General features: G+C 54.6%; 3 protein-coding genes and 1 long non-coding RNA gene across 8 annotated transcripts; all 4 read right to left on the bottom strand.

Moving 5' to 3' along the window:
• Nucleotides 1–13838: 13838 nt before the first annotated feature.
• LOC143687433 (keratin, type I cytoskeletal 16-like) lies at nt 13839–16865 on the bottom strand. The gene is made up of 8 exons (XM_077164425.1): nt 16125–16865; nt 15600–15682; nt 15329–15485; nt 15054–15215; nt 14838–14963; nt 14349–14569; nt 14202–14251; nt 13839–14092 (listed from the first exon to the last, which is right to left on the bottom strand). Exons 1-8 carry the CDS (start codon nt 16689–16691, stop codon nt 13989–13991), a joined length of 1470 nt encoding a protein of 489 aa, XP_077020540.1. The 5' UTR covers nt 16692–16865; the 3' UTR covers nt 13839–13988.
• A 6382-nt stretch (nt 16866–23247) lies between these two features.
• Nucleotides 23248–28740, bottom strand: LOC143687432 (keratin, type I cytoskeletal 17). The gene is made up of 8 exons (XM_077164424.1): nt 27996–28740; nt 26915–26997; nt 26293–26449; nt 25453–25614; nt 24740–24865; nt 24423–24643; nt 24305–24330; nt 23248–23482 (listed from the first exon to the last, which is right to left on the bottom strand). The coding sequence occupies exons 1-8, from the start codon at nt 28458–28460 to the stop codon at nt 23388–23390; spliced, it is 1335 nt and encodes a 444-aa protein (XP_077020539.1). The 5' UTR covers nt 28461–28740; the 3' UTR covers nt 23248–23387.
• A 2436-nt stretch (nt 28741–31176) lies between these two features.
• Nucleotides 31177–38430, bottom strand: LOC143687431 (keratin, type I cytoskeletal 42). Its single transcript, XM_077164423.1, has 8 exons — nt 37781–38430; nt 35521–35603; nt 35221–35377; nt 33925–34086; nt 33180–33305; nt 32729–32949; nt 31581–31630; nt 31177–31442 (listed from the first exon to the last, which is right to left on the bottom strand). Exons 1-8 carry the CDS (start codon nt 38243–38245, stop codon nt 31345–31347), a joined length of 1362 nt encoding a protein of 453 aa, XP_077020538.1. The 5' UTR covers nt 38246–38430; the 3' UTR covers nt 31177–31344.
• Nucleotides 38431–38443: 13 nt separating this feature from the next.
• Nucleotides 38444–43609, bottom strand: LOC143687430 (uncharacterized). Of its 5 annotated transcripts, XR_013177527.1 has the most exons (6): nt 42094–42887; nt 41567–41683; nt 40102–40159; nt 39570–39715; nt 39039–39351; nt 38444–38802 (listed from the first exon to the last, which is right to left on the bottom strand). It is a non-coding gene; the product is annotated as an uncharacterized LOC143687430 (long non-coding RNA). The 5 variants fall into 5 exon arrangements; XR_013177526.1 differs by lacking the exons at nt 38444–38802; nt 42094–42887 and adding an exon at nt 43235–43609 and having other exon boundaries at nt 38934–39351; XR_013177525.1 differs by lacking the exon at nt 38444–38802 and having other exon boundaries at nt 38934–39351.
• Nucleotides 43610–66490: the final 22881 nt, after the last annotated feature.

The following is a 66490-nucleotide window of genomic DNA, read 5'->3' as shown; positions in this document are numbered from 1 at the left end:
GTGGTGGGTGGATGGTGGGTGCATGGTGGGTGGATGGCGGGTGCATGGCGGGTGCATGGCGGGTGCATGGCGGGTGCATGGTGAGTGGATGGTGGGTGCATGGTGGGTGGATGGTGGGTGCATGGCGGGTGCATGGCGGGTGCATGGTGGGTGCATGGTGGGTGGATTGTGGGTGCATGGTGGGTGGATGGTGGGTGCGTGGTGGGTGCATGGTGGGTGCATGGTAGGTACATGGTGGGTACGTGGTGGGTAGAATGGCAGGTGGCTGCTGGGTGGGATGGCGGGTGCATGGCAGGTGCATGGTGGGTGGGATGGCCCACTGTAGCCCGAGAGGTCCACAAAGAGTCTCTCTTCTGGTAGGGGCTCAACACATTCAGGGGCTGGTGGGAGAGACACAGCCTTGACTTTGGGGAGGACCCGTCTGATGGAGAAGGGCAAATGAGCCCAGAACTTTCTCTGTTTCATGGGCTCAGGGAGCCTGGAGCTGAGGAGCCAGCAGAGGGGGCGGGCAGCACACGGAAAGCTTCCTGGAAAGGATGAGTTTTGAGCCAGGTTTAAAAGAAGGAAGTGGGCTGGGTGGGTGGAGGGAGAGGGCAGTCCTGCCAGGGCGTGGCTGTGGGAACTGGGCACCCAGCGGTGAGTCGTGAGCACACTCAGCACCTGGGAGTCAGAAAGGCTGCGTCAGGGGTCCTGAGGGGCAGGGAGCAGGAAAGAACGGGGACAGGGCTCCGGGCAGAGAAAAGGAAACTTTCTACCAGCCAGAGGTACAGGAGCAGATTCAGCAGCTGCTGCCCAGCCCCTGCCCCAGACTAGGTCGGTGTGGGCTGGGGGAAGGAGCAGGGTCCCCACAGCCAGTCCCCACGGGGTCCTGGACTGGGCTCCATCATGTGGGCTTGGACGCGTCAGTGAATCCCCTGAGCCTCAGTTCTGTTGGGGCCCAACGGTTCTGACCACGCAGGGTGGGCTGAGAGGAGAACATGATTCAGGTGAGGTAGGGTACAGAGTGAATGCTTGAGAAAATGTTCCTTTAAATGAAGTCCTGTGAGTCTGGCCGGTGGGGGCCAGGGGCTGAGGAGAAATGTGCAGGAGCACTCCCATGCTGGGGGAGGGGAGAACTGGGGAAAGAGGCAGGGAGGCGGCCAGAGCTGCTGAGGCCATCAGCTGAGGTGACGAGCTGGTGCATCTGCCAGGGCCTGGCCAGGGTGCTGTGTGTGGGAAGAGGGCGGGCCTGGAAACCAGCTGAGGAAGAGTCAACAGGGGATGGTCTGGGTGTGAGGGGAGAAGGGACGGCTGCCGCCGGCTGGGCCTGCATTCCGAGGCTGGAGGCCCAGGACTGGGCTCCCCTGGGGAACAGCAGCTCAGGGCTCCACTGGGGGCCTGAGGCCCAGGGGGTCCCACAGGTCGCTCAGCATCACCCAGGCCTGTTTCTCCTCCAAACTCTGGCTGGTGGTGCACTGGGGGCAATATCTGCGGAAAAAAAAAAAAGAAAGAAAGAAAGAGAGGTAGAAAGAGAAGAAAGGACAGATGCACTATTTCCTATTTCACTCAATTCCAAAAGAGGAGGTGGCAAACTAAGGATAAAAGACATACGTATACTAAAGCCAAAAACACTCAGCAAAGGTTGAAGAAAAATAAATCAAGAATTAGGTAATATTGGGCGGGCCACGATGGCTCAGTGGCAGAGTTCTTGCCTGCCATACCAGAGACCTGGGTTCGATTCCCCGTGCCTGCCCATGCAAAAAAAAAAGAATTAGGTAATATTGATGAACACATTTTGGTTATAAGTGACAGTAACCTAACTTGAATTTAATTCAAAAAGAGGCAATTCATTGGCGGCTGGTGCCCGCAGTGGCCTGGCCTGGACTGATGCCCCCCACTATCCCCTTCCTCTGGGAGGAGGGGGGCTCTGGAGCTTACAGGGGTCCAAGTAGTGGCTCATGTTTGCCCAGCTGCCCAAATGGCAAGGACTGCAACCTTATTGGCTCTGTAGAGTGATAATGATCTCCTAGGGCCAGATCCAGCCTCTCCACTTTCTCTCCATGAGCCTCAGTTGCCTAATTTGTAGAAAGGAGATGATCGGGAGACTTGCCTCCAGTGTTGCCCCGAGGATTAGGAGAGATGATGAAGTTAAGGCCTGGATTGCAAGAAGCCCTCAGCACATTTCACTTATTGGAACAAGGACTGTAAGGGGGTATGCCCGACCTCTGTGCTGGGGCTGCTCGAAGTGGCTCCGTGCAGCCTCAGCCAGAGACAGGTCCCAGGAGCTTTCCTTTTCACACCTCCCTCTCCCTCCTGCACCACCACCGTCAGCTTCACCTTCACCAGGGACGCTTCCTCACTTTAACCGCCTGGGTCTGTAACGTGGGGACAACCCCCTCCCTGCAGCGTGGCTGCTAGGACAAATGAGATCATGTCAGTGGCAGTGCCTAGCACAGTGCCTGGCAGAGCTGGGCTCTGAGAGCTGAAGCTTTTGGTGTCCTTCAGATCCTGCAAAGAGAAGGTTCTTCTCAGACCTCGGGCCTAGAAGGTGTTTGTCTCTTTTGACACCCAGATGCACCTCCTCCATCGGCAGCTGAGTTTCCTAGCCACCAGGCTTCCCTCTCGGACTTGGCTCTCAGGAAACCCAGAGTTAGGCATCCTATACTGCATCTCCTTATAATCACTGTCAACCACCCCCTCACCCCCACCCCAACCCCGCCCAACAGTAGTCACAGGCCTGGGGCAGGGACTGCCTCGCTTGAGGCCATGGATGGCTCCTGATGGGTTGCTGTGCCTTCCCTCCATGCACCCACCCTCTGCCAGGCTCAGTACCAGCCCAGGGCAGCCTCTAAGCGCACGGGGGCTGAATTCACTCGGCTCCCACCGTAACTTCCTTCTCAGTGAATCTGACCACGTCAAACGAGGCCAGGGATCCACTCATTGGGAGATCTGGGTGCAGGCAGCACAGGGGGACCCCGTTCTGACACCCACTTACCCGTCACCCATCCTTGGACAAGTCGCTCAGCCTCACTGAGCCTAAATGGGAGGGATCAGGGGAAAGGAGGCAGTGGGCAGTCTTGGCAGAGAACGGGCAGGGAGGAGGCTCCACTCAGCCCCAGGAAGCTGCCTGTCTCCAGTCTTGCTGCAAGAATTAAGTGACAAAATAATGGGTTGGGAGCCTTGAAAACTGTCTAAAGGGAGAAGGAGGGAAGGAAGGAGCAAACATTCATTGGACACCTACTGTGTGCTGTGCCCGTCCTTTACCCCTCCCATCCTCACATGAACCCTGGGAGGTAGATACTAAAATCCTTAATTTAGGAATGAGGAAACTGACGCTCAGAAACATGAAGAATCTGCTCAAGGTCACGCTCGAAGTTTAACCCCAGGTCAGCCTGTACCTTCCTTTCGCTCACTCTACCCTGCCTTTCGCAAAGCGCTGTGATCTTATCTCAACTTTATTTTTTTCTTTGGGTTATCATTTTTAAGTTGTGTGGTCATTTTATTATCTGAACACAAAATGAATTAAAAATCTCTAAAATCAACAAGGCAGAATACGATTAGTGTGTGCAGCCTGTTTCTAATTAGGGAGCTGATATGGTGTTCAAGAAATGGAGTAACCAATTCTTTGATTTTTAGTTTTGATTGAATTTCTTCATCATATATGTACATACCTCACTTTATGTAGATGTGTAAAAACGTTTGCCCTCTTTTTTCCCTTTCCTGTTTTGCTTAGCACACATATGTGCATTCACATAAATTTAACACAAGTGAAATAAACAATATACTACATGTCTTTTCTACATCGTGCATTCCTCTCTCCCCAAAACCCTCCTTGCCACCTGGCATAGCTATAAATTGGTGATTGTGAAAGCTGCTTAATAGCCCACCGCATGACTTGCTCGTTATTTACTCAACCTGTCCACTACAGATGGCGGTAATGTTGTTGTTCATTTTCTGTTGTTACAAATAATGCAGCAATAAATACCCTTGCACATAGGACCTTTTATTCTGGGCTTTTATTTGCATTAATTTAACATTACACAAAGCCCGTTAAATAATTTAGAAATGATCTTTGCTGTGTACTCACCCAGACAGAAACCTGGAAGAATGAAAATCCTTGGGATAGAACAATGGATAACTTATTTTTATTTTTTTATGTTTCCTTTTATATTGCCACACTATCCATGTGGTAGGTAAAAACCAGGACGATTGAAGCGTATCCATTTTCTATGTAATAATCCTAAATCCTTGAAACCCAGCAACAGGCTAACAGGAGGCAAGGTCAGAAACGGACTGTTCTTCCCAATAGCTTCCATGTTTACTTGCACACCCCTTGGTCTGCTCAAAATCCTTCCGATTTCTTGAACCCTTGGGAAGGAAAGAGGCAGGTGGACATATAGCACATTGGAGGAAGGACCAAATGGAGAGCTCCACTGGCTCATAGACTGGACTCCTTCCCTCCAAGGCTCAAGATATTTACTTTCTCTTCCAGAACAGCCCATCAACACCTGTCCACGGAGGCTGCCCGGTGCCAACATGCTGGGAGGCGCCTGGGAGCCAAGACGCCTGCGCTCAAGGAACCTGCTTCTAAGGAGGTGCCCCGGACACCTGAAAGAGCAGAGGCTTTTAAATCAAACCTCTACAACTTGACTCCCCAGATCTTATGTCCCTTACGTGGGACTCTCTAAGGCTTGTAGGGGAACAGCCAAAGAACCTCATTTATGTTTATGTTTCAGGGAGCCCAGAAGGTCTTAAACAGGCTACAGCAGTGAGAAGGCAAGCATAAGAAATTGTTTATCTTAGACACTAGGAGGGGCACTGAGCTTTTTATAGCTCTCAGAAACAATGGGCCCAAAGAAGGCAAAACTTTACGAGCGTACCACTAACTCATTTACATCAGCAGATGCACTTTAGGGGCTATCATTAATTCTCACTCTAGCCATTGTTTGGGGACTTTATGTAATCACCGAAAGCAATATTTCACAAACCTTGTCACTCACTCAAGCGTAAGGAATCTGAAGAGTGTTCAAAATAGACATGTTCCAATGAGTATTCAGGACATCCAACCTCAGCTGCTAGGATCTTAGGAAGTGAGCAAAATGCAGCCTGACCCGGGATTGAATCTTAGCTTCAGAAAACCAGCGAGTTTTTCAGGGTATCTAAACTGTTTCTCTTAATGAAAGGGAAACTGACATTTCTGCTTCAATCTCGTTAAGGGAGACTCTTGTTTTGTTTCTGCAGGATACAGCAATGAACGGGAGATATTATGGTTTGCGCTCTTGGGAAGTTTTATTTAGTAGCCACGAGGCCCTAAGAGAGTTGTTGTTTTCCTTAATTACTTTAGGATTCAGTTTCCTCGTTTGTCAAATGGAAGCCTTTCTTATGGGGTCCTCCAAGGGTCCCTGATTGGCAGGATGGACGGTGAAGACACAGGTGTGGATGCACAGCTTTTAGAAAGCAGCCCAGGTAGAGGGTTTCTAAGAACTCTGTTCTGTCTTGAGATGAGCGACTCATGAGCTCATATGCCACCTCAGGAGTTGTTTAATAGCCCAGGCCAGGATGCCATCTCTATGTAAGGATCTTTCCGTAACATCTGCTAGAAAAAAAAAAGTGACAGGTGAATAGATGTACAAAAGAGATTTTTTCAAAACGTAATCCACAAGTTTGGTGAGTATGTTTTGAAATCTGCACTCCCATTCCCCGCTGGCAAAATATGTAAATTGGTAAAACTTCTATTTAAATCAATTTGGCAGTATGAATCAAGGATCTTAAATATATTTGTATCCTCTCAGCTAGTGATTATATGTCTGGGAATCTAGCCTGAGGAAATAAATAATCCAAAATATTTGTAAAAGCTATACGTAGGAAGATGTTCATTGCTGCATTATTTAAAATGGAAGCCCAAAAATCCCACTGGATATCACACTAAAAATGTATAACAACACCTTCACTAACACAAGATAGTGTTTATCTTATTCTATTAATAAAAACTGGATAATATTAATGTAAAAGTCTATAAACATTCAGTGCGATTATAGGTATATAGTTTACTAAAAGGAACTTACCAAATTGTTATCAGTGGTTACCTTTGGGTATCGGCATTTGGGTTCAGCCTGAGTCATAGGGTCATCCTGTGGCCAGGGGACAGGGGTGGTGACCAGGAAAAGGAAAACATGGGCTTTTGCCATGTAGAGCAGGGGCTTCAGTTAAACCGGCAGGTGGAGTGTGAGTGGTTTTCTTCATTTCATAGACACCACTAAAATCACTGTAAATGGATAAAATCCATATGGACAAAGAGAACAGGATGGGAGATTACAGGAACAGCCTTTAGGAATCTGAATACTGGATAAAAAGAAAGTTAAGTAATCTATTAGCCATGAAATTTCTAAAAAGCTATTTTTATGATGCGGCTTCTGAACATTTGGACAGACTTGTGTTCTATTTTATTTCTAAGGAATGAGTATTCTATTTTTGTTGTTGTTTTATTGGACGAATATTTGTTACCGAAACTTCCAGAAGCACTTTTAGTTTATCTACGACTTAGCATACAAATCAATCTCTGACACTCCGACATTCCCCCCAGACACCTCTGTCATACTATTGTGTGTATTCAAGTGGACTTTTAAAAGTATTATTTGGGTTGAAATATGCCTAAAGAGAGACTTTACATCTCTTATCCTATGCATGAGTACTTGTACAAATTATTCTTATTTACAGCTAATCTTGTAAAGCTATGAGTGATCATCATAATGGATTTCTATAAACCAAAATTTGACTTTAATACTGCACACGGAGCACTACAAAAACAAAGAAACTCAGAAGTAGCTTTTTTCAAAATTGTCATGGTATATTCTCTACTGATACGTTATGATCACACAAACCTATCTGAGCTCTTACAAATGAAAAGTTTTTGAAATTGGAAATTTTGTGCTTGAAAGCAAACCTCCATGGAAAACCGCTAATCTAAGCAATATCAATCCCACAGCTCACATCTCAGCCGGTAGAAAATGACTTTCACCTACTATAAATATGGTGAATTCTTGAATTTAGGGCTAACTTCATACCACATGAAATATAAATTAATCAACACACTGTAATAAATGTGGCATCTTTGAATATTTGAGATTATGAAAAATCACACTGAGACATTTTATTTAAGTTTGTATTTTACAAAAGAGTGCAGTAAATTCTGGTCCTTATAAATATCTCTAAAATGCATGTGTGAAATCTGTGAGGTGGAGTTACCTCTATTATGTTTCACAGGACTCGTAAGCTGTACAGTTAATTTATACAATAAGGCAGAATGAAAGTTAGGTCATTTTGAAATTGCAGTTCATCTTTGCTGTTTACCTGAAAAGCTAGCCCCCTTGCTTTTTTATATTTGGGGGAGAAAATATCTAAGGACCTCAGTCTCCACAAACTCTCACAAATGCCAAAGATTTTCAAGGAAATTCATGTTATATTTTTCAAAAAATATTTATTAATATTACCTACCAAAAGAAATAAAGTTTATTTTTCCCTTTTTGGGAAAACACTATTTCTCCCTAACTTGCGAATCAGACACGTAGTCTATTTCTACCTGAACTGTTAGTCTCAATCTTGAAACTGAGCTTAGTTTACTTTTCTGTGCCTTCATTTCTCCACCTGTAAATGATTTCCTATAAAAATTGCTTAAACACCAACTAAAACTTACCACATACATTCATTCTCTTATAAAAATTACTTCTTAGTTTAAATTTGGTCTTCGCCCATCAATGAAAGGGAGGGGTAAGGGGTATGATATGTATAAATTTTTTTCTTTTTTCATTTAATTTCTTTTTCTGAATAGATGCAAATGTTCCAAAAAATGATCAGGATGATGTATATGCAACTGTGTGATGATATTGTGAATTACTGATTATATATGTAGAACGGAATGATCTAAATAGATCCAAATAGGAATGTTTGCATTTGCTTTGTGTTTCTTGGTATTTAAAAAAATAAAATTTAAAAATTTTAAAAAAAATTTGGTCTTCACCCTTTCAAACATTTTGTTTGGAAAATAACTGAAAACACAACTTGAAAAAACAGAACAAAATTTTCCTCATAAAATATGCTCTATTCCAATTTCCCATCTTATATTTTGGTAGGGGAAAATCGGAGAAAATGTAAATTGCCTTGTGCTGTTTTGTAACATGACTTTCTTAGAAAGAAGATCATTTTCAATGGCAATGCTTCTTCAAATAATTCAAGACGGGTTTGTGTTAGGTTACTGAGTTAGTGTAGCGTTGATTATATGTGAATTATTTCTCCTTTAAAGGAGCTTATCAAAAATGTAAATGATTCTATGCCGGAGACCTGGGTTCCATTCCCGGTGCCTGCCCATGCAAAAAAAAAAAGAAAGAAAGAAAACAGTATACAAAAATGTAAATGATTCTAAATGGAAGTCATTAACAAATTAACAAAACAAGGGTACTTTAAAACAGCAACTTCTGCACTTCAAGTAGAAGTTCCACATGAAGTTTTCACTAGTAAGGGGCAAATAAAATTGCCATTTAGGATTGATAATATTAACATAGGTGTTTTATTCTTCCTCTTCTTTAGTATCTTTAGCCAAATACCATTTAATTCTTAGAAATATTCTCCCTACAGTTCTATTGACTTACTTTATTATAAATCTGCATATAATCAGGCTATCAAAGGCAAAGGTATTTCCCTTCCAAGCTTTCAATTTGTCTCCACTGATGGTATGGATTCATTCCGGGAGGGCCCCAGCCATTTCCCCTGCATGCATTGTAGCCCCTTTTGGAAGATCTTTTTAAAGTCGTGAAATAGGCTAAGAGCGAGTACCAGCGGGAAGTATTAGCCCATGCTTTACTAGCAGGGCTATTTGTCACTTAAATCTCCAGAGGCTAGATCTTAGTCCCATGGTAATGTAAACTTCAGTGCTAAGAGCCTTAGATAAAAAATTACTCGTTGGTGAACTGTCCTTAAAACTGCTGTATAACAAGCAAAACTTTTGGTTGTTACAATGCTTACTCTTCTGTATTAGTTTACAAATTAAATTCTTACAAAACTTAAAAATAAATAAATAAAGCTACCCTGCCAAAGGAGAAGCCAAGAAGCAAGCAGATCACACATCAGAACCCAGGAAAGTCTCTGGAATGCAAGGCAGCATGTACCTCTGAAAGTGGGGTGCAAGTGGACCAGAAACAGGAGAATGAGTTGAGTTTTTTTAAAAAGCAGGGAGACAGAGTGATTTGAACAGTGAATAAAAAAGTATTTTCAAAGTCCCCTTGGAGGAATGACGAGAAAGGGGGAAAATTCAACTTCCCCATGTGGAGAATTCCTGATAACAACCAAGGCAATAGGCCAAGCTCTCAATCTTAGGGTTTGTTCACATGAAACTTAACCCCACAAAGGATAGGCTAACCCTACTTAAAATTAGGTCTAAGAATCACCCCCAGAGAACCTCTTTGTTGCTCAGATGTCACCTCTCTCAGCCAACACAACAAGCAAACTCACTGCCCTCCCCCTGTCTCATGGGACATGACTCCTAGGGGTGTGGACCTTCCTGGCAACATGGAACAGAAATCCTAGAATGAGCTGAGACTCAGCATCAAGGAATTGAGAAAACCTTCTTGACCAAAAGAAAACCATCAAGGGGGAAGAGAGAAATGAGACAAAATAAAGGGTCAACGGCTGAGAGATTTCAAACAGAGTCAAGAGGTTATCCTGGAGGTTATTCTTACGCATTATATAGATATCACCTTGTTAGTTAGTAACAAGGTGGAGAGGCTGGAGGGAAGTACCTGAAAACTGTGGAGCTGTATTCCAGTAGCCATGTTTCTTGAAGATGCTTGTATAATGATATAGCTTTCACAATGTGACTGTGTGATTGTGGAAATCTTGTATCTGATGCTCCTTTTATCTACAGTATGGACAGATAAGTAAAACATATGGGTTAAAAATAAATAAATAATAGGGAGAACAAATGTTAAAATTAATTTAGTAGATTGAAATGCTAGTGATCAATGAAAGGGAGTGATAAGGGGTATAGAAAAAAATAGGGGAAACAAAGGCTAAAATATATTGGGCAGATGGAAATACTAGCAGTCAATGAGAGGGAGGGGTAAGGGGTATGGTATATATGAATTTTTTCTTTTTTCTTTTTATTTCTTTTTCTTAATTGACGCAAATGTTCTAAGAAATGATCGTGGTGGTGAATACACAACTATGTGATGATAATGTGAGTTATTAATTATATAATGAATATATATAATGATATAATGGAATGATCATGTGGTAAGAATATTCATGTTTGTATGTTATGTTTGAAAAATTTTTTTTCAATTAAAAAAAATAAAAATAAAAAGCAGGGAGACCCTCATAGCTCTAACCCTTCCAAGCGGCCAATCACTCTTCCTTTATCTCAGGAGAAACTGGAGGTTTACTTTAGAGAATTTACCCAGAGAGATGTGAGCTATCACAGTCAATTCTGGGGAAATAAGCTGAAATCAGGCAGATCACTTGAGAATGACACCCTCTCAGCCCCCTTCCCCACACAGCTTCCAAAAAGCAAGTAGACTTTACACCTCGGACTAGAAATCAGAGTCGTCCTTTATGAGGAAGACCTTACCCAAGAACTATAACTGTAAAACTCCTAAAAGAAAACATAGGGAAGTATCTTCAAGACCTCATGTTAGGCGATGGGTTTCTTAGACTTTAACCAAAAGCTTGAGCAACCAAAAGATAAAATGGGTAAATGGGGCCTCAACAAAGTTAGAAACCTTTGTATATCAAAGGAATTTATCATGAAAGTTAAAAGGCAATCTATAGAATGGGTGAAAATAGTTGGAAACCACATATGCATTAAAGGTTTTAATATCCAGAATAATAGAGAAACCTACAACTCAACAACAAAAAGACAAACAACCCAATTTAAAAATGGACAAAATACATGAATAAACATTTCTCCAAAGAAGATATGCAAATGGCAAAAAAAAAAAACATATAAAAAAGATGCTCAACATGATTAGCCATCAGGGAAATGCAAATCAAAACCACAATGAGGGGCACGGCCACAGTGGCCCAGCAGGCAGAGTTCTTGCCTGCCATGCCAGAGACCTGGGTTCAATTCCCAGTGCCTGCCCATGCAAAAAAAAAAAACAAAACACAATGAGATACCATTTCATACCTACTAGAATCACCACTATTTTTTAAATGGGAAATAGTAAGTGTTGGAAAGGATGTGCAAAACAGGAACATTCATTCATTGATGGTGAGAATGTAAAATGGCACAGCCACTATGGTAGTTTAGTAACTCCTCAGGAAGTTCATATAAAATTACTGTATGACCCAGCAATCCTTTTTCTAGGCAATACCCAAAAACTTGAAAGCAAGGACTTGGAGCAGATATCTGCACACATATGTTCAAAGCGGCATCATTATTCACAACAACCGAAAGATGAAAATAACCCCTGTCCATCAACTGATGAATGGATAAGCGTCATGGAATATTATTCAGCAGCAAAAAGACAAAGTTCTGATACATGCAGCAACATGGACGAATCCTGACAACATCATGTGGTGTGAAATAAGCCAAGCACAAAAAGACAAATATTGTATGATCTCACTGATATGAAATCATTAGGATAAGCAAATTCATTGAGTCAGTAGCTAGAATACAGGTTACCAGGGGCTGGGTGGAGGTAGGGAACAGGTGTGAATGCCCAAATGGTCCAGAACTTCTATTTGGAGTGATGAAAAAGCTTTGGAAATGGAGGGTGATGATGGTAGCACAACATTGTGAAGGTAATTAATTAACAAAAGCATCAAATTATATATTTGAATGTGGTTAAAAAGGGGAAATTTTAGGTGGTATATATGCTACCAGAATTAAAATTTTTTAAAAAAGGACCGTACGACACAAGCAGGGAACCCTAATGTAAACCATGGACTTTGACTAATAGCACAATTATGATAATATTCTTTACCAGTTATTAACAAATGAACCACACTGATGCAATGCAATGATAATGGGGGAAGGGGAGGTAATGGGGGACTCTGTATTTTCTGCATGATTTTTCCGTGAACCTGCAGTTTATCTAATAAAAATATACATATTAAATGTTTAGAAATGAAGAGATGGCAGGAGAAGCCTGTCGTTGAAAAGGCCAAAAGAAAGACATAAATGGGGTGGGAATAGAGGAGTGAAATTCAGCCTGGGGATAGCTCTTTTTCATTAAAAAATCTTATTATGTTTTATATATATATAACTTCAGTTTTATATGCATATATTTTAAATATAGAAGGCACCTGGGAAGGAGGAACAGGACACAGGAGGTGTGGAATCCTGCGATTAGCCGGGAATGGCTGAGTCACGAGGGGCCGGGCAGGGAGGGGTGGGGAGGCCTCAAAGCGGGGTGTAGGCTGAAGGGCTGGAGGTAAAGGGAACCATCATGGGTTCTCGAGTGTGGGAGACCCAATCACCTTCCTTTTTTTTTCTCCCCATTTTTTAAAAGTCATTTTATTTTCAGAGAATCTTATTTTGCAGAAACGTTTTAGGAACAGTAAGAAATATTTGAGAGTGAATTGTTGAATGGATTCCTCATCACCTCCAAACATTTTATTGTGTATTTCCTAAAAACAAAGGCCTTTTACAACATAGCATCATGCAGGGGATCAGGAAATTTCCCTGGTTCGCCATCTAGGCCTCAGGCCCTATTTAAGTATCAACAGTAGTCCCAAAAGTGTCCTTTATAGGAAATGTTCAGAATTACAAGTTGCGTTTAGTTGTCGTCTCCGTCAATCTCTCAGCCTTTCCTTCATTTTTTTTAAGAGCCTTCATTCTGGATTCATTAAGTTTTGTTTTGTCTTTTTTTTTTTCTCATGGCAGACACCAGAAATCGAACCCGGGTCTCCAGCATGGCAGGCGAGAACTCTGCCTGCTGAGCCACTGTGGCCCGCCCTGAATTCCTTAGATTTTTTTAAGTAAATTATTTCATTTTTTTTTTAACTAGAGAAGTTGTAGGTTTACAGAAAGCTCATGCAGAAAATACAGAGTTCCCATATACCTGCTCCAATCACATTCTTGTTCTAGAAAGGTCATTAGGCAAAAATTGGGAGTGGAAAAGTGGACAGCAAGGGGCCCCAGTTTGTAAGTTGTGCCAAGTTCTAGGGAGGGAGGGGGACGATCTAAATGGGGCTGCAGGGATGAAAAGGAGAGAATGGGTGGCATGTCTCCTGGGGGCGCATCACTGCTCAGTTGGCTGGTAAGGATGAGGAAGAGGAAGAAGTTTTGGGGGGTGATGAGAAGGAGCAGGTTGCGAGAAGAGCTCAGTTCTAACCACGGACCATTTCCAAGGCAGAATGCTTTCCCTTCCACCATCCAGCACAAAAGTCATCGTGTGCAAGTGTTGGGAGCCAAGGGATAGACTTAAGAGCACAAAATTGGGGGACTAAAAAGAGAGTGCTATTAGAAGAAAGTCATGGTCTTCATAGCCAGACAAAGATGGGTTTGAACCCCAATCATGCCACTTAATATCTGGATGGCTTTATGCAAAGCCATTCAACCTCTCTGAATGCCAGGTATTGTCTTGACTCCAAAATGGACCTAACCACACCCTCCTCGCAGGATTGTCATGAAAGAACCTCTCCAGGATGCCTTGTACAATGTCTGTCCACACAGGTGGCCTCCCTCCCTTCCCATGCCCCACCTGTGACTTCTCTCCCTCTCTTGTGATGGCCTGGAGGTCTTCTAAGAAAACTCCTGAGACCTCCAACCTCTGAGGTCTGCCATCCTTGTGCATCCCTCAGAAGGGTTCCTGGGAGGCCCCTTCCACCCCCTCCCTCCAGTTCCAGAACAGAGACCATGCAGGTTTGCATCAACCAGAAAGTCAGCTTTATTAACCCACCACCAGCAGAGGGGAGGGGGAGACAGCTGGGAATCACGCTGGGAGAACAGGGTCCTGACCAGGCCCTGGAGAGGTGAGGCCAGCGAGTGGGCAGCAGGCTGTGGCCGAGGATGCTCAGTTCTTGGAGTGCTGGCTCTGGCTGAAGCTGGACGAGCTCTGTTCCTTGAGGATGGGCCGGGTCTGGTGACCAGAGGAGGAAGACGAGGAGGAGAAGACGACTGTGGAAGAGAGGAGAGGGGTTGAGATGGGCACTGGCTGCTAAGCCAACTGTTAAGCCCACATAAACAGGCAGAGGCGCTCAAGTGCCCGGGAGCCTCGGAGCCTTACCATCACGGGAAGAGTACGACTGGCCAGAAGAGGACTGGGAGGAGGAGATGCTGCAGGAGGAAGGAAAGGCAGAGCAGTTAGTTATATGTGCTGGGAGCAGGGGGCCCTGCAGGGTCCATGGGGCAGGACTAGGGGCAGGGCACTCACTGGGCGTCCTCGCCCTCCAGCAGGCGGCGGTAGGTAGCGATCTCCTGCTCCAGACGGGTCTTCACGTCCAGCAGTATCTTGTACTCCTGGCTCTGCTGCTCCATCTCGCAGCGCAGCTGTGCCAGCTGCTCCTCCACGCTGCCGATCATATCCTGGATCTGGGCCAGCTGCATGCAGTAGCGGCCTTTGGTCTCCTCCAGGCTACTTTCCAAGGATGCTCTCTGCAAGATGGAGAGAAAGAGAGAAATGTGGTCACTCCCCTCCCTCCTGAGAGGTGCATGGATTTTGACCCCAGCTGGATAACTGATGGGACAGATACCAGGGAGCAACGTTTATTCCACCACTTTGGACCTCAGTTTTCCCACCTAGAAAATGTAACGAGGATCTCTCCTGTCCACTCTGGGGCAAGACAGTGAGGTAAAAAGGGAGAAGTGTTGAGAGGGTGGTGGCCATGACTGGTGATCTGGGGCTGGGCCAGGCCCTCCGTACCATGCTGAGCTGGGACTGCAGCTCGATCTCCAGGGCCTGGAACGCCCTCCGGAGCTCGGTCACCTCACTGCGGCCACTCTGTACCAGTTCACTGTTAGAGGCCACTTCTCTGTTCAGCTCCTCGGTCTGCGGAAAGCAAAGCAGAAAGTGTAAGTTGCTGCAGAGGCCTCTGCTGGCTGGGAAGTCCTGCAGGAGGGCTGAGGGGGCCAGACCCACCTTGCTCAGGAACCAGGCCTCAGCATCTCTGCGGTTCTTCTCTGCCAGCTGCTCGTACTGGTCACGCATCTTGTTCAGGATAGAGCTCAGGTCCATGCCGGGAGCTGCGTCCATCTCCACACTGACGTCCCCACCGGACTGACCCCGCAGGGCAAGCATATCCTAGGAAGGGGTAGCAAGAGGCGGTCAGCTCAGCAGATTCCTCTCCTGGTTCTAAGAGGATCTGGTGACTCCACCAAACCAGCCTCCCAACCCCAAGGCTGGCAATGGCCCACCTCCTCATGGCTCTTCTTCAGGTAGGCCAGCTCCTCCTTGAGGCTCTCGATCTGCATCTCCAGGTCACTTCTGGCCAGGGTCAGCTCGTCCAGCACCCTGCGCAGGCCGTTGAGGTCGGCCTCCACACCCTGGCGCAGGGCCAGCTCATGCTCGTACCTGGCAGGGCAGAAGGCAGCGCATCAGGCCCCATTCCTGAGGCCTCCGGCCGTCCCCGGTGGACAGCCCCACTCCTCTCCTCCCTGCCCTCAGCCCACCACCGTGGCTGCTCACTTGGTCCTGAAGTCATCGGCCGCCAGCCTGGCATTGTCGATCTGCAGAATGGGCTGAGCATTCTCGATGGTGGCCGTAATGATCTGGGGTGGGGGTGGAAGGAAGGGAGGCCTAGGTCAGCCAAGGACCTCAGGTAGGACGAAAGGAGCCTTCCCAAGCTGGGAGAAGCCTGGCTGGAAGATCAGGCCCCTCCCTCACCCGGCCACCCTAGAATGCCTTCACCACCCAGAATCACCCCTCATATTCCACCTCCCCCATCCTGAGCCTGAGGCTGAGGGAGGCTAAAGGTGCAATGCAAAGAACCCGCACAGGGAGTAAGAGACTCAGGGCTCCAGACCCAGCTCAGGCGCATAGATGCTAAAAGGAGACTCTCCGCCACCAATTCTCTGGGTGACCCTCGGCCACTGTCCAAAGTTGGGCCTCAGTTTCCCTGGTCGTAAAATAGAGATGCTAGAAAGAATCTAAGGACCACTGTGGCCCTGGCCTCACATTCCGCCCACCCGAGCCGCCCCCCAGCCCACCCACCTTGTTCCGCAGCTCCTCGATGGTCTTGAAGTAGGGGCTGTAGTCCCTGGTCTCACTGGGCCGCTGCCTCTGGTACCAGTCGCGGATCTTCACCTCCAGGTCGGCGTTGGCCTCCTCCAGGGCGCGCACCTTGTCCAGGTAGGAGGCCAGGCGGTCGTTGAGGTTCTGCATGGTGGTCTTCTCGTTGCCGGAGAGGAGGCCGCCATCATCACCGCCAAAGTCACCGAAGCCACCTCCAAAACCCCCTCCAAAGCCACCGCCGAAGCCGGCGCCCAGGCCACCTCCATATCCCCCACCAAAGCCACTACCCAGGGCTCTGCCAAAGCTGCTGCTGCTGCTGCTGAAGCCACCGCCATAGCCGCTGCCATAGCCGCCCCCCATCCCGCAGGCTCCCCCGGAGGAGAAGCGGGAGGAGACGGACAGGCCCCCATAGGTGCTGGGGGCCCGGTAGGATCCCCCAGCCAGCACAGAGGAGAGGCGGCTGGAGCCACCCCCGATGCCACCGCCGATGCCACAGGAGCCCTTCATGGAGCTGGAGGATGTGAACTGGCGGCTGCAGGTGGTCATGGTGTGAAGGTGAGTGAGCGAGCGAGCGAGTCGGCAGAGAGGAGAGGAAGGTGCTCAGGGAGGCCGGGAGTGACTGTGTGTGGCTGCCCAGGAACCAGGAACCTTTATATGCCACCTGGGCGAGGCGGTCCTCCCTCCCGTCTGCTGACACCAGGTTCTCCACCAGATTTCATCACTCCCGGCCCCGTCTAACTCCCCACTCTGGATCTCTCAGCCCCTGGTCTGCACTTTGGGTGTGCTGGCTCAGAATTCCCACCCAGCTCGGGGTGGGGAGGGGGGCGTGGGGCCGAGAGAAAAACACCCAAGCGCGGAGTCGTTAGTGACTCAGGCTGGGCGGCTGGGAACCCCGGCCCCGGTTCCTGGAGCCCGAGGGCCCCGCAGGGCCCCAGCCCAGGCGACTTTGTGGCGGCCGCGTCCCCGGGCTGTGAGTCAGCTCATTGGAAGGACTCCTTGCCCCACAGTGACAGCCTCGGCTGAAAGACACGTCAGCGATGCCATCCCAGGGCCTATCTCAGGATGTGGTTGTGGGGATCCCACATGCCCCACTCTGGGCAGCGGGCAGGAGGCTGGGCTCCTGGCCAAGGTCTGCTTCGCGTGCTGTGTGACCTGAGGCCCCTAACTTCCCCTCTCTGGACCCAGTAAAGTGACAAGTCTGGACACATTTCTAGTTCTAAAAATCCTGACTCTCTTTCCCCTATTGGATCCAATCCCAGAGTCCAATAGGGGATTACCTTTGAGTCCCCCAGATCCCAGAAACGGTGTGTATGTTGTAAACGGCACCCGTTTTGGAGCCAGACAGGTTGTGGTTTGAATCCTGTGATGTCCCTCACAAGCCCTTTTAGCCCCTCCAGGCCTCAGTTTTCTTATCTGTAAAAGGGGAGGACAGGCCACCAGCCCCAAAGGAGCATGCAGAAAGGGCCCCAGTGGCCAGGGCTCAGCAAGGCCCTGGTCCTTGCCCCTCAGCTTCCCCAGTTCCTGCCCGGCCAAGTTGCCACTTACCTGGCCTCCTCACCCCCACACAGCGCTCTGCCCTGTCCTCTCCACACCCCTCCCACCTGATGGACACCCCACCCAACACATGGCTCCCCCACTGCACTGCACTGCTCTGTGGACTCATCATGGGCACCCACTCATAGCCATGCTGGGGGGAGTCCATCCTTCCACCCCCGTGCAGCATGACCCCTGACCCCTCCATGGACCTCAGAGTTCCTCCTATCCAGAGACCAGTCCCAAACAGTTTCCTCGACATGTCCACAGACTCCAGGAAGGGCTTGCTGGCTCCATCCGTTCTATCAGGGAGCAGGGGAAGGGCACTAAGACTCCCTGGTCACCTGCCACGATCAGGTATGCCCAGGAATGTTCAACACATGCAACTGAGCTCTGTGAGTGGGGCAAAGATGCTGCTACCCATTCCACAGAGGAGCTGGGATGCGGGGAGGGCAGGTGGGTTTCCCAAGTCCCTCATGAAGAGCAGAGCTGAGATTGGGGCCCCATCTGTCTGTTCCCCCAACGCGGGCTCCTCCCAACATTATGCTCCACTCCATCATATTCTTGATCTGTGAACTAACCGTGGAAAGTGAGGAGGGTAGCGGAAGAACCAGAGAGAAGAAATGATTTGCCCAGTGTCATTCAGCTTTGAATGGCTGGCCCAGGGCTAGAACCCAAGCTCTGGCTCACTCAGCCCTGCCACGAAGCAGGGACCAGGTACGTCCAGTTCTCATCTATCTCCCCAGGGTGCCTGCAGCCCAGCTCTGTCCACCCTGGGCATGACCTTGGCCTGAGAGCCCAGCTGAGCACCAGGTGCTGGAGAAGGTCTGGACCCCAAAGGCATCTTCTACCCTTCCTCGGTGGGGGCTAGAGGAACCCAGAGAGGGCCTGCCTCGGCCTGGGCGATGCTGGACAGTACCGCCTCGAATCTTGGGGCAGGAAATTCTCTGTCTCAGCATGACCAGGCCTTGTTACTGCCACTTCTTGCCCTATCAGACACTTGTCCTGTAGGTCTGAGCAGGGCTGGATATCCCTCCAGCTCATGCCTTCGGAGCCTGGCCTAGGAGGAAGAACCCAATGCTCCCCTCTTCTGACCTCAAAATAGGTACTGGGAACCTGGAATCTTGGCCAAAGAATCCCACCGTCCAAGGTGTCAAGATGGGCTTGGAGTTTGGGTCCCTTTGCACACTCATCACCCCCAGAACCAGAAATTTCCTTCCAGGTCACCAAAGGTCACCAAGACCCAAGCAGAGAAACTGAAAACTTGCCCAAGTTTAAACAACACAGAAGCAGAGAGCAGAACCGTGAACCCACCTCCAGTTCCCAAATCAAGGGTCACAGACTGTCCTAGCAGAGTCCCAGGTTACTCTCCATTGTGTGCCCCACACATGCCCCTGCCTCCTCTCCACTCCACCCCAGCCATTCTAGAGGAGTCGGGGGCTCCTCGACAGGCCCAGGACTGAAAGTCTGGGGAGCTGTGTAAGCAGAGAAGCTGCGGGGAAGTCGCTCACCCCCTCATCAGAGTCAACCCCACAGCTCAGGCCCCACTAGGGACCCGACCCTGGGGTGAGAGGGGGGACTATGGCATAGTCCCCAACCTCTGAAGAACTCAGTCCTATAAATCCTCAGATTAAGGCTGAGAAATTCATCCCCATGTGGCAGGAAAAGAAGGTGCTAAATTGAGTGGCCCAAGCCTAGGCCCCTGGGGTGCAGGGCCCTCTTTGCCACACCCCCACCACGGGATGCCTCAGGGGTGCACCCTACTCCACTGCAAGCCTCAGCAGTAAGGAGGGGTGGCACAGCTAGCCCTGTCCCTCCAAGATCCTCTTCAGAAGGTGCCTGGAGCCATCAGGGGATGCTTCCTAGCAGAGGGGAATCTCCTGCTGAGCTTGGAAGGATATGAATTGTCAGAAGAGGAGAGGGAAAGCATGTCCAACCTGACAGCAATGCCTTCGTGCCCCCAAGATTGCCAACAGCTGGGAATCATTCATTCTAGTGGTGCCAGAGCACAACGTCCCCCCAAGCTTGCCTCCCTCCAGGCAGTGGGTCTGTCCCTCTCCCCACCCTGACTCCTGCCTCTTCCCTTCGCCCTACCCCATCTCAGGTATGAAGTCATCTAGCTGAGTTGGCCAGGAACATATCAGCCACGTGCCTCAACTTGCAGTGATTCCCAAACCTGGCTGATCGCCAGAATCCCCACGCTGATTCCCAGGCCCTGGCCCAGCCCACTGTATCAGCACCGCCAAGAATGAGTTGAGGCATGGGGATGTTTTACAAGCTCCACCAGGGGATTCTGATGACCAGGCAGGTTGGGAAGCAGGAGGCAGGCCAGGGTGCTGGAGGAAAGGGAGAACAGGAGGCCCCGACTGGCTGGGAGGAGACAGGCGCTGCTCGGGGCCTCCAGCTCCCCTGGTGGACAGGCTAGAGCCCAGACTTCAGGGCAGGATGAAGAAGGGGAAAAGGCCAGAGGGGGCAAGGACAGAGCTCCCTGTTGTCAGGGCCAGCAGAGACCAGGCTTGAGCAAGTTCAGGCCCGGGGAGCCTCGGTTTCCCCGTCTGGGAAACACGAGCAATAACACTGCTTCCCAGCGTGTAGGAGGGATTGAGGTGAAATGAGTAAGGTGCTGGCACAGCCCGGTGGCTCCCACTTCACCCACTCAGCAGGCATTTCGAGAGCACTTGCTATGTGCCAGGCTCTGTGCTAGGTGTGCTGATTCGGAGACCAGCACAGGGAAGCCCTCGGGTTCAGAGGGCCTGCAGGGAAACGGGGTGGGCTCCCTCGGGATGCAAAACATCCCCAGCCAGGCTCTGGCCTGTGACAGGTCCCAGGATCAGGAGGAGTCTGGGAGCGTCGGCTCTCCTTCAGGAGTCCTCTCCCTTCCCAGATGTCTGCGGCCCCCCTCCGGAGGGCAGAGGCTGTCATGGCCCCCCCACTGCACAAACCAGGGCCCCCGGGGGAGCCCGTGACCCAGCCAACACCTCCGCACTGTGAGCTGGGATGGCGCAAGAGGCCCACCCTGCAGAAGGGCTGTGGGGGCAGTGTCGGTCCCCCACGGGGCCTGCCCCCCACTCCCACAGGGCACACCAGACGAGGCGCCCTCGGGGCAGGCGCCGTCTCTCCCCCATCTCCTCCTTCCCTTACACTCAGGGCCGACCCAGGCACCGAGTGGACCCTGTGCCCAGGCACAGGTGTTCCCCACCACAGCCATCTCCCCCCAGGAAATGCCACCAGGTCAGCCCTTTCTGGGCACAGGCAGCTGAGGAGGCGCCGCAGCTGCCCGGCCGATGGGGCTGATACACCCTGTGCAGTGTCTCACACGGGGCGGAGCGGGGGCGAGCCTGTGGTTCCCTGCAGTCCAGCCGCAGAGCACCTCCCAGCCACCTGGGCCTGCCTGGGGCGCCCCTCTGGAAGCAGCCAGAGTTCCTGGCTCCACCTCCAGGGGACCGCAGGCCCCAGCCCTGGGTCACTCTGCCCTGTAGTCCCCACCTGCCCAAGCCTGGGCTGGGCCCCCCTGGAAAGGACCGGGTTTTTTCCCTCTCTGGGCCCAGAGCCAGCCCCCGGACACACACCCACCCCGCCCCTACACAGCAGCCCCCGCCCCTACTGGCCCAGCTCCCTCCTGACCCACCCACCCACTCACTCCCTTTATTGGGAAGTTTCTTCCCCAGCACAGGTGTCCCTCCAGGCTGTCTCCAGCCCCGCCCCCACCCCCTGATCCCTCCTCACTCACCCCAACAGGGGAGTGGAGCCCACAGAGGGGAAAGACAGACCCTGCCTGCCAGCCCAGGGTGGGGCAGGAGCCCAGGGTGGGGTTCTCATCTCCCCCTCCCAGCACACTCCTGCCGCCGTCGGGTCCAGGCTCCTCCGCCCCAACCCCCCTGGCTCCGGGACAAGGGCTGAGTCACTGGCCCTCTCGGAGCCTCAGTGTCCCCATCTGCACAATGGGGCGCCTCTTCCCAGTCCCTCCCTGCTTCCTGGGACTGTTGTTTGGGGAATGAGATCACCCCCGGGGATCCCAAGGCCCAGGGCTGGTTCTTCTGGTTGTGGCTGGATGAGCGCCCCGGGCTTGGCGGAAAGGTGCCCCCCTCCTGCCGTCTACCCTCCTCCCCGTGTGCTGCCCGGGCAGCCAGCAGCCGGCCTCTGGGGAGCAGGCCCCCACTCCCAGCTGGCCCCGGGGGTGCCCCTGTGGGTGCGGGCTCCCAGCCCCTGGTCCTGTCTGCTCAGCCGCCGGGGCAGCCAGAGCGGGCGGGCCCTCCAACGAGGCTCAGCTCATCCCTTCCTTTTATAGTGCAGCAGCCCAGGCCCGGGGTCTGCCCGAAGTCCCCACACTCCACCCTCCCGCTTCACATCTGTAGCTCCTCCTGCTGCGCCCACCCCCACACCCCCGGCCTCCACCAGGCCCAGGCTCCCCGCTACCCCAGGCCTCAGGAGGTTCCAGCCTCGGCCACCCCCGCCCGGCCCGGCCCCTGGCCCCGTCAGTCTCAGGCCCTGGGAGGGAGAGTGCATTTGGAAGGCCGTGAAGCAACAGAGAAGCGCCCCCGGGTCCTGTGGATGAATTGGGGTCCTCCTCTGGTTTACCCCTTCCCCCCACCCTGCTCCTTGAAGCCAACCTGGAAAGCAGGTTCACCCCACCCAGCAGCTTCCGGATTTACTCGAAGGAAGACTTCCAGGAGCCACGGGCGCCTCCTGACCTTTCCCAAGTGCTTTCCACACACACCGCTCGCCAGCCACCCCGGAGGAAAGGTTCCAAGGAGGCTGTTTTCAAGGGGTCCTGGGTGTGGGTGGGGAGGACTGCCCACAGTCCCTTCCCCAGGGACACAGCTCTCCGTACTCCCACACCCCACCCCCGTGCCCAGGCTGCAGGAAGCAAGTTGGGGGGTAGGGAGCAAACAGCCTCCAGGCCTGCCAGGGGGAGTGTCCCTGCTCCCCGGGCCCTGAGCCCCGGGCCCCCATCCTGGGCAGCAGCTGACTGTCTGGGGAAGCATCTCTCAGAGGTCCCATCCCTGCTGCCACACCCGCCCCCCACCCACAGCCTTCTCCTTCACATTCCTGGGGACCCACAAGCCCCTCTGGAGGTTTCCAGAGACACAGGGGAAATGGGGCCCTAGCCACCCCACCCCCCAGCCTGCCTACCCCTCCCGCCTCTGCCAGGGGGATCCTCCCCCGCCCCCTCTGTGAGAGTACTGCCCGCAGGACCGAGAGGAGCCATTGAGTCAGTGCTTCAGTGCTTGGCTTTGAGGCACCCACTCCTGAGATCATTTAAGGATGAGAAAATGAGGCTCAGCTGGTGGGGGGTGGGGCAGCTGCCGAGGTTATAGGGCTAGAGGGGGCACCAAGGCCACCCCGACGCTCGGCTCTGCTGCAGCCGGCACTGCCCTGGGCCACCCTCCTGCCTATCATCAGCCCTTGGGAGCTGCAAAGCCTCCAGCTCTCCCCAGACTGCCCCTTTACCCTGGTCTGAGGTGACCCCTGGCCTCCATGAGTGCACACCCCCTCCCCAATTCCACCCCATTCCACCCGGTTCTCACTAGGACCCGCTTTAGTAATCACAATGACTCTGTTACACATGTGAGTCAACCAGCTTTATTGGGGTCACACACAGGAGCGTGGGGAAGGGACTGAAGCGGGGGGGCTGAGGCTGCGGGGCGGGTGGAGAGACCACCTCTCTGCAGCCCGAGGGGCCAGCGGGCGGGGAGTGGAGCCGCATCCTCAGTGGGTGGTCTGGTGCACCTGCTCACGGGAGGAGATGACCTTGCCGTCCTGCACCTCCTCCACAATGGTGCGCACCTGGCGGGTGGTCACGGCTGCAGGAGAGACCCCCCGCTCAGCCCCCGGCAGGAGCCGGCCCCTCCCCGAGTCCTCCCGCCCCCCGCCCCCGCTTGGTGTGAACGCCTCTGCGCGCCCCAGCGCACTCGCGTCCTCGCCCCTGGACATCACATCCACACACGTGTCCCCTCTGCCCTTGCCACTGCCTCCCTGCCACCCCTCCCTCTGCTGGCCTCTGTGTGTCCCGCCTCCCCAGATGGGTTGATTGTAAGAGGAACCTGCAAGAGACGGGCCGTGGAGAACGGGTGCTACACCAAACAGGGCCCATCTCCGTTTCTCTGCAGCATCCAGCGCACACGCTGTGCTCCCATCTCCCCCATCAGAAGGGCTCCAGATCCCACTACCCTGTGAGACTATATATCCCAGGGCAAGGACTGTATCTTCCCCCGACAGACTAGGGTCTGCAAGCAAGAGCCATGTCCCTTTCTCCCCCGCCAGACTAGAGTCCCCTGCTTCTGTCCCATCTGTTCAGTCTTGGGAGCACAGAGCAGGAGACCATGTCCCTGTGTCCCCATCAGATAAGAGTCTGCAGGGGTAGGAGCATGTCCCCCAATCAGACTAAGACGTCCAAGGCAAGGACCTGTGCGCTGGCCTCCCACCTTGCCAGATCATCGAATCCCCCTCATTGGATCCTTCCCTGAGAATCAACCCTAAGCCCAAAGGGGTCTCTGCTCCCACTTCTGCTGAAGATCAGCCATTTCTGGAGGTCTTCAGGCCACCTCTAAGGACCCGCCCCAACAATGTGCAGATGGGTGGTCTGACCCGTGCTCCCCCCAGCCCTCAGCCTCCACACTCCTTACGTTCTTTGGGCCTGTATTGAGTCAGGCTGCAAAAAAAGAGAGAGAGATGGGGGATTAGATGGCTGCCTGAGTATCCCATCCCTGGCCACGAGGCCCCCAGCACTGGTCTCCCACTCACTGGGCATCCTCGCCCTCCAGCAGGCGGCGGTAGGTGGCGATCTCCTGCTCCAGCCGCGTCTTCACGTCCAGCAGTATCTTGTACTCCTGGCTCTGGTGCTCCATCTCGCAGCGTAGCTGTGCCAGCTGCTCCTCCACGCTGCCGATCAGCCCCTGGATCTGGGCCAGCTGCACGCAGTAGCGGTTCTCCGTCTCAGCCAGGCTGCCCTCGAGGGATGCTTTCTGCAGGAGGGCAGGAGGGCCAGGGGTCAGCCAGGGTGTTCCGTGACCCCCTCCTGGGCCCTGGGCCCTCGCCCAATGTCTGGCAACATCTCCTACCATGCTGAGCTGGGACTGCAGCTCGATCTCCAAGGCCTGCACGTTACGCCGGAGCTCGGAAATCTCACTCTTGCCGCTCTGCACCAGCTCGCTGTTGGTGGCCACCTCGCGGTTCAGCTCCTCTGTCTGCAGATGGAACCCGCAGACAGGGTAGCATGAGCCTGCGACCCCTTCCCCAAGTCAGAAGACCCGCGGGGCCTCCATATGCTCAGTCCAGGGCCCCGTCTGTGCCCAGAGAGCAATTAGGGCCTCCCCCACTTCCACCCTTCCCCCGCCCCCTGCCCAGGACACCCTGCCTCTGACCTCTCCTGGGCCTCTCGGATCTCCCCCCCAAACCTGGCTGTGGGGACAGGGCCTTCTCACCCACTTCCCACTTCCCACAGTCCCTAGACCGTGGCCTTTGGGATGTTAAGCTTTTATCGTGAACCCCTACAAATGGGAGGAAAAGGAACAGGAAATGAGAACCAGCCATAACACCTGCCCTGGTCTCTGGTGCTAGTCCCTGATTTCTTGAAAGGGAGGTAAAACTTGCCCTCTCCCTTTATTCCCAAGGCTGGGCACCCACCCTCTTGCACCAGGCTTGTCGATGCAATGGGAGACCCTCATCCCCTGGGTCTGAGGGAACGCACTGTGGGTGGAGCACCCCCAAGATGCCAAAGGTGGGCTTACTGCAGCCCCGCCCCGGGAGGCACCTGGCCCACCCCAGCTCCCACCTTGCTGAAGAACCAGTCCTCGGCGTCCTTGCGGTTCTTCTCCACTATCTTCTCGTACTGGTCGCGCATCTCATTCAGGATGCGGCTCAGGTCCACGCCTGGGGCGGCGTCCATCTCCACACTGATCTCCCCGCCCGCCTGGCTTTGCAGGGCGTGCATCTCCTGCGGAGGAGAGAGTTCCGGGTGTGGGCATCTGGCCGTGTCCCCGTCTCCCACCTCCACCCGTTCCCAGGCAAGGGCTCCAGAACTTCCTAGCAGAAACGAGGTTGCAGGGCCAACTCCAACCTCTCCTTATGCTGCTTACCCTCTACCCTCTGACCCTTTTAAGGATTTTTGTCCACCTGATCTATATGAGCCCTGCCTCAGCCACCAGACTGGGGGTTCCCTGAGGATAAGACCTGTGTCTCCGTCATTAAACTGAGTACTCGCCAAAGATAAAATCTAATTCTTAGGTGTATGTCCCCAAAATATCCCCTATGATATCCAAACATCTAAGTGGGGCCCAGATTCAAGGTTTTAAACTGGGGGAGGAGGAGACCTCGTTGCTTGTCCTCTGTCCTCATGAGGGAGGCCAGGATGGGCAGAGAAAACCTCTACGGGCCACTGGGAAGTTCTCAGATGCAGGGAAGCTGTGTGGCGCATGGAGGAGGCTGCCCTGCCAGCTGGCTTCTGGCCCTGTCCTGCCCTGCCCTGGGACTAGGGCTCTGCAGACAGAGGGCAACCCTGAATGGTGACCAACCCTGGCATGCCTGCTCCTCTCACAGCCTCAGCCTTGCCCCAGCCCCAGGTCCTTGCCCCCTTCTCCGCAGCCTCTTTGACCTGCTGCCCTGGCTGCCTCACCTCCTCGTGGTTCTTCTTCAGATAGACCAGTTCCTCCTTCAGGGCCTCTATCTGTGCCTCCAGATCAGCCCTGGACAGGGTCAGCTCATCCAGCACCCGGCGCAGGCCGTTGATGTCGGCCTCCACGTTCATACGCATGGCCTGCTCTGTCTGGAGCCTGCAACAAAAACCAGAGACATCCATGCAGGCTGTGTGACAGCTCCTGGCCCCTCAGCCTGCCTGCACTTGGCCAGGGGTCTCAGGGCCTCTGAGGGATGATGAGGGGGTGGAGTGGGAGCAAATTCCAGGCCTGGGGCCTTGGAACCATTCCAGGGCAAAGCTCCACTCCCATCCTGCTTCCTTTTTTCTCTCCTCTCTGCCTCCTGCCACCCCTCCCTCTCTTCTATCACCTGGGTAAGACCAAAGATCTTTAGAATTTGCTGTCTCCTGGACTAAGGAGTGGGCTTTTTGCAGTTCCTAGGACACATTCCCCACCTGTCCCCGACCCAGGACCTCGCAACAAAGGAAAAGGAAAAGGCATCTGAAGCATTATGGGTGGGATTGGGGCGGGGGTGGGGGGCAACTCTCCAAGCTCCTCCCCCAGCCTCCCCAGTTGCTGGCCCAGTGGCCGGCTAGGACTCACTTGGCGCGGAAGTCGTCTGCGGCCAGGCGGGCGTTGTCTATCTGCAGCGTGATGGTGCCGTTGTCCACCGTGGCCGCAAGGATCTAAGCGCGTGGGAGAGCACTCGGGTCACTGGGTGGCTGGGGCTCACCGAGCCCAGACCAGGGCTCCGAGGCCGGTCTTCCTGCCTGGGGGCCGGGATGTGGCCGCCGCCTCCCAGAACCTCCCTTCCCGCCAGCCTCTCCCCTTTACTGCACTGTAATTGTCCGCGGAGGTGGGGCTGAGCGGAAGTCTGAGGAGCTGAAACTGCCCCCCACCAACACACACTCGAAGACCCCCATGCCAGGCTCTCCTCAAAGGAGGGGAGGCACCTGCTGCCGGGGCGGAGACAGGCAGAGAAGAATGCAAAAATGCCCCTGAGGCAGAGGCCACCCCAGAATTCCAGAAAGGGGGAATGTGGGCAGCTCCCTCCTTTGACAGTGTGGGGAGGGGTGGGGGTGGGGTACGGTGCCCCCAAGAGGCCTCTCCAGAAGGGAGACTATAGAAACCCTCACCAAACAGCACTTTCGCATCGGAAGTCACAACCCCTAAGTCCTAACGGTGGGCTCCAGCTGGGAGCCCGCCCCCGGGGTGGCCTGGATAGGACATTTGCACGAGGGGCCAGCAGGAGGGATGGGTAAGTCAGAAAAAAACCCAAATAAGTACACAAGCAGCCTGGCTGCCCTGAGGCCCCGCCCTTTCTCTCCTGCCACCTCTTCCCGGAAGGTGCTTGTCAGGTGCTCACCCCAACATCAACCTCTCCATGGCCCCACGGCCCCCTCCTGGTAAGCTCTGCTCCCAAGGAGAGAGACACCCGTGGGTCCAGGTGCCCATGCATTCTCTCAGCTCATCCTACAACCATCCAAGGCAGCAGGACTCAGCAGTGAGCAAACTAAGGCTCATAGGGGCTGCACGAGGGAGCTGGTTCTCTGGCCCAGCCAAGACAAGGGGGACAAGAGCCAAGTAGCCACCCCTGACTCAGGGAGGACCCATGGCAGTCCCCAAGCGGGAAGATGGGGAGGAGCAGCCCCTCCCTGGGCCCCTTCCTGCCAGCAGGCCGCACCTTCTCCTGCAGGTCCTTGATGGTCTTGTAGAAGGGGCTGTAGTCGGGGGCGGGCCCCGGAGCCTGCCTCTGGTACCAGTCGCGGATCTTCACCTCCAGCTCGCCGTTGGCCTCCTCCAGGGCGCGCACCTTGTCCAGGTAGGAGGCCAGGCGGTCGTTGAGGTTCTGCATGGTGGCCTTCTCGCTTCCTGCCAGCAGCCCGTCGACACCCCCGAAGCTGCTGCCATAGCCACCACCATAGCCGCTGCCAGAGCCGAAGCTGTAGCAGCTGGAGTAGCTGCTGCCCCCGAGGGCATTGCCCAGGCCGCTGGCGGCCCCCAGCCTGCAGGAGCCGGTGCCCATGCCGCCGGACAGCTGACAGGAGGTGCGGAAGGAGCCACCCCCCAGGCCGGAGGAGCCGCCCCCTAGGCCGGAGGAGCCCCTGATGGAGCTGGAGGAGGTGAACTGGCGGATGGTGGTGGTCATGGCAGCAGAGTGGGCGGCAGGCGCAGAGCAGGAGGGCTGGTCTTTGCGTGTGGCTGCCGGGGCTCCCTCGCTCAGTTTATAGGCAGCCGTGGGCGTAGCGATTACAACAGGCTCACTCCTCTGTTTCCATTCCCCTCGGCTGTCATCACCCCTGGCCGCCTGCCAGCTCCCAGGTGGCTGCGGGCCCCTCCCCTCCCACCATCGGGCTTTGCCTCATTTCTCCCGAACCCCCGCGCTGGGCGTCTGCTGTGCATGTGCCTGTCTCTGGTCGCCGTCAGAGGCCCGTCACCTGGTGCAGGCAGGCCCTTGGGCTACACGTTCCCATGACCTAATACGGAGAAAAGGAGAAGCCAGGACGTCACCGTCAACATCACCTGGCTGTTCCAGGCAGCTGCCACCCCAGCCTGGCCCACGAGGACCCAGTGCCTGGCGTGGAAACAGGGTGGGACGTCAGGCAGCTCCAGCCTGAGGTCTTTTTCCTCCACCACACGGCCCTGCACCACCGTCCTGGCCCTGGGAGCTGGGTGGACAGGAAGGCCCTAGAGCCCATCCCACCTTAGAGAAATTGGATCTAAACTCCCCTGAGCACACCACATGACATGTCAACTCTGCCAGCCTCAGAGAGTAACCAAACCATTTCACAGACACAGAAAGCGGGGCTTAGGGAGGTGCAGCGTCCCCACTGCCCCTCCTAATCCCAGAATTGGGTGGAAGGGCTTCAGCCTTCATCCACCCTGACTCAGCACTGGCGTCCCTGGGGGCCCAGGTCCCCACCCCAACACCACCGGCACCCCTCCTGTAGAGCCCAGACACCCAGGGAAGCATTCCAAGGGCTCAGACTCCATCTGGTCAGTTTTCTGACCCTCTCCCCATCCCTAGGACCCCCGGTGAACCAGCCTCTCCTTCTAAACCTCCCCCCACGTCCCTCCTACAGGTAGGGGTTCCTGGGCTGGGATGGACACAGGAGCTTAGCTGAAGGATGGGAAATGGGCGGGGAGGGAGGGGGAGGCAGTCACTGTGAGGGGAAAGGGAAGGAACCTTGAAGGGCAATGCCGCTTTCTATCTCCCTTATCTCTCCTGTACCCCAAGAGACCTCAGAGTGGGTGGGAGGCAGCGGGAAATCAAAAGAAACTTGCCTGAGAAGAGGCTCTTAGCTGAAACCCCAGCCAATGCCCTCCTTCCCCAACCCCAGCCTTCCCTAGAGGCTCCACCATCCCCCAGATGTGGTTCCTTAGGGTGGGCCATGACCTCGCCCCACAGCCCGGCCCCTGGTCCCAGGGACCCAGCAGGCCTGCTGGGCAGAATGTGGTCGTGTCTGAGACTGCCGATGGCTTCCACCCTCCAGACAGGCCCAGACAGACCCTGCCAGCAGCTGAGAGAGATTCCCCAGTAGCCCAGCCGCTGCCAAGCCCCCAAAGCAAACAGGTCACCCCCACCCCCACCACGCTCACCTGCACAAGCAGCTAGCCCACCCCCCACACACCCCTGAGCTGGCCAGAGCCTGTCTGGTTTCCTGGGCTGCCAATGCCACCACCACCTCCTGTCACCCATCAATGCCCTTGACCACCCCTGCAGAGAGCCCCCCACCCAGCCCCCTCCCTCTGCTCCCAAATCCAGGGCTGAGGCAGGGAGCTCACTGTACACGGTCCTGGTCCCAGTTACTGTGGGGCCCTTCCAGGGACTGGCCAGACACAATGGGGACCCAGGGGCTGATTCTTAGAAACTTTCTCAGCCGGCCTGGCTGTCCCCTCCCTCCACTCCAGACCCTCCCGCCTCCTGCATCCTTCCCTCTCGTCCTCCCAGGAGCCCCAGGCCTGGGTAGGTGGGCAAGCAAGTTGGCAAGTGACAAACAGATGAGTCTCAAAGGCTCAACAAAATCTCCTAGCTCCTAGCTCACCGCCCTCCCCCCGTCTACGTGGGGCATGACTCCCAGGGGTGTGGACCTTCCTGGCAACATGGGACAGAATTCCTAGAATGAGCTGGGACTCAGCATCAAGGGATTGAGAAACCCTTCTTGACCAAAAGGGGGAAGAGTGAAATGAGACAAAATAAAGTGCCAATGACTGAGAGATTCCAAACAGAGTCGAGAGGTTATCCTGGAGGTTATTCTTACGCATTAAATAGATACCACCTTGTTAGTCAAGATGTAATGGAGGCTGGAGGGAAGTACCTGAAAATGTAGAGCTGAGTTCCAGTAGCCATGTTTCTTGAAGATGATTGTATAATGATACAGCTTTCACAATGTGACTGTGTGATTATGAAAACCTTGTGTCTGATTATTCTTTTATCTACCTTATCAACAGACGAGTAAAGTATACAGAATAAAAATAAATAATAGAGGGAATAAATCTTAAAATAAATTTAGTAGATTGAAATGCTAGTGATCAATGAAAGGGAGGGGTAAGGGGTATGGTATGTATGAATTTTTTTCTGTTGTCTTTTTATTTCTTTTTCTGAATTGACGCAAATGTTCTAAGAAATAATCATGGTGATGAATATGCAACTGTGATGATATTGTGAATTATTGATTATATATGTAGAACGGAATGATCATATGTTAAGAATGTTTTTGTTTGTTAGTTATATATATTTTTTAATAAATTAAAAAAAATTTTTTTTAATCTCCTGCTCCCCTGATCCCACACCCTCAGCCCCCACTGCCCCCAAACCAATGACCAGACCAGATCACACAAGCTGCCAGTCTTCAGGCAAAGCTTTAATAGCAGTCACGGGGGCAAACCCGGGAGGCCGTTCTGGTGAGGGGGCTGCAGAAGCATCAGCTCATGAGTGGGGCCCAGACGAGCACTTGGGACCTAGCAAGCGAGAGCTGGAGGCGATGGCCTCTCCTCGACCCTCGAGCTGGGCGGGCGCGCTCCCGGGGGCCTTAGTGTGTGGAGCGGTGCACCTGCTCGCGGGAGGAGACCACCTTGCCGTCCTGGACTTCCTCCATGATGGTACGCACCTGGCGGGTGGTCACCGTGGCTGCACGAGGTCAAGGAGGGAAGCAGAGGGAGCCTCAGGCCAGAGCCCCTGCTCCTGCCACCTACCTGTGACTCCCCCGCCTCCCGCACCAAAGGGTCCCCAGCCTCTCCTTACCCCTCTGGATAGACAGGCTCTTACCTTCTCGCGTGGGCTGTGAGGTCAGGGACGAGGAGTACTGGGCAGCCAGGCTGCAGGGAAAGGGGGGCCTGTCAGCACGGGGATCCCCACTGGGAACCCAACCCCCGGAGTGCTGCTGGGAAGGAGGAGAGTTGGGGAGGCCCAGGGTGGGAGGAAAGAGAGGGCCCAGGAAACCGGAGAGAAATCACAGCTGGGAGTGCACGGAGAAGAATGGTGACCCCCGGGGGTAAGAGGACACAGGCCCAGCAGAGCAGGAGCCGAGCAGAACTGACATTCCAGCAAAGGGCCCGGCAGCACTGTAGGGCTATTAGACAGGGATTTACAAGAAGACGCTGAGCAATTGGTTTTTCCATATCCCCAAGGGCCCGAGAGACTACATTAAAGCAGGGGAGTGTGGTTAGACTACTCCATCATTAGGAAGTAAAAAGCTGGAATGTGTCACTGAGCATGGAGTCTCCAGGACTCTCTCGGCCCTTCACATCAGAGCTGCAGCCAACTTTTGCAACTCCAAATCTCATTGCTACACACTCTGCACCTTATTCCACCCTGGCTAATGGCATTCCCAGACACACACCCATCCAAACCAGAAACCCAGGTCATCACTACCCATTCTCAGGTGTCCACTCAGCACTCATTGAGCCCTGACTGCAAGCCACACCTGGGCATCTGGTTCTGTTTTCCTGTGTGCACCACCTGCCCTTCTGCACCTGCCCCACGGCAGGCCTTTTCAGGCCAACTCCCTGCACAGCACGGGGACACCTACTGGGAGACAGGTCTCCCCTGACCCCATGCCGACTCTCTCATCTACTTCTCCCTCTGCAGCCAGAGCGTGTGTTCCAAACCATCTTTATGATCATGTTCTGCTACTGCTCAAAATCTCTCTGCGGTCCTCCATTGCCTATACCATCTAGTCCAGCTGTTTCAGTTGGCATTGGAGGGTCACAACCAGGCCATGGCCAGGACTCTCAGTTTCCCCTCCTGCCAAACCTCTGCAGATGAATCATGTTTCCCAGCCTCCCACCCCACCTCACCCCGTACACATTCGCACCTCAGGGCCTTTGCTGGTGCTATTGCCTTTGCTCAAATGTCCCTCCCTGGGTGAAGCCACCCCCACCCACCCGAGCAGGTGCCAGGCCACCCCGACTCACTGGGCGTCCTCGCCCTCCAGCAGGCGGCGGTAGGTGGCGATCTCCTGCTCCAGCCGCGTCTTCACATCCAGCAGCACCTGGTACTCATGGTTCTGCCGCTCCATGTCGCAGCGCAGCTCACACAGCTGCTGCTCAATACTGCTGATGAGACCCTGCAGCTGGGCCAGCTGGGCCCCATAGCGTGCCTCCGTCTCGGCCAGGCTGCCCTCCAGCGATGCTTTCTGCAGGCCAAGTTAACAGGTGGCTCCATGAGAGGGGCCCCACCTGTGCAGGGTTGCAGGCACAACCCACCCAGTGGGGAGGAAACTGGGGCAGAGAGGGTCCCGTGTCACCAAGTGTGATGTGACAGGCAGGGCAAGGAGGTGTCTGGTTCTCCAAGAATGGGGGTCTAACGAGGCCGGGCCCACCCTGCAGTGACAAGTCCAGGACAGGTGAAGGACGGAGGCCCTACCATGCTGAGCTGGGACTGCAGCTCAATCTCCAGGTTCTGCACCGAGCGGCGGAGCTCCGTGATCTCCGTCCTGCTGCTCTGCAGGGCCTCGGTGTTGGTGGCCACCTCGCGGTTCAGCTCCTCCGTCTGGAAGGCAGGTGGGTGCCAGGGGCTGGAGGAAGCTTGTGGAGGTAGGGCAGAGGGCAAAAGCCACCCCCAAGCCCTCACCTTCCAGCATGCTCACACACACACACACCCATCCCCTTCAGCTCCTCCCTGGTCTCTGTGGGGCCCCAGAGACCTGCTCACACCAAGACCTTCTGCCCGCCCTGGAACCTAGTGAGATTCACCTTGCTCTGCTCTGCTCACCCTACTGAACCGCAGGCACCTCTCAGACAGAGACTGGGTTTGATTTCATTTTGTGTCTGTTACTGTCCTTGGGACACTGTAAATGCTCAGTTTGTGTTTTTATTCAGTTTTTATTAAACACACACTTAAATACAAATACCTGCTGTGGGAGTAAACCCTGGACTGGGGGGGCCAGCTCACCCAGGTGTGCTCCCCAGGCCCCTGGGAAGGGCTGTGGGAGGCTGAGGCCTCCCTGAGCCCCACATTGTTCATCTAAATCAAGAGGCGTTGGTCCAACTGGTTTCCAAAGGTCTTTCCAACTGGGACACTCTGAGAATCTACAAGTTTTCCAGCCCGCGCCCAGCACATGGCACATGTGCTCACATGTGTGCACACCTGCTCACACACGGCCACCCACCTTGCTGAAGAACCAGTCCTCGGCGTCCTTGCGGTTCTTCTCTGCAATCTGCTCATACTGGTCGCGCATCTCATTCAGGATGCGGCTCAGATCCACGCCAGGGGCTGCGTCCATCTCCACGCTGACGTCCCCACCCACTTGGCCCCGCAGGGCGTTCATTTCCTAGGCAGGGAAGAGCAGGAGCTCACCCAGGGCCAACCTGGGGAGAGACTCTGGTTCCTGCCTTCTCTACCCCAAGAGAGTGGGGCAACAATGACAGTTAGACCCAGAGAGGCTGACAGCTCCTCACCTGAAGCTGGAGGTGGGTGCTGTCACATCACAGATGCGCAGGGCGGTGGATACCCACAATCTGCCCTCACACACAGTGTGACATGGAGGGTGGATTTCACCCATGCCCAGCGTGTGCTGCGGCAGGAGAGATGCCAACTCTCCATCCTGGTGGGGATAACGAAGGCCAGCCGCGCTCACTGCCCTAGCCACCTGCCCTGTACCTCGCTGCCAACCACGCAGAGCTGGCACAGGGAAAGCAGCCCATGTGGTGTCGGCCTGAGCCAGGCCGCCCCAGTGAAGGTTAATCTGCTGGAGGGAGCAACCCATATAATCAGCCTCAAAGCCGAACAGAAGCACTTTCTCCATGTCCTGCTACTCGGGTTCCTTCCAGCTCAGGACAGCCCAGAGGTCAGCTGAGAAGGAAGGCACAAGGACCCGGGAAGATAAGACCTCATCAGTACCCCAGCAGAGCCCCAGATTGCCATCTTTTGGTAGAGGCTTGGGGTCCCTAGGTCCCAGAGCTCTCTGAAAAAGGGAGGCAGCTGGGGGAAGTGGCAGAGAAATGGAGTTGGACTTGGGTGTGGACTCAAACAGACCCAGGGGAAGGCCCCTGCAAGGCCACAGACAAATAGTTCATCTCTCCAAGTCTGGAGTTCTTACTAATATAAAGGGGGAAAGATGTTGTCAGTATCAGCTGTGATAATTGCTATGAAATACTTGTGATGAGTTGGGCATATGTTCATAGTTGTTAGGACTATCATTATTGTAATTAATTGTAATAATTAGCAACGTGTGTTGTTCATGAGATACTTAATTGCCACCCAGCAGTGGGTGGAACTCGAGAGACAAGGGAACTTCCTTTAGGGAAGACATCCCCCCAGGCCATGTCCAAGGTCCCCTGAGGGTCCACAGGGCCCCACCAGAGATGGACAGCGGACCGAGAGCATCGTCCCACCCCGGGAAGATTCTAGGGATTGGGTCTTGCTCCCAGGCAAGTTTCTCCTGCACCCCCTGGGCTGGGCCCACCTCCTCGTGGTTCTTTCTCAGGTAGGCCAGCTCCTCCTTGAGGCTCTCGATCTGCATCTCCAGGTCAGCCCTGGCCAGGGTCAGCTCGTCCAGCACCCTGCGCAGGCCGTTGATGTCGGCCTCCACGCTCATGCGCAGGTTCAGCTCCGTCTCATACCTGGGCGGGTTGGAGGGTGAGCCACGGAGGGCCCGCAGCATCCCTTCCCACACCCACACAGCTGTCTGTGATGTGCAGAGCCAGGGACCCACCACCAGCCCCCCGGGGCAGCGCTCCCCACCCCAGCCCAGGCCCACGCTTACTTGGTGCGGAAGTCATCAGCCGCCAGACGGGCGTTGTCGATCTGCAGCACCAAGCTGGCATTGTCGATGGTAGCTGCCAAGATCTGGGGGAGATGGCGGGCTGGGTGAGCAGACCCCCACACCCTTCTGGCAGTCCTTTGGCGAGTGTGCCAGAGTGATGGCAATGAGGTCCCTGCTGAGAATTACAGGGGCCCAGCCCAGACCCTCGGGGGCTCAAAAAGTGGTGGGGCCACACGGTCCGCACAGGATGCCAGGAGTTTCCCAAGTGTGCCCTCCCTCCCTCACTCTGTGGGGTCATTGCCCAAGCTGCTTGGATCTCACTCTTCCCCAACTAAATTCACCTCGTAGCTCAGCTGACACCTCCTCCAGGAAGCCTCCCTTGATTCCCTGTCTAGGGCCCTTCTCTCTGTCACACTTCCTCCCTGTCTCCTCTCTTTCTTAACCCTTCTTCTCCCCAGGGTGATTTTACAGCTATTTCTGTGACTTTTGTTATTGTTTCCTCCTCTCTACCCCTGGCCCCATCTTCACTTCATAATTCTTTTCAGAATCTCCAGCCCCGGGCACCATGCCTGGTCCAGAGTTGGCCCCAGGAAGCATTTGTTTAATTACTTCATTAATTAATTAGTGAGAGTATGGCTGGTCTCACCTCAAACCTAAGGCAAAGTTTTCTTTTCCCACAGGGTCATCCAGGAGGTGATAAAAGAAAACATGGAAGGGAGGGGCTCTGGAAGGAGCAAGGGGCGCTTATTATTATGGCTACCGTCATTGTTATTGCTTAAAGAGAGGGTTGACTGGGGGAAACTCCAGCAGGCAAAGCAGCCGCAGTTGGCACACCCCGAGTGTCTAGGCCCAGAGCGCCCCACCCCCACCCAGATCCCACTGGAAGCCCTAAGGTCTTGTGCAGCAACCCTGGATCAGAACCAGCTCCCCGTTTCCAGCCTGAACCCCAGAGCCGGTTTGTCACCCACCAACCAGTCTGTGGATTGCAGAGACCCACCCCCACCCACCTCCCCGCTCAGAAGGCTGATCGGGCACCGTGAGGTGGCGGGGAAATGCCAGGGGAGGGGAAGAGAGTGACTCAGAGGGCGCAGGCATGGCACGGGGTTCACCTGGGGGTTGGAAGTGAGGCCCTGGCTGACCCCGAGTGCGGGAGTGCTGATTCACCGGGGCTCCCCTGGGGTCCCCACTGCCCAGACCCAGACCAGTATCTGATCTGGCACTCCTAGGAGCTCTGCTTCCAGGGGCGAGTTGCCGGAATTCCCTGCCAGGTGAAAGTCCTAGGCAGGAGCAGGCCTGGCCTCCAACAAAGAAACTAGGCAGGTCTGGCCACCTGGGGGCCCATCAATCACAGCCTGCTCCCCACCCACCCCCAGCCTGGCTCTATTCATCTCTTCGGCCCCCCACCTGCAGCACTCTGGGATCCTTCCCCAGGACCAGGCTGTGCACAAGACTCAGGCGTCCACGTGTACAGGATGCTAAGGCCATGACCCTGGAGTTCACGAGGGCGTGTGTGCTATCCCCTCCATTAGACTGAGTTAGAGAAATTCCTTCCCTTAAAGCTCTAGCCTGGGTGGGGAGAGACAGCTCCTGCTCTGAGACCCTCCTCCCCTCCCCAGTTTGTAAGGAAAGACAGTCCCCAGGGAGCCCCAGAGTGACCATCCTAGAGGGGGAAAGGAAAACCCACAACCAAGCCACCCATGAGAACATGCCAGGCTCAGTAAAATCAGCACAAAGGACAGGCCATACACTGAGCTCGAGGTGCTGAAGGGACCCCAAGACCCAGGGATAAGAAATAAGTGCCATTCATTCAGAGGACTTCCTGGAGGAGGTGAGGCAAGTAAGCAGGAGGGCAGACCCAGAGGGGAAGTGCAGGAAGGAGATGTTCCAGCCTCATCTCTCAGCAGCCACCCCAAACTCTTTCCCACCATGTGCCTTGCCCATGTCGCTCTCCACCGGCAAGCCCATCCCTGCCTTCAAGGTGAAGCCTTCCCTACCCCTTTCTCCATCACCCTCCCCCAAAGATGCTCCCACCAGAAATGATGGAGCCTTCTGCTGTCCTCCTGGAGAACCCCAAACAACCACACTGCAGGCCTGGGGCTAGTGACTGGCTCTGGGATGGGTCCAGAGCAGGTTAAGTGAGTGAACGAATGAGTGCCTGAATGGTGAAGGTCTAAGTGGGAGGCGAGAGGTTTGCAAAGTCCAAAGTTGGGATGGAGTCAGTCAGAGGCAGGTACAGAGGGTGAGGGCGGGGGGCGCCCACCTTGTTCCGCAGATCCTCGATGGTCTTGAAGTAGGGGCTGTAGTCGCGGGCGGGCCCCGGGCCCTGCTTCTTATACCAGTCGCGGATCTTCACCTCCAGGTCGGCGTTGGCCTCCTCCAGGGCGCGCACCTTGTCCAGGTAGGAGGCCAGGCGGTCGTTGAGGTTCTGCATGGTCTCCTTCTCGCTGCCCCCCAGCAGGGCGTCCGCCACGCCAAAGCTGGAGCCAAAGCCCCCGCCCAGGTTGCAGGTGTAGCCGCCGCCATAGCCGCCCCCCAGGCCCGACGAGAAGCGGGACGAGGTGACAGACATGTTGCTGCAGCTGCCACCAACTCCCAGGAGGCTGGGGGCCCGGCAGGCACCCCCGACCCGGACAGAGGACATCCGGGAGAAACCCGCTCCGGGCGCACACAGGCCCTTCACGGAGCCCGAGGTTGAGAACTGGCGGACGCTGGTGGTCGTGGCCATGGTGGCCACAGGTCAGTCAGGCGCAGGGTCTGGTGTGGACGGAGACCCGGGCGGCCCTTTATAGGCAGGTGGAAGCAGGGCTGGGCCTCTGGCCCTTGAAGTCTAAGCCAAAACCCCAGCCATGTAATTTGCCTGTTCCGGTAGGGCCGGGCCTGGGGCTCGGGCTGGACGCAGCTGAGTGAGTGCGGCCCTGGCCACTTAGCAGCCCATTGTCTGTTCGGAAACAAAGGTGGTGTTGGAGCCGCAGCCCCGGGGTAGGGTGATCCTTCGTCCTCAGTGGCAATTAGGCCACTGAGCTCATTCTTGGTGGGCATCCACAGAACCCATTGCCGGGAGCCAGGAAGGGCCTGGAACAAGGCTCCACAGGTCCAGGAGCCCGAGGCTGGCCTGGCCCCCACCCGGCCAGGGAGAGACTTGGGCCCTCCTCAGGGTACAGCGTGGTCCTGAGGGGGCTCCAGCCTGAGGGGGAGACACAGAACCTGCCCTGGGGGGGCCCAGCCTGAGGGGTAGATGCAGAACCTGCCCTGGGGGGGCCCAGCCTGAGGGAGATGCAGAACCTGCCCTGGGGGGGCCCAGCCTGAGGGGGGGATGCAGAATCTGCCCTGGGGGGGCCCAGCCTGAGGGGGAGATACAGAACATGCCCTGGGGGGGCAGCCTGAGGGGGAGATGCAGAACCTGCCCTGGGGGGGCCAGCCTGAGGGGGAGATGCAGAACCTGCCCTGGGGGGGGCAGCCTGAGGGGGAGATGCAGAACCTGCCCTGGGGGGGCCCAGCCTGAGGGGGAGACGCAGAACCTGCCCTGGGGGGACCCAGTCTGAGAGGGGAGAGCTCTCCTGCGATTACTCCAGGCCCGAATGGGGGCAGCTCATTCCCTGGTCCGAAGGCTCCCCATGTCTGAGGTGAGCAGACACAGTCCTGACCCGAGGGAGCCCTGCACCCAAGCCTTTTCACACGCCCCATCTCTTCGGTGTAAAGATGACTCCTCTCCCAGGGTCCCTGAGAGGGTCTGGAGAAACAGTGACGTCAGCTCAGCTCTGATAAAAGGAGCTCCATGGTCTCGTCAAGGACCTGCAGGCTTTTCTGTGAACACCGGGCGGGGGTCTGAGCCTGGAATGGAGAGAGGGTGGAGCGGAGGTAAAGGGAGGAACTGCTTCCTCCCCAGCTCCCGAGAGGGGCTCCCAGAGGAGGCGCAAGGGGCGGCAGGCCAGCCAGGAAGAGCAGGACTGCACCAGGACCCCCTCAGGCAGGGCCACGTCCAGAGGAAGCGCGGCCCCCCACAGGCCCCGGATGGGCAGCAGTGCCACCCCAGACCCCGGCGGCTGTACCCTCACCCCCCAACAGGGGGATCACAGCCTGGTCTCGCGGCGCTCATGGTTCAGGCACTGCCAGGACACTGGCGTTTGCAGCTGGCCCTGCATGCGGAGCTCCCAGGGGTGGCCAGGTCCGTGGGACAGGGCAGGAGAGGGCGAGCCTGGCACAAGAGGGAGGCATGTGGGTGGCCTGGGCTCCTGGCCCACACACAGGCACAGGGAGGGAGTCAGGTTTTCCATTCTGGGGAAACTGGAAACTCCGTTTCCAGTCTGAGGGGGAAGAGCTCTCCTGGGATGATTCCAGGCCTGAATGGGGGCAACACATGCCCTGGTCCGAGGACTCCCCATATCCGAGGTGAGCAGCAGACCCTGACCTGAGGGAGCTCTGCACCCAAGCCTCCTGTGTGGGAAGGACTGCAAGGCCTTCCTGCTCAGAAGGGGCGCGATGTCACACCACTGCGAGGCTCTCCTCGCTTGGAGAAGGCCGCAAATGGGAACCTCGCAGGCTCTCTGGGAGGGACAGAGAGAGGGATTAATCCGACTTTACCTTGCTCCGTCCCTCCTGGGAAGTCTGGGGACCTCTGTGGAACTGCTCAGGGGGGAGGCTGAAAGGCAAGTCGCCAGCGCTCTTTCATTGAGGTTAGATACCAGGAAGGACTCTGGCAAGCCAGGACTGTCTTGGGGGAAGGAAGAAAACCCAGAGAACCTGGAGCCATATGGAAGGGCCAACTGTGAAACCCCGCCCCGCCCCCAGGAAGCTCCCCACGCCCACCCCAGGAGCTGAGTGCCCTAGTCTGAGGCAGGCCCGGGTTGCCAGCCAGGCCTCACTCTGGGCTCGAAGAAGAGAAGGCCCTGCCTTCCAGCTTGGAACAGAGTCAGGGGCCTGGGGAGGGGGCCAGTCCACGGGAGCCTCACCCTAGAGCCCTCCCACACACACAGCTCTCGCCCTGCTTGGGAACCCCACCTCCAAATCTCCCAGACCTTAGTCTTGAGGCCCAACTTGAAGGGGTAGAGAGTTTATCGACCTTCTTCCTTCCCTCCCAAATCACCAAGGCCTCCTCCAGCCCCAAACACTTGGGCCCTAAAGGTCCCTCAGCTCCTGACATCAACCTGCACGCCCATGGACCCATTTCTCTCCCTCTCTGGGCCTCAGTTTCCCCATGTCAGTAACCCTCAGGCCCCTTTGCCTCTGCTTAGGGTGTCTATTCCTATGAGGTCCCATCCAGCTCCCCTGACCCAGGAAGGCCTCACCCCCTCCGCGAAAGAGTGAAGTTAGCACCACAGCATGGAGGGGAAAGCGCGGCTCCAGGAAGGATATTTTGGCTCTCTACAGTGTGTGGCTGTCCGCAGCCAGGGATAAGGAGACCTGACCTTCCTCGGACACAGCTCAGGGCCACCCCGTCAGAGCCTCGCTACCACGCTGAGAGACACTGAGGTGCAAGCTGGGTGGCCCAGTGAGCGTCAGGACCGGGCCTGGAGCCAGGGCCTTGGGCAGCTCCCACTCTCCCTGCCAGGAGAGGAAGTCTTGGTGGGAGCCGGCCAGAGGCCACACAGAGGCCATTCCCCTGTGACTCCTCCTGCCCAGGCCTGTCCTTCTCCCCTGGCAGCCTGAGGAGCAGCGTCGGGCTCACAGCCCCCATGGCTATCAGCAGCCTGGCCCCATGGACAAGGAAAAGGAACAAAGAGGAGGAAATCCAAACAGCTTCCTCATTCCGGCCCCAGAGGCTGCTGGGAGTCAAGTACAGATGGAAAGAGGGAAACGAGAGGGAGAGACCCCAAGAAGAGGGCTGGGGAAATTCCCAGCACCCCCCAGTGCCTTCCACGCCAATCCCACACTTGACAACACTCATAGAACCATGTCTCCTCTCCAGAGATTGCTGAGAAGCCAGCATGCTCGGGGACGGGGTACAGACAGGTCCTGCCGAGGATCTGAGCAGCTTCAGGGTGGAGCTGCTCATGGGGGGAGGCTGAAAGACAGCCTGGGGGGTGGGGGACCCCTGGACTGTACCCACCCTTACTATGTAGCTGGAAGGTGCAGGATGGAGAATGAGCTGGGACCCAGGATACAGCTGACGTCCAAAAGATGCAGATGGATGCTGATGATGAAGGCCACATCTGCCCAGCTGAACCTACAGACCGCCCCAAGCATTAACTCTCCCCCCATCCAGGACAATGTCACCCACCCATCTCCACTTCCCACCCAGTGCCCAGGCAAGGTGTGCTCTGAGCAGATGATAGTCATGTGCTTGGTGAATTGTCAGGGTAATGGAGCCAGGCCCACGCTGGGGTAGAGACAGGACCTGGGAGGGGAGTACATGGCCACCTGCCCACCCCCATGGACAAGTGTCACATCAGGAGAGGCCCAGGAGCCCAAGCTGGAAGTCGGCATTCTGGGCTCCCAGCTGGGACCTTGGCTTGGCTGATGGGAGAGGAATCTAAAGGCTTCAGGGCTCCCAAAGACCCTCACCCCACCCCCAGACCCCTGTCCCTGCCCGTCAGCACCTTTCTGTTCACCCCACACACAGCAAGGCCCTCTCACCTGCGGGCACCTTCCCTGGCATGGGACAGAAGGGCCAGCTGAGGAGCTCACAGTTCCCCAGCCCTTACGTCACCCCCAAGGCACCCCCCCATGTTCAGCAAAACCACCCCTCAGAACTGCGCCCTCCTCTCGCCTTTCCTCACCGAGCCCCACCTGCTGCCCCACCCTCAGGTGGAATCCTCTGTCTTCCTCTATTCAGTTTCCTCCTACCTCCGTCCTGAGGGCCCTGCAGCAGGCTAGACACACCCCAGAGCCACCCACTAATGTTTTGTGTCTGGTTCCAAAATGGGCCCCACCCTTTGCCTCCTCCAGGCTGCGAGAGATGCGGGAACATCCCTGGGACTCCAGGGAACCTCCTCCCAGCTAGGGAAGGCAGGGGTAGGGGGAGCCTCCAGTGCCACCCCAGGGGACAGCCAGGTGCTCCCATCTCCAGGGACAGCTGACTCAGCCTTCCCTCTGCCCGCTCAGCAACCCCATTCTGACTGTTTCCAGGAACCCTCGGCCTGGGATGGACCCAAGGCACAGGACACCAACACCCAGGGGCACCCTTCCTTCCAGGCAGAGCCACATTAGTCCCAGGGCCCCTCCTCACAAAGGAGCAGGAGGCCCAAGCACCCTAGATGGGACCTAGGGCAGGAGCGCAGGGTGATAGGGCTGGGAACCAGTGGGTATGGTGAGGAGGAAGTCTGGGAAGGGAAGCCAGGCTGGAGGGAGGCACCTGTGGAAAATCTTGCTGCTTCCCAGGTGAAGAATCCAGCTTAACAGGCTCCCTCCTCCCCTCTCCCCTCCCTCCCCTCTCCCCTCCCTCCCCTCTCCCCTCCCTCCCCTCTCTCCTTCCTCCCCTCTCCCCTTCCCCTCCTCTGCCCTGGCAGAGGGAAGGTGTGGGGAGCTGAGAGGGGCAGCAACTCAGGCAGGTGCCCCTGGCATGCCTGGGACACATCCCCAACCCGACTTTTGGCCCTGCAGGCAGAAGAGGCGCTAGGCTAGGCTGTGGGGACCCTGGGACCTAGGGGAAGGGGGAGCCAGAGACTGAAGGCTCTCAGGCCATTTCCCACCTCCCAGAGCCCCAGAGCCCAGCCGATGTGCCTCCTCTGCTCTTCTGCCTCCATCCCCTGGGGAGTAGGTTGCTCCCTATTTGTACCTGCTCCTTAATGCTCGGAAGTAAGTTCCTCAAGGGGCAACGGGATGAAGCCCAAGCCCTGTGAGGGGGAGGCTCTGTCTTCTCCCTGCTCTGTAGGCCCAACTCAGTCCTCACGGCAAAGGCCAGCTCTTCCCCTCAGAACATGGACACCCTGTGATGTGGCGCTCACTGGGGGAGGGGGGAGGGGAGGCCATGTCTACCCCGTGGGAGCCCAAGATGTTCTGAGCATAGCCTGTCTCCTTCCTTCACCCCCTCTAATCCACCTGACACCCACTGCCAGGGGAGGGGGAGACAGCTTTGGCTCGTCCTGACACTGACTACTGAGCCCACCACACTATGAACCACCTGCTTGACCAACAAGGGAGGAGGACCGGGGAGGGAAGTGACTTGCCTAAGGCCACAAAGAGCCCAGCTTTGACTTCAGATTCTTTAATTTAGAGTTTAGAGCTCTTGTCATGACTTTTGTAGTGCCAGGATTCTGGTTAACTTGATGCCTGATCCTGGGGAGGTAAAGATTTGGAGCTGGAGAAATGTATCACACCCCATGTTAAGTAACGATACTCCAAGGGCCTCTGGCTCTGAGGTAGAAGGGAGCAGGGCCCCCAGGGAGTTTGCTCAATGGAGGGGAGTTTGCTCAAAGGAGGAGGGGAGAAGGATCATGGGAAAAGGACCAGGGAAGGAGGATCATGGGAAGGAGAACCAGGGAAGGAGGACCATGGAAAGAGGACGAGGGGAGGGGGATCACAGGAAGAGGACCAGGGGAGGGGGATCACGGGAAGAGGACCAGGGGAGGGGGAATCATGGGAAGAGGACCAGGGGAGGGGGATCATGGGAAGAGGACCAGGGGAGGGGGATCACGGGAAGAGGGCTAAGGGAGGGGGATCACGGGAAGAGGACCAGGGGAGGGGGATCATGGGAAGAGGACCAGGGGAGGGGGATCACGGGAAGAGGGCTAAGGGAGGGGGATCACGGGAAGAGGACCAGGGGAGGGGGATCATGGGAAGAGGGCTAAGGGAGGGGGATCACGGGAAGAGGACCAGGGGAGGGGGATCATGGGAAGAGGACCAGGGGAGGGGGATCACGGGAAGAGGGCTAAGGGAGGGGGATCACGGGAAGAGGACCAGGGGAGGGGGATCATGGGAAGAGGGCTAAGGGAGGGGGATCACGGGAAGAGGACCAGGGGAAGGGGATCATGGGAAGAGGACCAGGGGAGGGGGATCACGGGAAGAGGACCAGGGGAGGGGGATCATGGGAAGAGGACCAGGGGAGGGGGATCACGGGAAGAGGGCTAAGGGAGGGGGATCATGGGAAGAGGACCAGGGGAGGGGGAATCATGGGAAGAGGACCAGGGGAGGGGGATCATGGGAAGAGGGCTAAGGGAGGAGGATCATGGGAAGAGAACCAGGGGAGGGGGATCACGGGAAGAGGGCTAAGGGAGGAGGATCACGGGAAGAGGACCAGGGGAGGGGGATCACCGAACGGTTGCAATTCTTGTACCCTTGGGAGGTGAGACGGACCCAGCACCCCCCACTTCAAGAAGTCCACACTGGGGAAGGAGGTTGTCCATTCTATCCCAGGGCAAAACAGGAGGACAGGGAAGGACCATTCCTGGACAGTGCCTGGGCTCTGCGGAATGGCAGCTCCCTCCACTAACTCCTCCCTGCGGAGGCCTGCCTCACCCGGGAAGATGCCTCAATCCCCTCCTCGGGAGCAAACTCCCCTCCATTGAGCAAACTCCCTGGGGGCCCTGCTCCCTTCTACCTCAGAGCCAGAGGCCCTTGGAGTATCGTTACTTAACATGGGGTGTGATACATTTCTCCAGCTCCAAATCTTTACCTCCCCAGGATCAGGCATCAAGTTAACCAGAATCCTGGCACTACAAAGTCATGACAAGAGCTCTAAACTCTAAATTAAAGAATCTGAAGTCAAAGCTGGGCTCTTTGTGGCCTTAGGCAAGTCACTTCCCTTCTCTCAGTCTCGACCCCCTGTCTGCAAAATGAAGATACCAGGCTTACTTACTTGACAAAGTCTTCATAAGGATTAAACAAAATAGCCACAAAAGTAGCCAGCACGGTACTTTGCACATATTAGGGACTTCCTGAACGTTCAATGGCTTCCAGAACTGGCTGGGTAAAGACTGTACAGTGAGATATAACCCTCCCTTCCCTGTGCCAGGAAGAATAATGAAACCCTGAACAGGCCTGTGCCCTGATCTCTGGAACCTGTACCTTTGCCATGTGCCTGGCACGGCAAAAAGGACTGTGCAGAGGTGATTAAATTAAGGACCTGGAGATGGAGAGATTACCCTGGATTATCTAGTTGGGCTTGATGTAATCACAAGGGTCCTCATAAGCAGGAAACAGGAAAATCAGAGGAGACATGTAACCGACAGACAGTGAGGCAAAGTGATGCAGGGCCACGAGCCAATGAATGTGGGCAGCCTCCAGAAGCTGGAAAAGGCCAAGAAACAGATTCTCCCCTAGAGGCTCCAAAAGGAATGCAGCTCAGCCAATACCCTGATTTTAGCCCCCTACGACCCAATTCAGACTTCTCACCTCTAGCACTTTAAGATAATAAAGTTGGGATACTTTATACCACTGGGTTTGTAGTAATTTCTTACAGAAAACAAATGTATTCCCCTGGCCTACTGTGGCAGCCATTAGTGCTAGCCACTCTCACTTGTGTTAGAATTATCTGGTAGTGAATCTGCTCCCCTCCTGGAATCATAATACTTTACAGTTAAAAGATGGCTTTCTGTTTATCTCTGGACCCACCACAAGGTTTAACTAGGTGCTTTGTATACAACAGGTGCCCAACTGATGCTTTATGAATGGATGCAGGCAGTGAGAGTCCAAATTTGGACTTCATTCAGAACCCATTCATTGCGTTCAGTATGTGTCAGTTGCTGGGCTGGGTGCTGAGAATTCAGATCTGAGTCAGCCAAGCCCTGCCCTTACTGAGGGCCAGCCAGCCGGGAGAGACAGGTACACAGACAGTTCATTACTGTACAATGCTATTTGTGCAGGGATAAAGGTGTGTGTGCACAAGCACCTTGGGAGGACAGAGGAGGGAGCGACTCACTTAGACACGCTGTGGAGAATGCTTTCACAGGGAGGGACAGCAAAGCTGGGTTTCAAAGCCAGGGCAGGGCTTGGCCACACAGAGAAAACGAGGCAGGAGATCAGTGGGGGAGGTAGGAAAGCCCTGGTTGTGTTTGGGGAACACCAGGCTTCTAGCTGGATCAACATTTCCAAGGGGGTGGCAAAAGGAGTGCTACAGGAAATGGGCCTTGTAAGGAAAGCAGTTGAGCACCTACTGTGTGCTCTGGGGTTTGGTGATTTGAGCAATAGCTTTGCTCAAATGGAGTGGGCAGTCTATCAGGAAAGATGAGCAATAAACAAACCAGGGACTTTTACATTCTCCAGGGAAATACAAAGGGGTATGTGAGAGCTTCAAGAGGATAGGAAGGCCTCTCCTAGGTGACACTTAAGGGGGGAACTGAATTAAGGAAGGAGCCAGTTGGGCACAGAGAAGGGTAGTTCAGGCCAAGGGAATAGCCAGCGCAAAGACTCCGAGACCCAAACAAGGTTTTTCTCTTGGAGGGACAGCACGATGGAACACAGTGGTTAGACTGGAGGGAGCCAGGGGGAGAGCAGGGCCACATACGGTCAGAGGGAGGCAAAGCCAGCCCTTAGAGCCCCAGTGTCATCCCCGAGGCACCAGAGCTGGCCCAGTTCTTCCAGATACTGACTGCACTGAGCTGGGGTGAAGCTTGGACACTAGGGCTTGGGTTAGTACGTCAGGGCTGAGAGCCAAGGCACAGAGCAGGGCAAAGTACACCCCTTCCAAACAGTTTTTGTTTGCTGGTTTTGCAGACTTCCCAGAGCCTTTGACAAAGTGAACTTTCCGAGAGAAGATTAAATGCTTAGCACTTAGGTTTCCCAAACCTGTTCCACCATGAAGCCACTTCTAGGAGTAACTCACTGCACCAGGGGTTCCTTGGAACCCTATTTTGGTAACCTCTGGGCCGATTCCTAGAGCCTGTAAGTGGGTGGAGCGGCTGGAACAGAGGTTGGAAAGAGAGCTGACCAGGAAGATCACTCAAAAGGATTTGGACTTTATCATGTAGCAATAGAGGTCACCCAAGCACTGCTGTGCTCCACGCTGTTTAATTTTGAATGCATCTTTATACGGTTTTTTAATTTGACAGTACGGATTATATTATTAATCTCTTCAATGGCTCAATTTCCCAGTTAATAATATAGCACCTCCCTCTCTTTGCTGTTATGTGTTAGACGTTTTCCAGGATTGAAAAAAAAATCTTGTAAACGTCTTGAAAAGTTCTACTATTTTTTGCATCCATCAATTATGAAAAAGAAAAACTATTTCCTCTACCCTTTCACCAGCACTAGGTATCATCAGGTGTTTTTTTCCCAATGTTTGTCTTTTTGACAGTTGAAAATAGCCTCTCTATTGTTTCAGTTTCCAGTTCTTTAATTATGAGTGAGATTGACCATCTTTGCCTACATTTTTTGGCCACTTTCCTTCCAGTGTCTTAGGAACTGACTGTTCCTATTTATTTATAATCCCCTTTTCCTTACTCACCTGTGTGAGCTTTTGGTAATTGTAGGAATGAGGCCTGCATCACATGCCCTGCAAAGCTGTTGTTGTCCCATAAGTCACCAGTGCCCCAACCTTGTTTCTGGTCTTTTTCTACGTAGATGGTTTTCATTTAGGTTACTTTTTTTTTTTTTTTATGCATACTGTATGGCAGGGGTCACAGTTCATTCTTTTCCATGAGAGTATCCCCTAACTGCAGCACTATTTGTTGACATTTTTGTTTTGTTTGTTTTTTCTTTCTTTCTTTGGTTGTTGTTTGTCTTGGGGGGCAGTGCATGGGCTGGGAATCGAACCCGGGTCTCCCACATGTCAAACGAGAATTCTACCTCTGAACTCCCCTTGCACCCCCTCATTTGGGTTACATGTTGTTAATTGCTTCCCTCTTGCTTCTGAGCCTCATGGTTTGAGGAGGGGCCTGGCTACGGTTGAGAAAGCCCACTTTGGGGGCAACATGGAGGCTGGATGAAGGACAAAAGCCAGCGCTGGGGCTGAGGCGATGGCCTGAGAGAGAGGCTGTGAGGATGAGAACAGGACAGTGGCACCCAGGATGACAGGGACGATGTCGCAAGTCTCTGAATGAGCAGGGGGGCGGGTGATGATAAAACTGACCAGGGTGGAGAAGTCAAAGGGGAAAGCAGGAGGGTAACGACTCACCTCCCTCAAGGCATTTATCACCCTGCATTGTCCTAGGCTGTTACCTGCCTCTTTGTCAAGACATGGAGCAGAGACCCTGCCTCCTTTTTTGCCCCCAGAAGTGAACCTAGCAGATAACACTCAATAACTGTTGAGTGAATGAATGCATGCAGGCATGAATGACCTGGGTTCAAGATACCTCTGCCCAGGTAGAGATGTCAGGAGGTGGAATGGTGGCGGCGGGGGTGGGGGGGGTGCTTCAAAACGGAAGGGACTGGTTAAAACAGCATGGTACTGGCACAAAGACAGAAGCACTGACCAATGGAATCGAATCAAGAGTGCAAAAATAGATCACCAAATCTATGGTCAACTGATTTTTGACAAGGACCCCAAATCCTCTGAACTGGGACAACAGTCTATTCAATAATTGGGCATGGAAGAACTGGATATCAATAGCCAAAAAAATGAAAGAGGACCCCTATCTTACAACCTACACAAAAATTAACTCAAAGTGGATCAAACCCTAAATATAAGAACTAGCACCATAAAACTTCTACAGGAAAATGTAGGGAAATATCTTCAAGACCTAGTAATAGGAAGTAGCTTCCAAAGCATGACACCCAAACCACAAGCAACAAAAGAAAAAATAGATAAATGGGGACTCCTCAAAATCGAATGCCTCTGCACCTCAAAATACTTTGTTAAAAAAGTGAAGAGGCAGGCAACTTAATGGGAGAAAATATTTGGAAATGACATATAGGACAAAGGTTTGATTTCCTGTATATACAAATAAATCATACAACTCAACAACAAAAGAACAAACAACCCAATTATAAAATAGGCTAAAGATATGAATAGGCATTTTTCTGAAGAGCAAATACAAATGATTCAAAAGCACACGAAGAGATGCTCCTTTTCATTGGCTATAAGGGAAATGCAGATCAAGACTACAATGAGAAACCACCTCACACCTATAAGAATGGCTGCTATTAAACAAACAGGAAACTATAAATGTTGGAGAGGATGTGGAGAAACTGGGTCACTTATGCACTGCTGGTGGAAATGCATAATGGTGCAGCCACTATGGAAGACTGTTTGGCGGTTCCTTAGGTACTAAACACTGAGTTGCCCTATGACCCAGCAATAGTGCTACTTGGTATATACCCAGAAGAGCTGAAAGCAACGACACAAACAGGTATTTGCACACTGATGTTCATAGCAGCATTATTCACAATCGCCAAAAACTGGAAACAAATCAAATGCCCATCAACAGACGAGTGGATCAACAAAATGTGGTACATACATACGATGGAATATTACGCAGCAGTAAGACAAAATGACGTCCTGAAGCACATGACAAGATGGATGAGCCTTGAGGACACAATGCTGAGTGAAATTAGCCAGACACAAAAGGATAGATAATGTATGATTCCACTTTTATGACCAGCATACAGGTATAATCAGAGGCTTATAATACAGAATATAGGGGATTTAGAGATACATAGAAGCTAGAGATGGGCGAACTGTTAGCTACTGAGGTTGAACTCCAATGTAAGGAATAGATAGAGACAAAAGGGTCTAGAAGTAGTAGTTTAACATATTGAAAAACCAACAACAAAAACCGAAGGGACTTCGTCCTCCTTAATCCCACCACCCCCAAGTGGTTGACGGAATCCACCACATCTCAACCTGAGCAAGCTGGACCTGGCTGGGTTCACCAACCTGCCACAGGAGAAGCCCGTAGCCCTCTGTAGCAGAAGACAAAGGGCTGCAGCAGGTCTGAGAGCTCTAGAACCCCAGGACGACAACTAAGAGGGCCCCTGGGTTGCAGAGGGCTGAAGAACGTGGCTGAAACCAGGCGAGGAAGCACCCCACCTAGCGCAAGTGGGGAGCCAGTGCTGTCAGGAGCCAGATAGAGGCCTTGCCGTGGAACTTTCTAGAAAGCCCAGTTGGCCCTGCCAGGCCCCAGTGGCCCAGAGGAAGACCTCCAGGACACGTTAGGCTGGCCAGTCACATTTCTGGGGGTGGTTTCCAGGTCACCAGCCGGAGACACAGGGCTGGAAACGTTGACCTGTTACCTGACCCAGGAAGCTGGAGAAGGGGAGTAAAAGGACACTGTGGGGCTTCCACCCCATAAGCTCTTCTCTTCACACCCCTATGCTTGGTGGCCCCCAAGGTGGAAGTCAGAATGCTTCCCATATGACTGCAGGTCGCCGCTGCTTTCCAAGAACAAGCCGTATTAAATCCTGTCCATATCCGGGCGCCAGCTGGAGCCTCAAATCTGTGACAGGGGCGCCCTCTGCTGGCCACCCTGGGACACGCGCCACTGTCTGCAACCCGGGGTAAACGCCGCCGGGGATTGAAAGAGGGAGGCAGGGACTGCACCCGCGACAACCCGTCTCTACCCTCTCCCCTCCTCCTCTTAGGGCCTTGCTCCACCGCTTACGGCTTCTCCGCTTATGGCTCCTCCTCACCAACTTCAGCTCCTCCCCCTCGAGTTCCATCGTCCCCACCGCACCAGGGGCCCAGGTTGGGCCAAGACCTCCCACAGTTCATTGCGTCCATTCCCCTGCCTCTAGGCCAACGGTCAGAAGCTGGCTTGAGCACGAGGGTCCCTGAGGCAGGACACCCTCCACTGCGTGGGGACCCTCCTTCCTGCCCCGGACTCCTTAAGAGTTCCTGGCGTAGGGTGCCACCCCCTCAGCACCCAGATGCGCCTCTCTTGGTATATGAGTGTGTCCCATGCGTGTGTGTGTGTCTGTGTCTGTGTGTGTGTGTGCACGCGCATGCGAGCGCCCCCAAAGGCTAAGGCCCGGTCTCTTAGGGGACTCCGCAGGGGCCTGGGCGGGGCCCCTTCTGGCGCCGCCGCGGATCAGGAGGAAGCGCGTGCTCGGCCGGCAGAGGGCAGCACTGAGCTGCTCGGGCCCCGCCGGCGACCGACCGGGAGAAGTCCCGGCTCCAGGCGTCCCAGGCCGCCGGAGCCAGAGGGGGCGATCGAGAATGCGCGCTCTGGGAGTCCCTGCAGGTAAAGCCACAAGCATCCAAAATGCTGGTGAGGGCTGTGAAAGAAAGCAAGGACAATCCCACATGCAGGCTGGTGGTTATGCCAAGGGGAGTGCCGGGAAGAGGACGTGCCCAGGGTAAAAGTTTTCAAAATTGGGGGGTGCATCACAGGGGTTTGTTGTCTGTCCTTAAATCGTATACATATTTTGTAAATAGAGTTGTGCAAAGTTGAACCGAGGAGTGTCCTAGTTCTGCCCCAGAACTCATGGATGGGGGAGGGGGCCTCAGAGCACCCCTGGGTTCCAGCCCGGCCTTGGGGATCTTCTCCTCCTGGGGCCCCTGCAGCCCCCTCCAGGGGCGCACACATTCACACACTCACAGACTTATGCATCCTCACACACATTCATATGCTCACTTACATTCACATGCACACTCACAGACTCCCACCTCACACACACAGTTCACACGCACATCCACGGACTGACAGGCTCACACCCATCCACTCACACATTCACGTGGGCTCGCAGACACACACTAATATACATTCACACACTCACAGCCTTTCACATGCTCACACACTTTCACACTTATTCACACACACTTGTACACATCCACACTCTTGCTCTCACACTCGTGCACATTCATCACACTCATACACTTTCACACACAAAGACTGCACCCCACACACCCATGAACCTTGCATCCTCACCTGGGGGGAGAAACTGCTTGCACCTCCCTGATCCCAGGAGAGGTTTCTGGAATATTCCCAGGAGACTCCCCACCACCATCAATCCCAGGAGGAGGGATACGTCTCAGCCTGGAGGAAGCAGCAGGGGCCAGGGCAGTCTGATCCTGCTTTGTGAGCCTGCAGACCCCAGAGGCAGCCCTCAGGTTCCCCACCCATCCAGTGGCTCCTGGGGACATGACAGGGGACAGACAGGGCCTGCTCTTGGGGAGCTCAGCCTCCAGGGGAGACAGCCGGGCCTCGCAAGCCGACTGACCAGGGCATCACAGAGGCCTGGGCAGCTTGGATCGTGGGAGCACCTGGGCAGCGTCCCCTATGCGGCCCCAAGAGGCAGGACAGCTGGGGAAGGGGCCTGTACAAGTAGGAGTCAAGGCAGACACTGGCCTTTCAGACAGTGTGACTGGCACATGCCAAGGCCAGGAGGCACCCAGGGCCCGGTCCCTTTGGGGAAGAGTGAGGCATCCTGGGTGAGAGGAGTTGGCCGAGGAGGCAGATATGGGCACTAAACCAGGAGAGGGTGGCAGGGTCCAGGCTGGGAAAGGCCTGGAACACCAGACTGAGGAAGCCGGCCTTTATCTTGACAGCCATGGAGCACCCTGGTCAGCCATGCATCACGGGAGAGGACAAAGCTGCTTGCAGAGGCCAGAGCCCCAGGACCAGCAGGTTGTCATCAGCCCTTCCCGGGAGAGAAACTGGCCCAGAAACCCCATCCGCTGGTCCTGGGGACGCCCCTACAGGCGCAGCCCTGTCCTTCCTAAATGGTCACAATGGGGTCCCTATCAACGACAGAGGGTCTGTGCACACAAAGGGTCAGAAACAAACACACAGCAACTAAAGACCTGGGATGCTTCGGGAAAAGCCGCCAGCTTCTCCCAAACAGCCTGCCCCAGCCAAGCCCAGCTGCTGTAGTCGAGCGAGCGAGGGGGTACTGGGAGAAGGGAGTGCACTGCAGGAGGGAGCAAGGACAGGGACAGCTGGGAGAAGCGCTGCCTCCTGGCTCCCCAGCTAGGGCCCATCCCTGGATGAGGGAGTGGAGCTACTTGAGTGCTTGCATTCCAGCAGCCCAGCCCTTCCAGCCTGTTCCCACCGGTTCCCACGACTTCCCAGACTGCTCTGCACCTGGCTCTCAGTGCCAATTCCCAGAATCCTTCGGGGTTCAGACTCCAACTACAGGGACCCTAGTCCAGATGTCCAGCAGCCCACCTCCCCTGAGGGCAGCTGCTTTCCCCCAGTACACACGGGGGCACGTGCACAAGTACACGTACACACGCACACACATACTGAAACATCCTCGTTCCCAGGCCACCACCAAAGAGCAGGGCCCTTGGGGGGCGAAGGCACTTTCTCTCACTGCAACCAGCAACACCTCAAGACAAAATGCTGCCCTCTTGCCACAAGGCCCTGGACAGAGCAGGAAGGAGGGCAAAGTCCCCAGAGGTCCCCGGGAAACAGGGTTCCCCCAGAACACCAGACCTAGGGTTCGGCCAAAGAAAGCCTGAGGAGGCGGCGCTGACCCCAAGGCAGAGCGAAGCTGAGGGGACCCCTCGCAGTGGAGGCTGCGCCCCATGCCCAGGGCCTGGCAACTGGGCTCGTCCCTCAGCCTCTCATCCTACGGGTCCCAGCATTGCCCTTTGCGACTTTCCCAGCGGGACTGAATTCCCACGCCCACCCTGGGCCCGGGGCCAAGGCCCATTTGTTCCCACCAAGGCCTGGGAAGTGACTTCAGCAGCCCAAGCTGCCCTGGGCCGTCCCTCCCTTGCTGCAGAGTTCCCAGGAAACAGCTGGGCCCTGCGTGCTGCCGGGGCATGACAGAGGGGACCAGCCCAGGCCCTGCAGGCTGAGCTCAAGACTGCTAAGGCCTCAGAACCCCCAACAGTGAGGCAAGGGGGTGCCTGTGGCTGGTCCCCTAACTACAAGGCCGGCTCCATCAGCAGCCCCGGGAGGAAGGGACTGAGCAGCAGGCAGAGCTCCATACTCCCAGACTTGGGGCTCTTCCCTGTGCCCAGGAGCTTCCCCTGACCTGCAGAGGACGGCTGGGAAGCTGCAGAGCCGGGTGGGTTTGGGGGTGGGGGTGGGGGTGGGAGGCCCCAGTACTGCCCATGTCAGGTCCCAGAGCGCTTTCTCAGTCTCAAGATTGCATTCGACCCATCAAGAACCTAGGGAGCTGCCCGGGAGGGGTGGGGCTGGGGACTCCTGTTCCCATCTTACAGATGAGGAAACTAGGAGAGGAAGTGGTTTGTGGGAGCAATTTCGCCATGAGTGGGCAGCAGGGACTAACCTTGACCAACCCACAGGTAGATGCCTTCTGGGTCCTGCAGGGCTGGGGGGCAGGGGGTCAAGGCTGGAGCCCCATGGACACAGGGCCCCACTCATGGCTCCCAGAGCCCGCTGCTGTTGGATGGAGGCCCCCCTCAGAGACGGGATGAGCCTCCTGAGGGGCCTGGTCAGGCCTCCCGGCCCCGGTTGCCTCCTGACCTCCACGGGCCTCGCCGCCCCCACCCCCGGCCCCAGAGCACCCCTCACTCTTCCCGGCAGCACCGACTGAGGGTTGAACAAGACCAAGGCCCCAAACCCCAGGCTCAGTCTTGGGTCCCAGCCTCCCTGCCTCAGACCCCAGCTCTCCATTTGCAGAGGCCAAAGGGGGGTGTGAGAAGAGAGTGACAAGTGGGTGCCCCCAATTGCCCTGACCTTGGCGAGGGCTGGGACTCCGGCAGGCTTTCCCCCTACCCCAGCCCCCCAGCAACAATAACAAGGACGCAACGCCAGCAGTTCCCACACCCCGTCCAGGTGGCTGCCAGGCACGTTCCTTGCAAGGTGGAGCGCTGAGCTGGCTCAGGGCTGGCACAGGCGGGCCGGTACACCTGGCTGGGCCCAGCCCGGCCCGCCCCACCCGCCCGGGAGGAATGCGGACGCCGCCCGGGCTGGCCCTGGGAACGCGGCCTCCCGCCCGCCTGCTCCCTCTCGGCTCTGACTCAGCCTGGGTGGGCCGGAGAAGCTGCAGCCTCAGCAGAACCCAGCCCTCCCCACCCTCCCCACTGGGTCAGCCAAGACTGAAGCAGGGGCCAGGGCCCAAGAGAGGGGCTGAGAGCAGCAGGACAGGGCCTCGGGGCCTGGGAAGGTGGCAAGGACCCTGTCCGCCTCCCTCACTGCCCGGTTCTGCCCAGAGCAGATTCCCTCAGCATATCAGGGGAGCTGGGGGCTCTGAACACAGCTGTCTGCTCCTTAGGACCTGAGCCACCTGGCACGGGACTCTCAGCCTCGATTTCCCCAGCCTGTCTCACTGTGAAGAGCTGAGATGAGGGAGGAGAATCTGGGAAGCTGCTGCTCAAGCTGGAAGCATTTGCCAAGTGGTAGCAAGCCAGTCCTAACTTTCAGCTTGGGGTGGGTCCACCAATTCTGGGGAAGGTGCAGCCCCCACCCCAGGGAGGAGAAGCAAAAAGACCCCCAGGTTCCATCTCTCCCAAAGCCACAGAACTTTTTGCCAACCCCAGTGAGGCCTGATCAGCCCCGAGTCCATCTGCCCTCAAAGCCAGTAACTCGGTCTCTGTTTCCACTGCAGGCTGGACAGTTGAAACTCCCCAGGACGGGGGCTGTCTCCCCCCACCCCTAACCCTACCCCATTCCCCACAGACCAGGAGCTCGCTGAAGGCTGGAGCCAAGTCACCTCCACCAGGCAGAGGCTCCCAGGGCCTCAGAGCCCAGTTGCCTTTCTCCACTCCTGGCAATATGAAGCCCAGATCCACGGAGACCACAGGCCCATGAGAGTCACAAAAACCATCCTTCCCCTCTCGGTGCCTCTCCCCCAGCCCCAAGGGAGCCTTGATGGGGTCTGACATCTCACCTACTCACCCGGCCAGCCCCCAAACATGATCCCACCCCAGGATCAGGAAGCAGGGCCCATCTACAGCCGATCTAATCCCACCCCTCACCCCCTACCCCTGGTGTGGATAGAGGCCACGCTACTCCCAGCCGGGAAAGAAGGGGCCTGCCACAGGCCTCCTCCCTAGAAACTGGCCAGGGACGGCTTCCCCCTAGACCTCCACTTCGCTGTTACAAGCTCCGTCACTCCCACCCCGGCCTCCTCCAGGCCCTACAGAGTCCAAAGGGCCTGGGAACAGGACTGAGCCAGGGGCCACCGAGTGCAAGGTGGCTGGGGCAGCAGTCTGCCCAACTTGGGAGGCTCCTGGGGGAGGGGAGGGGATCCGAGAGGAAGGGGAGAAGGGTCTCCAGGCCCAGGGGCGCTGCAGCCCCCTCCCCCCACCGCCAGGCCCCAGCTTCTACCCCTGGCGGGGCCCAGGTTGGGGCGCGGCTGTTGGCGAGACAAACAGTCTCCAGTGTTGGGTGTTGTGCCTCGGTTACCAAGGAGGGAGGGTGAGGACCTGGCTCCCTGCCGTGTTTGGGCCCCAGGCTCAATGCGTGGGTGCGGAGAGGAGGCAGGAGGATTTGGGGTGTGGTGCCGAGCCTCACTTCCCGGCTCCCAGGCCGGCGGGCAGGGAGGGCCGGCTGGGGCTTGTACTCCCTGGGCGGATTCAGACCTGCTCCCACCCCACCTTTCTGCTGGCTGTGGGAAACACGGCCAGGTGGGGCATGCTGGCGCAAGTCGGGCGCTCTGCTGCTCAGGTGGGGGTGCTGGGGCCCCAACACGTCAGGCCCTGTGGATCCCTCAGCCTGGCCAAGGCTGGGCACTCGGGTCTAGCCCCATGGCTTTGGCCAAGTCACTGCCCCTCTCTGGCCCTCAGTTTCCCCATCTCTAAAATGTCAGGCCCTGCCCTAGGTGGTCCCTGAGGAATGTCTCTTGTTCGGTGGACAGTGGACCCCGAGGGAGGAGTCCCCCGTCCTGAGCCAGGCCAGCCAACCCAGATGCCCACCTGGGTCTGCGCTGAGAGCTGGAGGCTGGCACGGCTGCGTGGCGGCTCCCGGGAGTGTGGGGCTCTGGGAAGGGAACCCTGGAGTGTCCCCGGAGCCCCTTGCAGTGAGGGTATGTCACACATTTCTGCAGGGGGCTCCTGCCCTGCTGGCCCCTGGGCGGGAGGGGGGGGGCTGCTGTTCTCCGGGGCACCTCGTTCCCTGACTCCCCCCCGGGCACCGGCTGAGCCATGGCCGGAAGAATCCCGGACTTCCCCCTGCTGACTTCAGCTCACCAGGGCCCCCTGCCTTGCAGACAAAAGCGAGCCTGCATCATTTGATCATTTGAACACAGGTCCGTCCCTGCGTTCAGGGCACTCAGCCCAGTGCAGAAAGCTGATGGGCTGACACGGCCCCAAGCGGGCACCTGGAGGTGGCAAAGCTGAATCGCAAGGTATGCCTGACACGGAGAAGAAGGGGGATACTTCAGGAATAGGTGGGGAACGTCACAAAGGGCACGCATGATGAGTGTGGCACCTTCCGGGGTCGGGGGTGGGGGGCAAGGCCCAAAGGCTGGTGCCAGGAGCAGGACTTGTCTCCACAGGCCTTGCTGCCAGGCTGAGCCCGAGGCATGGGGAGCACTGCAGGGGATAGGTGATAGCCTATGGGGAATGGGGAGCACTGCAGGGGACAGGGAAGGACCAGGGCCCCGTGGAAGGGGGCTCACCCCCACACACAGACACTCTCTGGCCCCTGCCCAAGCCTCCCAACACCCCCAGGAAATGCCAAGACCAAGTGCTCTGCTTTGAATAAACACGTGAGCTAGTTCCCATCCCGTCCAAAACTGGCCTTTAAAGTCTTAGGTTGGCAAAACAGAGAGGGGAAGCCTGCCCAGGCAGGAGGCCCAGCCTCCGGGCTGGCTGAGGGGCTTGCACAGGGGATGCTGACCGTCCAGGAGCTTGGGCCGTGAGAAGCAGAGGGCCATGGTGGGGACGGCCCCCAGGTGGGAGGGAGGCCAGCGGCCACAGCGCAGATGCCTGCGGGAGTGAAGGAGGGTCGCGAACACATTCGGGACCCCATCGGGGCAGCTGCTGGCACCCGCTACCTCCAAACATGGGAGTCAGAGCAGCCAGATCTGGGACTCTGGGTCTGTCTGGAAAGCCTCCCGAGCTTCAAAATTTAGAAACTCATTCCAAAATACCAGCTTGTGTGAGCCAAATAAAGCAGAGAATTGAGAGCACCTCAGAGCTGGTAGCCTGAGGGACAATCTAGTCCAATGGCCCCCTTTCTGAAATGGTAAACTGAGGCCCAGAGGGAAAATAGGCCTGCAGTCCATGAGGATCAAATCAGACCAAGAACCCAGGGATGCTCCCCCGGCACCCCCACCCACCTCCCGGGAACCTCCCAAACAGCAACCCAGCTCTCCCCCTGCCCCGCAGGCCCAGCCCCTGCCACAGGGGCAGCTCTGGTGGCCTCCCTCACCACCCCCACCCCCTGCAGCCCTCGGCTCCACCCCTGTGCCAGAGCACCCCCACATCCTCCTTCGCAGCTGGCCTGCAAGAACAAAGCAGAATTGTTCTCCCCACTTTACTGAATAGGGAACACGGGGCCAGAGAGGCCAGGCCATTGCCCAAAGCCCTTCTATGACAAGTTCCAGACGGTGGAGAAGGAGCTCCATGCCCCAGCTCACAGCTCCCCGTGAATCAGTAGAGGACCAGGAGAGGAGGGCAGCTCCACCTGCAGGGCTGGGAGACGGGGATGAGTCAGGCACAAGCTGGCAGGTTCAGAGCAGCTGAGCCCAGAGAAGCCACAGGCCTCTGCCCCCCTCCCTGAGTTCCACATGGAGGGCCCAGCTGGGCCCCAGGCCGCCTTGAGGTCACAGGTCAATGCACAGGGTAAGAGGTGGCGCTGACCCCAGCTGGAGGGAGCAGCAACCAGAGGCCAGGACCCCAGCCAGGGGTCTGAGGAGGGCAGCACCTTCCAACCCAAAATGCCTGTAGTCCCTCCAACCCCTACTCCACCCTCTGTCCCTGGAGACCCCTGAGTCCCACCTCTCTCTCTTCTGGCACCTTCTGAGATTCCCCCTGTGTGCACTTCTGAACCTGAGGTGTTTTAATACTTGGTTCTGGGGAAGTGGGGAGCGATAGCACCCCGCCACAGGTTGTTCAGTGCCCCAGGAGCTTCCACGGGACCCCAGAAATGTTGAGGAGCCACCCATGTATTCAGCAACTGCCTTGAGCAGGCCCTTCCCACCCAAAAAGACTCAGCGTGCAGACTCCCCCCACTCCCAGGTTGGATATCAGTGAGAAGCCAGGCCTGGGTCTCCCCCAGCACCCTCAGCCCTCAGCCCTCCCTACCCCTGCCCCAAATCCAACTTGCTCCTCCTGGCATAGGGAAGAGGAGGGAAGGCCCCAGAGAGCTAGGCTAGGCATATGCAAATAGATGCAAATGAACCCAGAATCTCTGCGTCAACCAAGGCAGTGGCCAGAGCCCATCTTCCAACTCCAAGCAGAGAGACAGCCCCCACCAGCCTCCCTCCTCCCCACTGGCTCCTGGAATTCGCAGCCCCGCACTCCCACCCCCAAAGCTCACAGCCCAGCAGGGAACTGGACCCAGACAAGGCCGGCTCTCCCCAGTAAGAGACAACCTTAGAGCAGAGCACTGGAATTACCTGGGGGTTGGGGAAACTGCCAACACTGACCGCAATAGTTCCCGGTGTGGCCTGAGACTCTGCATTTCTAACCAGCTGCCAGGGGATGCCCAGGCTGCCTCTCCAGGCCATACTTTGAGTAACCAGGGGAAGAGGATGCTTCCCCAAAACACCCCTAGGAATTGGAAGCAGGCTGGGGGAAAGGCAGGGCCGGGATTGGTTAAGGGCTGCCCTTGGGAACAAACAAGCCAGGAAGGAAATCCCAGCTACCTTGCTCCTTAGCTGTCAGGTGGGAGTAACAATCACCTCTGAGGCGTCAGTGTGACAGAGCTTGTCAAGGGCTTGATAACTGAGACACAATGAAAAAGAAAAAAAAAAAAAAAAGGCCAAAGATGCCAAGGAAGGGGCACGGGGATGCTTCGGGGGTGATCAAAGTGTTCTCTCCCTCGATTGTGGTGGTGGTTCCTTGGGAGTATGCATTTCAAAACTCATACACTTAAATTAAGTGCATTTTATTTTATGTAACTCATACATCAATAAAGTTGATTAAGAAAAAATAAAGAACTCAAAGAGATTAGGTCTCGAAAGATGGGAAGCACAGGACTTTCCCTAGGAGCCGGAAGCCCCAAGAGCAGACGCAGAGAGATGTGAAGATACACCTGGCGTGGCTGGAACACAGGAGGGGACAACTGACCTTCACTGAGGGCTTTCTGTGCCAGGACGGGGAGAGCCAGGGGCTGAATCTAAATGAGGAAAGCGGCCTGCCCCACCCAGGAGGCCTGCTGCAGAAAGAGACTCATGCAGCCCCAGCTTAGCTCTCCTGATGGCTAGCACCGGTTCCCATTAATTGAGCACTTAATACATGCCAGACTCTGGTTTAGGGCTTTACCTAGATCAGAGATCAGCAAACAAAGGCCCCTGAGTGAGACCAAATTCCACCCTGTACCTCTCTCTATTTTTTGTAAGGCCTGAGGACTAAGAATGGTTTTTCACTTTTAATTCATTTCAAAATATATATATCAAAAGAAACTCAGTATTTAGTAACATGAAAAATTATATGAAATTCAGTGGGAGAAAGATCAAAGGTGTTGGTGGAGTTACACCAAGAAGGTTGGGTTTAACAAATGACTATGAGTGCTGAATCATTATATTGATATTTATTTTAGCCTCCAGTACCTTTCAGCAGCTAGAAAGAAAAACCTAAAATTGTGGAATTGTCACCATACCAAACTCTGAAATCTGTTCTACAACTAATTGTTGGGATGTACTTTGAAATGTATTGCTTTTATGTATATACGTTATTTTAAGAAAAAGAGTATTAACAGAGAAGACAGAATTTCACAAATAAGTATGACTGCTGAATCATTATATTGATAATTCTGTTGACCTCCAGTGTCTTGGAGCAGCTAGAAGAAAAAACGAAAAAAATCGTGGAACTTTAAAATACCAAACTTTAAAATCTGTTCTATAATGACTTGTCAAAATGTACTTGGAAATTTATTGCTTTGTTTGTATATATGTTATATTTCGCAATTAAAAAAACTGTATGAAATTCAAATTTCAGGGTCCAAAATCAAGTTTTATTGGAACACAGCTGGCCTGACATATAAATCGGCAGCTCCACGTTGCAAGGGCAACCTGGAGCAAATACAGCAGGGACCCTGCAGCCGGCAAAGCCTGAAGTATTTGCATCAGGCCCTTAACAGAAAAAGTTTGTTGACCCTGCCCCAGATCAACTCATTTAGGTCCTTAAAGTGGGGCTCGTTCCTCACCGTACAACCCAGGAAGAAGGCGTCCCACCGCCTGCCTCCCTCGCTGCGGCTCGGACCCGCATCCCCAGCGGGGCCTTCTCAGCCTCCCCAGCCAGGCTGGTAAGCCTGACCGACCTGGGCCGCACACCTGGCAGAGCAGCAGCGCCCCCTGCCGACCGCCGGAGCTGGCGGGCGCGCCGAGCCCCGAATCTTAGCATCTACCGCCATCTGGTGGCCGTTTCGGAAAGCGCTGAACTAGGGGGCGAGAGGACAGGTGGTAGGTAGCCCGAGACCAAGAGACGAATTATTGCAGGCAGGACTTGAAGCCTCCAACCTGGGATTCACCGAAAACGTTTAACTTGTCCGTGCTTGCTATTTGATCGGCGAGAAAACGTGTGACAGTGCCCAGCCGGGTGCCTGGCACGCGGTAGGAGCTTCACAAATGGTTGTTAACTGTGGTTGTGAATCTCATGCCTGGGGGATTGAGTAAAGAAGTTAAGCTGCAGTAAGAAGGTGTTTGGAGAGGACTTCAGGGTCTACTGACCCAAATCCTCCCCCACCTCACCCCTACTTCCGCCCCTGTGCATTTGGCCTGAGTCTTTCCTTCATTCTTTCTTATCTTCTTTCCTTATTCATTCATTCTTTCCACAAACTGTTCCATGAGGCACTTCTCTGGGAGCTGGGGACCTGCCTGTAACAAGATAGTCGTGGTCCCTGCCCGCGTGGAGCTGACAGTGTAGCAGGAGAGAAACCTTGCAATGATTTCAATAAGTGCGAGGAGGCGGCGTGTGGAAGGGGAGGAGAGAGCCCAACGGGGGCGCCCAAGGCAACCTGACCTCCCAGGCGTCACGGCAAGCCCCCAGTATCCTAGAGGGTGGGCAAAGTTGGCCAGACAGATGGCCAGTGGCTGGCCTGGGAAAAGGGACCTGCATGTGCCCGGGTCCGAGGTGAGAAGAAGTGTGCCCAGCACGTTGCTGAGAAATGACTGAGCAGCAGGAACACAGAGGCTGCCCTGGAGATGGGGCAAGACCAGGCTGGCGAGAGCACGCAGCTGCATCCAACAGAGCCCCCAGCTTGCTTGGCTTCAGCTGAGGGGCAGCAAGGAGCCACCATGAGGTCTAAGAAGAGGCGGTGCTCTACTCCTGAGGCTTCACCCATGCTGAGATGGGGCAACTCATGTCACTGGAAAGTTCTTCCTCATTCTGGGATGAAATCAGCCCCACACAAGACCCTCGTTGCCAGCCCTCAGGGGCTGCACAGATGAAGTCGCCTCCTTACTGCCAGGACAGCCCCCTTCCCTGGCAGAGGCAGACTCGCGGAATGGGTGGGGACACTCTGGAACAAGGCTCTGGGTGCGAATTCCAGCACATCCCCTTACTTGCTGTGTGGCCTTGAGCCCATTACTTAACTTTTCTGAACCTCCATTCTCTCCTCTGTAAAAGAGGATGCTACGCCTGCTCACCTCCCGGCTGTGCCGTGAGAGGGGTGGTGGAGGGAAGTGCTCACCTAGTAGGTGCTCAGTTAGTGCACCTACTAGGTGATAATGACAAGGTTTCTGCCCAGCTGACCCTTTCCAGACAGGCCCCTCTCAGTGTCCTGCATCTTAAAATGTGCCACATGCCACCAAGAGCTGAGCTCAGTCTTTGGGATGGGTGGTAGGGTTCCCTTCACCTCGCAGAGACTCAGTTTCCCCATCTGTAAGGGAAGAGAATGAGATAAGATGGCCCAGACAGCCTCTTCCAGGTCTAAAGCTTTTGGCATCCTGCCCTCTGCCCGCTTAGGGTGCTGAGACACAGGCGGCACTTGCTCCAGGAACCAGTGCAGAACCAGGACCCAAACCTCCCGGCTCCCTGCTCAGCGCTCTTTCCATCCCTCCGGGGCTCTCTCTTGGAAATAGACATGACAGGCCGGGGTGGGGGTGGAGGAGGCCCACACCCACTCACTCCTACAAGCTCCCAGGTGTGTGTCCTCAGGAGCTCCACCCACCCCGAAACCTCCAGCCCTAGAGAGAGGACCCCCTTTCCACAGCATCCCATGGAGACCAGGTTATGCCATTAGGTTGTAGCCCCTGGGAGGGCGGGAGAAGATTGGAGGTGAGTTTGGCAGGGTCCCTCAAGCCTCTGACTCAGCCCCGTGGAGCACCCAAAGGCTGGCGGGCTTCCACGGCCTCACCTTTGTCCCAGACCCGGTCTATGCTGCCATCTTATGGCCACAGACAGAACTGCGTCTGTTGTACCGCTCTGCATACCGCATGAAATGCAAAACTGAGCACTGTGCTGGGGCGGCAAGGAATATGGAAAGAAGCAAGGCACGGCCCCTGCCCCGAAGGTGCATACGGTCCCGCAGGGTGGCCTCCAAATGGTATGTCCGAAACTCAGCTCAGTACAAGAACATACCAGCCAGAATACCAATCATGCAAAAGTTTCCAGAAGGCGGAGAGAACATGTCCGTGGGAAAGGCTTCAGGGAGCAAGCCATACTGAAGCTGGACCTTCAATATGCAGTAGGACTGGGAGCAAGCAAAGATAAAGGACCAGCCGGAGTAAAGCTCTTTTATAAATAACATAGTATTTATACTTCCTTTTCCTTTGGCTCAGGCTCCAAATAAAGTCCATGTGGTGCAGCTGGTTGCTATGCAGTCTTCCTATCTTCATCTCTTCTCTTATTCCCCACCCCCCTGCAGCTCATGTGTTGAAGAAGTACTCATTTGTCCCATAAAGTTTTCCACCATCTGGAGTTTGCTGGTTGTATTCTCATAACGTGGTTTAATATGTTCCTTTGTCCTCCATACTTCCTGTAAATTGATTATTAAACCCAAAAGCTTGAACAAATTAAGGGTTTTCTCCTCTTCCTCAACAAGAGTACTTCAAGGGCAGTGCTAGTTTCTCCTACCAGAAGCATATAGCTGTGTCTTTTTTGTGACATTAGAAGCCATTGATGAGCAATTCCCAAATCCATTCATTCATTCGAGGATGCAAAATGGCGATATTCTAATGGTATTATTCCATTTTCATGTACTACCTGGGATACTTCTATAAAGGAAATAGGCCCACCCCACTCCCCACCACATCTACAATTTGGTTCCATGAGGTACAGTTCATACAGGAAAGACAAAGTAAGGAAACTCTTTCATTTACCATTTTTCAAAGTAATAAGATGATTTCTTAGCATCTTCCAAAGATAAGTGAGATCATATAATGTATATCCTCTTGCGTCTGACTTAACTACATTCAATATGATGTCCTCAAGTTCATCCATATTGTAGTATGGATCAGAACTTCATTCCTTTTCACAGCTGTATAATATTCCATTGCATGTATATACCACATTCTGTGCATCCATTCAGCTGCTGAGGGACATTTGGGTTACTTCTACATTTCAGCTATTGTGAATAGTGCCATGATGAACGTCGGTGTTCAAGTATCCGTCCTAGTCCCTGCTTTCAATTCTTTGGGGAATGTACCTAGAAGTGGGATTGCCAGGTTAATATGGTAATTCTATACTTAACTTTCTCAGAAAGACTTGAGCTAGGTTCTAGGGTGGGCTGGGGGGGGTGGTTATAGATGCCCCACCCCCTTAGGAACCATTGAGTAAAGTTTAAATCGTTTCCTCGAGTTTTAAGTGAAAATGGATTCTTAGGGGAGAATTTGCAGAGGTAACTCTGCCCCATCCCCGCCCCCAAAACCTGAAATGACAAAACCCAATTCAAATTGACACAGCACACAAACAGAGGGAGACTCAAAGATGCTGGGCAGCATTTTCTGTATCCGAAGAAACAGAAAAACACGCTAGAATTGGTCCCTGTCATCTCTCAGTGGTGAATGATTTAACAGATAATTGTTTCTATTACTTTCCTACTTTTTAACTTTTTCTGCAATGAACATATGTTATTTTATAATTACTTGGGGATTGGGGCTCTAACCATTATTTTTAAATAAAATAAGTTAAATTTAATTTAATTTAAAAATAATAAAAGGAATAAAACAAAATAAAAACATAGAGATCCTAAAAAACCCAAAGGCAGCGGGTTCACTCACAGGCCATGCCAGGCCACCCTGCCCTAGGCAGAGGGTTTATTGCCTCCTCCCAGCTCTGGGAAGAGAAACCAGCAGTTATGGGGCAGGTGCCCACGTGGGCCCTGGATTGGACTCTCACAAGCTCCCAAGGCAGTGCACCCACACAGCTAAGGGTGCAGGTCCTGGGTTGGAATTCCAGCCCTGCAACTTAGTAGCTGTGACCTTGCAAAAATAATTCCACCTCTCTAAACTTCAATATCCTCATCTATAAAAGAGAATAGCAACTCTTTTTTTAAAAAATTTATTTATTAATTAAAAAATTAAGAAACCAAATAAAACATCAAGATATATAATCAGTAATTCACAATATCATCACTTAGTTGCATATTCATCATTTCTTAGAACATTTGCATTAATTCAGAAAAAGAAATAAAAAGACAATAGAAAAAGAAATAAAACGAAACAGGAAAGAAAAAAAAAAAGATTATACCTACCATACCCCTTACCCCTCGCTTTCATTGATCACTAGCATTTCTAACTAAATTCATTTTCGCATTTGTTCCCCCATTATTTATTTTTATTCCATATGTTCTACTCCTTTGTTGACAAGGTAGATAAAAGGAGCATCAGACACAAGGTTTTCACAATCACACAGTCACATTGTGAAAGCTATATCATTATACAATCATCATCAAGAAACATGGCTACTGGAACACAGCTCTACATTTTCAGACAGTTCCCTACAGCCTCTCCGTTACATCTTGAATAACAAGATGATATCTACTTGATGCATGATAACCTCCCGACTCTGTTTGGAATCTCTCAGCCATTGACACTTTGTCTCATTTCCCTCTTCACCCTTTTGGTGGAGAAGGTTTTCTCAATTCCTTGATGCTAAGTCTCAGCTCATTCTAGGGTTTTCCTCAATCCCTTGATGCTGAGTCTCAGCTCATTCCAAGATCTCTGTCCCACGTTGCCAGGAAGGTCCACATCC

Source organism: Tamandua tetradactyla, chromosome 6, assembly GCF_023851605.1.
Source record: "Tamandua tetradactyla isolate mTamTet1 chromosome 6, mTamTet1.pri, whole genome shotgun sequence".
Taxonomy (NCBI): Eukaryota; Metazoa; Chordata; class Mammalia; order Pilosa; family Myrmecophagidae; genus Tamandua; species Tamandua tetradactyla.
Note: the sequence above shows the minus strand (reverse complement) of the source record. Positions and strands in the feature narration are given on the sequence as shown.

Excerpts from the sequence above, each read along its gene's own strand:
- LOC143687433 (XM_077164425.1), bottom strand. The coding sequence starts at position 16,691 with ATGACCACCTGCAGCCGCCAGTTCACATCCTCCAGCTCCATGAAGGGC. Across the intron at positions 15,683-16,124 it reads TCGAGGAGCTGCGGAACAAG|ATCATTACGGCCACCATCGA; the intron begins GTGGGTGGGCTG and ends CCCCCACCCCAG. Across the intron at positions 14,093-14,201 it reads GTCGTACTCTTCCCGTGATG|TCGTCTTCTCCTCCTCGTCT; the intron begins GTAAGGCTCCGA and ends TCTCTTCCACAG.
- LOC143687432 (XM_077164424.1), bottom strand. The coding sequence starts at position 28,460 with ATGACCACCACCATCCGCCAGTTCACCTCCTCCAGCTCCATCAGGGGC. Across the intron at positions 26,450-26,914 it reads GCAGACGACTTCCGCGCCAA|GCTCCAGACAGAGCAGGCCA; the intron begins GTGAGTCCTAGC and ends TTTTTGTTGCAG. Across the intron at positions 23,483-24,304 it reads TCAATACAGGCCCAAAGAAC|CCGTGACCACCCGCCAGGTG; the intron begins GTAAGGAGTGTG and ends TCTCTCCTGCAG.
- LOC143687431 (XM_077164423.1), bottom strand. The coding sequence starts at position 38,245 with ATGGCCACGACCACCAGCGTCCGCCAGTTCTCAACCTCGGGCTCCGTG. Across the intron at positions 31,631-32,728 it reads CTGGAGGGCGAGGACGCCCA|CCTGGCTGCCCAGTACTCCT; the intron begins GTGAGTCGGGGT and ends CTTTCCCTGCAG. Across the intron at positions 31,443-31,580 it reads CTCACAGCCCACGCGAGAAG|CCACGGTGACCACCCGCCAG; the intron begins GTAAGAGCCTGT and ends GACCTCGTGCAG.